The 58,047-nt window shown below is 43.2% G+C and overlaps 3 protein-coding genes across 4 annotated transcripts in view; all 3 read left to right on the top strand.

Annotated features, from left to right (window-relative positions):
• The window catches only part of slc12a3 (solute carrier family 12 member 3), a 75,182-nt gene extending 73,414 nt beyond the window's left edge, over positions 1-1,768 (top strand). The window contains exon 28 of the mRNA XM_034177179.1: positions 1,758-1,768. The gene's annotated coding sequence lies outside the window, so the exon portion shown is untranslated. The remainder of the gene's footprint in view (positions 1-1,757) is intronic.
• Positions 1-5,528, top strand: part of herpud1 (homocysteine-inducible, endoplasmic reticulum stress-inducible, ubiquitin-like domain member 1) — an 11,091-nt gene extending 5,563 nt beyond the window's left edge. Inside the window, exons 4-8 of the mRNA XM_034177181.1 lie at positions 1-120; positions 615-725; positions 835-1,206; positions 4,196-4,310; positions 4,640-5,528. The exon at positions 1-120 is cut by the window's left edge and continues 56 nt beyond it. Of these exons, the coding sequence (XP_034033072.1) occupies positions 1-120; positions 615-725; positions 835-1,206; positions 4,196-4,310; positions 4,640-4,819 (898 nt within the window). The 3' untranslated portion in view covers positions 4,820-5,528. The remainder of the gene's footprint in view (positions 121-614; positions 726-834; positions 1,207-4,195; positions 4,311-4,639) is intronic.
• An 8,030-nt stretch (positions 5,529-13,558) lies between these two features.
• Positions 13,559-45,611, top strand: cetp (cholesteryl ester transfer protein, plasma). Of its 2 annotated transcripts, none has more exons than XM_034177178.1 (17): positions 13,559-13,732; positions 17,414-17,528; positions 17,659-17,790; positions 17,932-18,002; positions 18,233-18,320; positions 19,659-19,728; positions 22,624-22,684; positions 22,785-22,876; positions 25,793-25,892; positions 28,888-28,967; positions 29,113-29,163; positions 29,298-29,450; positions 33,452-33,519; positions 34,308-34,350; positions 43,758-43,827; positions 44,247-44,332; positions 45,364-45,611. In XM_034177178.1, exons 1-17 carry the CDS (start codon positions 13,603-13,605, stop codon positions 45,439-45,441), a joined length of 1,488 nt encoding a protein of 495 aa, XP_034033069.1. In that variant the 5' UTR covers positions 13,559-13,602; the 3' UTR covers positions 45,442-45,611. The 2 variants fall into 2 exon arrangements, with proteins under 2 accessions (XP_034033069.1, XP_034033068.1); XM_034177177.1 differs by having other exon boundaries at positions 43,755-43,827.
• The last annotated feature ends 12,436 nt before the right edge of the window (positions 45,612-58,047 follow it).

Genomic DNA, 58,047 nt, shown 5'->3' with positions numbered 1-58,047 from the left:
CTCCGGTGCTCCAGAGCTGAGGCAGAGGAGGAGCACCGTGCCGTCACCAGCCGCTGCTCCACCTCATCCGCAGACACCAGTGTCTCTTCCAGGAGCTTCTGACACACTCGTCACTGCAACGTAAGCAAAAACAAAGAATGAACGAATGAGTGTAGTTTGATTTTGGCTGTGGCTTCTCTTGCACATTTTTCACCTCACAGTTTATAGTGACTTTGTGTTCATGTGTTAGTGGAGGAAAACCAGCACACAGTCTGATTTTACTGTTTGGAAAATTATTGTTTTTAAATTACCTGAAAAATTAGTCTTCAGTTTTTTCCCTCAGAAAAACCTCAGAGTTAGCAAATATTGTGGCACCAAAAATATTGATCATCCAGAGATGCAAATGTTTCAGCAAGTAGCAGCAACATGTTAGCACATAAACGTACATAGAAAGTGAAATGAACTGAACCCTATGGTGACGGAATTACAGCCATTTTTAATGAGCTAAAATTTGGATGCAGCTGCCTGTGGACCATCCACATGCCTGTGGCTGGAAAACAGTTCTGTTGTACAGAATCGTTTGTTTTTGGTTATTAATGTTGTATATTTAAATCCCTCTTTGTCTCCCCCTGCAGGCCTGGAGTACCACAGGTGACTCAGCCTGTCTTTCCCACATACTCCCTGTACAGCCCTCAACAGCTGCTGTGGCTGCAGCACATCTACGCTCGACAGTATTATATGCAGTAGTGAGTTTTCAAGTACACACGTTATGAAATGTGAAACTTTGTTCCTGTAATACTCTTGTTCTACTTTGTGTACTAATATGCAGCATTACCTCTCTTTCTCCACAAACAGCCATGCAGCTCTGGTGGTTGCAGGTACTGCTTCCACGTCGCCAGCTGGAAGCATCATGCCTCCCCACCCTGTGGCAGGCCACCAAGCTCCCCTCGCAGCCCCCTTAGCAAATCAGAACCCCCTGGATAACCTCCCCGCAAATCAGAACCCAGTGCAGGAAGGTGACTTCATCAACCACGAGGCAGCTAACCAGAACATGAGAATGAACGCGCAGGGCGGGCCAGTAATGGAGGACGAGGACGGGATGGAGCGAGATTGGCTGGACTGGATGTATTCTGCTGCAAGACTGGGCATTTTTCTCATGATTCTGTACTTCAACTCCAGCCCGAGTCGATTCCTGCTCGTCATGTTCCCCCTCATCCTCATGTACCTGTAAGTTTCATCCGGTTGTCGTGTCATTTCACCCACTCGACGACAACATCATCTCCTTAATTAACCTTCGTGCTAATACAGGAGATTCAGTCAGGTCCATAAATAACTGGACATTGAGAAAGTCATTAAGTTCAGCATGAGCTCCTTTGGTGTAAAACCCTCAAACTGAATGTGAAGGGCTGCTGCAGTATGTTGCTGTTTGTCCTGTAGAGCCTCACACTTCTTGGTCGCTCTGTGTTTGTGAGATATTTATTCAACTGCTAAGTTGACATTTAAAACTGTATCAGTAGTTTAAGACAAGTGCAGCAGAGTAAACACTGACTTCACTGTGCAAGCAGTTCACTGACTCCAGGAGTCTCGGGGGGGGGGGGGGGGGGGGGGGTGAGTATTTGCTGTAGCAGTAGTTCAAACCTACTTCATTCGCCACTTTCATCATTTAAAAAGTGTCAGGGGCAGGCATCTGTGTGTGTGTGTGTATGTTCATGGGCTGTCATTGTGTGATTTCATGTGCTGGTACCAATATGTTGCAATTCTCCCTGCATTTTGAAGAGATTTGCAGTCAGCTGTCATCACCTATCCTCTGCCCGTTGTGCTTTAACTGGTACAGTAGGCGTTACAAATGCATCCAGTAAATGTAAACCAGACTGGACAAACTAAGTAACTAATAAATACATGTTTTGCAAAACGACCACATTCCACTGATTTTACTTCTTCGGCGGCACGTAGAAGTCACAGAGACTATCACCCTGCTGTCCAACACTGCTTCCGACTTCACAGCAATTTGTAACCTTGTATATTTCAAAGTTCCTCATGACGGTCATGAAACATCTGGTTGCCATCGTCACATTTTCATTCTCTCATTTGTCCAGCCACAGTCGATAAGCTTGTGAACAGTGACATTGCTAACAGCTAGCAGTGCTAACACTTCAGTTCGCAGTGTCAGTTCCTCCAAGCCATTATGGTCACACTCTTGCAAAACTGGATGAACGTGCACGTCTTTCTCATAGAGACATGTCAAAATGAAAGAATAAAACAACACACTTTAACATGCTCCTTCTCTTAAAATACACAACAAGCCTGTTGTATTCACACAGATCATCAGCGGTGCACATCAAGGGTTTCATAAGCACAGCATAACAGGCAGTGCTTAGTGTTGCGATGGTGGCTCTTACTCCAAATACACAGAGTCTGTTTCTGATGGATGGCTTGTGTGATATAACCTTCCACCCGACCAATCAGGTTATGACTTCCACAGAAAATGAACTTGTTTTTCTTGTGGTTGTGGCTGTTTTCCTCCTGTTTACAGAAACCATACAGGCATACAGCCAGAGAGGGTTTGAAGCCCTGCTAGAGTAAAGGTCCCCTTTTGAAGACATTTTTAAACATTACAATAATAATAATAATGCATTTTATGTATAGTTTACATAAATAAATATGTACATTAAGCAGCTTGGACTGAAGGCATTTTGTTCTTAATGCATGGCAGAGCTGTTAAAGTGGCAAACATACACAGTGGATTGTCTTTAATGTGCTTACATTGTGCTCTGTGGATGTATAATATCAAGGAAAACACAAGTATCTGATCCAGACTCCGTATCGGCAGATATTCAGTATTAAATGTTTGGGGTGTGTTAATGTTTAACTTAGATGTGATCAGGCACGTTGCTGTTGTGAGCTGGTAGAAAGCAGTTGTGGCGTAAACCAACAGGACAGGATCTAAAGACAAGTACAGAGGTCTTCTGCTGTTTATACGGCGCAATATTCTGATCTGCCTTGTGTGAACACTCAGCCAAACTGTATAGAAAATTACAATTAAAAGTAAATCTTCACCTGATTACTGAACTGTTTCACCTCAGGGAGCTTTTGTGGCATCTTTTCTGAATCTGATCATTCAGATCCGTCAACTCGCCAGAGTGCGTCTGATTCTAGCACATCTCAGCTCTTGAAGGGGATGATAGTTAACATGATTGGTTTAGTTTATGCCCAAAACATCCATTTACATTTTAGTTTGCACTCAGGTTACGCAGTGTGTAATTAGTAAAGTGGAGTGTGACGCATCCCAAATACCCTCATCACGTATATGGGAATTGACAGATTAGATTACCTGTGTTGGCGTCTTACTTAGTCGGTCTGAAATGACTCCTGAAGGAATCGGAGTGAAGTGTGTGCTGGTGGCTTTAAGGCATTGAGCACAAGCGGCAGCTCTCAACATTTGTTCAATTCCTCAGCTTTTTCTTTAGCTCTCTCCCTGTTTCATGGCGTCACCTCATAGAGACAAGTTCTTGTTGAACACGGTGAACGGTAAAGCATCACAATATCACTTTAAATGTTCCAGACTGCTCTTGTGGCACATTCTTTATTTGTCGTTTCAACATTCTTGGCCATGTTTTATATATACACTCACACTCTGCATCACCACATTGGAGGCTAATGTTAGCGGCTAACATTAGCATGGCCTGAAATGATAATGTGCTTTACTGTAGCACATGTTGGCAAACTGGAGCTTTTGGAACATATTGGATTTAAGTCTGAACACTTACACAAATCCAGATTAAATTTTAAAGATAACTGGTGGAATATCCAAAGGCAGCAGACGGTTAGTGATGATTCCCTGGTGAGCATTTGCAGCGGGGCAAAGCGTCCTTCTGCTCGTTAGCCATATCAGGACCGTTATCAACACCTGAGCCCTCGCTGTTCTTTTCCCACACAGTCTCACACTCTGTGACCTTTCACTTATTAACTGAAATTTCCTGTGTGTTGATTAGTAGATCGATGTAGTCCAAGAAACGGAAATTTGCCACGATTTCAAAGTGCTTCAGAATGATGAGCGTGAGGTGAATTAGAGGCAAGCAGCCAGACTTTATTAATCTTTCAGTCTCTTCATATTCTCAGTTGCATTTCCACTTTGAGATCAGGATATGTGTCATTGTTTGTGTGACCATAAAAGTATTTTTTTTAACCCTCAGAATGCATTTTCTTTGCACTGCAGACATACTGTTGGCTGGATTCCCTTCAGAGGACGAGTTCCAGTTCAAGAACAGAACCGTGTCCAACCCCCTGAAGTCCAACACAACCAGCAGAATGAGAACAGAAATCCAGATCCAGTAGGAACCATCTTCCTGATTTTTTTTTTTTTTTTTTTTTTTTTTTTTTTTTTTTTTTTTATCTGAAAGTTTAAACTAAATACTCTTCTTCAGCACAGCTTTCATGCTCAGTGGTGTGTGTTCAAATGTAAACAATGAGATGAAACTGCTTTCATTCCTGTGCAACAAGTAAAACAAGTGTGTTCAGTCAGACCAGATACATCATCGGGATTTAAATAAACATGAACAAGATTCCTGAAAACCTCTTAATTACTCAGATTACTTCAGATAATCTAATCATATTTTGATTTCTTACACACTGTGTACTTCATTCCTTTCTGTCTCTTCAGGTGGAAGAGTTTGCAGACAGAGAAGAGGACGAACCTGCAGCTCCAGCTAACGTGCAGGAACCACTGACGGCGGTTCTGGTTCCTCCTCACAGGGTGTCGGCCGCATGGACGGCCTGGATTTTCTTCAAAACCTTCTTCTCCTCCCTCATACCTGAGGTACCTCAGGGCGTGGCCAACTGAACACCTGGCAGACGGACTCAGTCAGGCACCTGCTTTTGTATTTGTTTCATTACTTGGAGGTGAAGATTCCACTGAAACGACGACGAGGATGAAGAGTGACCGAGTACAGAAAAATGTCTGCTGCAATGTAAGAATAGTTCAAACTAATCAGGCATTTTATCCACATGCACAGTGACTCACACAGCTGTCCTGCTGTTCTCATGTGGAATTGTTTGGAGCTGCTGCCCCCCCCCCCCCCCCCCCCCCCCCCAAAAAAAAAACAAAACACAACACCCTTAAAAGATTTCTGCATCCTGGAACTCTCTTTGGGAATAACTGCAGGAATTAAATGTGTTTAATGAACAGATATTATCTCTTTCATTCAGTCTGTATTTTCAGTAGGCAGGTTTCCATAACCCCCCCCCCCCCCCCCATTGCACAAATGAAAATACACTTAATGGTGGCGGGGCCTCAAATATCACAAACATCTTGCTCTCATATGAGGTGGTTTGAGAAACTGTACTGGAAGCACTTTTTCCACTATTACAGGTCACATGACATAGAAGCGTGACATTCTAAAACACAAAACTGTAAGTGTGGATGGAATAAGAGAGGGAGAGCTTGTTAACTGATAGAATATACGGCAATACTGGATTTAAAAAAAAAAAAAAAAATGGCGATGTTTGTGGGACTTACCATTCTGTCACCTTGTCTTTTGAATTTACAGTTACCATGAAAACACAGAATCCATTTATTCAGTTAATAAAAATGCTGCCATTTCACTCTTCTGTTTGTCAACATTCTGAAAATATCATGAAACCTTTGCACAGATCTGTAGTGGAAACCCCGCTGGTGAGTTTAGTGCGAGGGATGAGCAGAAGAATACCATTGGCCAGCAGGTGGCAGCAGAGTGCCAAACAAATCTTATCAGCTCCGACCAGCAGGATTCATACTAGGAGTGAATCAAGACTTGTGTAATATATTGATAAAGTATCAACAAAAGGTTTAACTGTTCTATATATAACAGTTAAAAGTAGAAAATAGACTTATGTAATTATTAAAATGGCCTTATCTTCTATGCTAATTTTGTAGTCTTGCAAAACATTTGTTTTTGATTTATAAATGTTAGTTCTTGAAATTAATTATAAAGATGCAAGTATCATTGATGTTTGAGAAAATTGAGTAATTAAAGCAAAAGTTAGAGTACAATGAGCTCCAACAGCTGCACATTTTGTTCATGGTTTTGTTGTGGAATAATGCAGCTTTATTTTTTTTATCAGTTTTTCTTTACGCTGTCTCCATGGTAACAGTGAGTGACTATAAATCCAAATCCATTTCACAAAGGGAACACGAAGAGTCAGCGTAAATGCTTCCACCACCTTAAGAATATGAAGTGTTAACATTTTGTGGATGATGGTGACATTTATGTGGAAGTTCTGGAGTTGGATGATGGCTCTTTTTTTTTTTTTCCCCCTTTTTTTTATGATTGTTGGCATCACAGGAAAAACTATTGTAAATACATTGTCCTTAAACAAAGCACTTTAAAGCATTATGTAGGATTGTGTACATATGGCGGTGTTATAATGGGGAAATTATAATTCCAAGCAAATGTTTGATAATGGAATTATTATTTCTTAAGGTCAAATCCACATTATTTGAATGTTGGTGACTAATATTTATTCCTACAGAGCTTTTGGGTCTCTGGAAGTCTGAGATATTGATCATGGGACTGAAATGGTGATTTTATGGAAAGTCATTGTGTTAAAGGTAAATATGGTTGAACTTGTGAGATGAATTCTTGAAGCATAATGGAATTTCGTCCAAACCAGGACTTTAAAATATATGTCCCGCTCGCAATAAAAAATAATAAAGCAATGGCTCAAATACTGTATATTTTATATTTAATGATATTTACAGATGTCTAAGATGCATTCAGTAAATCAGTTTGTTGCTCAGTGCGGGTGTAATATTTCTGTATGCAACCAGCACACACACACTATTTTCTATCTGTTGGGTTTTTTTGGTTTTGGAAGTTACTGTGCCCTCCAAAAGCATTGGGCCCCTTGGTATTTCACACATTTTAATTTGTTTATGCCATTTCAAATACAAAAAGTAAATCAGGCTTCTCAATATAAATAAAAAAAAAAGTCAAATATCTTCCTTAAACTCAAACTGAAAACAAATCTCGACACCTTGTTATAAATGAATGAAAAATATAAAAGTCAAGATGACTGGTTGCATAACTAATGGAACACTTTAGTATAATACCTGTAAATAATCAGTTTTATTACCAGTTTTCTTCAGACAAGTCAGGGGATGGATACATGAACATTTCCAAGTCACTGAATATGTCTTGGGCTTTATATCAGTTACGAAGAAATACAAACAGTATGACACTCTGGTAAATCTGTGGAGTTCTCAAAAACTGAGTGGCTGTGCAAGAAGCAAAAGAGAAATTGTGCACTGTGCATGTTTTGCATTTTGTATCATCGGTTAAACAGCTTCACAATGAAGTGAGGGAGGAATTTCTTAAAAAGAAAACCTGAAAGTTCAGCTACAATTTCCCTGATGTTACATTTGAGATGCAAGCCAGTGGCGGCGCTAGGAAATATTTGTTTGGGGGGGGGGCTCCACAAAATGTCATCAAAATGAACAATATATAGTAAATTGCGCTGTAAATATCAAGGTATATGTTTTAGTCACCCATGCTCCTCTAAAACGTGGCATCAATGCGCACGCACATCACTTAGAATGATTGCAAGTTCAGTAAACTTGCACATAGGTATACAAACTGAATTCATTGAAACGGTGCATGGAATCAACCTTACACAAATCGTCTATATCAAAGATTTATTGCCAATTTAACACAGAGGATTTGGCTGAACAACGATATACAGCTTCTGTATATTCTGTGTTTGTGCGCGGATGCGGCCGACGTGCTTGATGAATTCCTGAGCAAAAAGTAGTTGCCAGATAATTGTGATATATTCTTGTGAGATAAGTATATCTCATCTAAATCAATTCTAAAATTTATCAGTAATAAAATTATAAAGATAAGTGAAGTTTTAAGAGTGGCTGTAATAAATATTTAGGAAACCTAAATTTTTGGAGTAGAGTTAAATTTCAAGCTCAAGCAAATCCTCTTCAAACTATATATTCAGTTGAAGACACCACAAAGACAAGATATTTAATATTCAAACTGATAAACTTCATTGTTTTTGTACAAATATTTGCTCATTTTGAAATGGATGCCTGCAACACGTTTCATTAAATCTGGGACAGTGGTATGTTTACCACTGTGTTACATCACCTTTCCTTCTAACAACACTCAATAAGCCTTTGGGAACTGAGGACACTAATTGTTGAAGCTTTGTAGGTGGAATTCTTTCACATTCTTGTTTGATGTATGACTTAAGTTGTTCAACAGTCCGGGGTCTCCATTGTCATATTTTGCGCTCAGTGTTGTATAGTAACGAAGTAAAAATACTTCACTACTGTACTTAAGTACGTTTTGGGAGACTTTGTACTTGAGTTTTTTTTTAATTCGGCTTACTTTCACTTTTACTTCACTACATTTCCGACCTTAATTGCATACTTCTACTCCGATACATTTTCTATGCGCCATGCCGTTACTCGTTACAAAAAAACACACACGAAAAAAGTCGTGTTTTCACCCAGAGACACCACTGATTACTATAGTGACTGCAACGAAGTCAGGCCGATCTGTCATGAGGCATGTCCGGTAGGCTTTTTTGCAGTTGTGCACTTGGGGGGTGTTTGTCAGGAAAATGATCATTTCTCTAAATTGATTAAAGACCTGCAGCGGGTCTGTAATCAACTTTTCTGCAGCGTGGCGCAATATAAATGCAGTTAAAAAAAAAAAAAAAGACGTTACTTGGATGGCAGCATGTGTTGCTCCAAAACCTGGATGTACCTTTCAGCATTGATGGTGCCATCACAGATGTGTAAGTTGCCCATGCCATGGGCACTAATACACCCCCCATACCATCACAGACGCTGGCTTTTGAACTTTGCCCTGGTAACAATCTGGATGGTCTTTTTTCCTCTTTTGTCTGGAGGACACGATCCATGATTTCCAAAAACAATTTTAAATGTGGACTCATCAGACCATAGCACACTTTTCCACTTTGCGTCTGATCATTTCAAATGAGCTCGGGCCCAGAGAAGGCGGCGGCGTTTCTGGATGTTGCTGATGTATGACTTTGCATGCTTGAGTTTTTTTACTTAATTTTTATTTGTTTTTATCAACACATTACAGTATATTCATTTCAACATCTCAACAAGTTTCTTTTCATTTTTATAGCTGTTTACAGGAACAACCAAACCCAAACAGAAAAACATAGAGTAAAGGAGGTGAAGCGAAAAAGAAGAAAAAGGGTGGGGGGCATTTCAGCATATATGGTTATAGGGCTTCATCCCAGTCAGAGAAAGGTTGCTGGCAATTTGTCACATAGCAGAATTACCTTTTCTAGTCACATAATTATTGCATCAGTAAAGGACTGCCACTGCAAGATTTTGTGGGATGTTCATTTTAAAAACCTCCTTCAAAGCATTGAAAACCTCAATCCAAAAAATCCTTACCTTTAGGCATAGCCAGAATATGTGGGTGTGATTAGCTATATTTTCTCCACAGTTCCTGCAGCACGTACTGGGATGCTGTGGACCCATCTTGGACACTATTACTGGGGTTCTAAAATATCTAGTATCTATCTTCCATTTGAATTCCCTAAATGGGCCTCAGTGCACACAGCCTGCCAGTCATCCTGAGGTATGTCCACATTCTCCTCCGTCTCCCATCTCTCCTTGATATATGATCAATTGTTTTGATTGATAGATGACATTATATCGTATAGTTTTGAAATTATTCTCTTTTCTTCACCTCCAGTTTGAAGTTTTATCAAATACTTTTCTAGAAGTGTGGGATCTAGAATTTTGTCCTGGTCCCTGTGAGCTGCCAGAAAAGTTCTGAGCTGCAACAATCTAAAAGAAATTGCATTGGGGAGATCAAATTCATTTATCAGTTGCTTGAATGTTTTAAGTATGCCACAGTCAAATAGTTGGTGAAGGTAAATCAATCCCTTCTTTGACCATTTTTTAAAACTACTGTCAAGATTATTCAGTGTAAAAGTCTTCATATATCCAATACTTGTTAGAGGTGAGATTGACTTTGGCAACTTAGCATGGTAGAGTTTTAACTTGCACTTGTAGATGTAGCGACGAACTGTGTTAACTGACAATGGTTTTGTGAAGTGTTCCTGAGTCCACGCGGTAAGATCCTTTACACAATGATGTTGGTTTCCAAAATTTAATATAGACTTCCTTTGTTTAATATCTATCTTTGGGGAAAATTTTTGTCAAAATCTGTGCAGTAGTTTTGATGTAATGTTGCTAACAGATAGACAGACAGACAGACAAATAAATATACGCTGATGATTTTATTACGTCCATGGTGGACGTAAAAACTACTTCACAGATTCTAACCAAATTTGCACAGCACATAGTCCATGGGCTGGGTGGGCTCACCTTGCACCCCCCACTAAAAGTGATGAAAGTTGATGTAGGTTGTAGTATTAGATCTATATTTTCATATTTTCCATGTTGCCACCGAAAATATAGGGACTCAGTGGCACTCCTGGGGTATTATTTGTGGGCTTGGCTCCAAATTTTCCTTCGGTCGGTTTTGGGGTAGGCGGCTGAACTAGTCTCTTATCCCTGACTTCGAGTATTTTTTCAAATCGTTCCTGGGCATTTGGTAGATTTGAGAAGCGTACAAAGTCCGTTGTGTTTGCCTTAGTGTTATGAATGATGCAGATGTCATTGCTGCTGGGTGCTGGTCTTTCAGTGCTGGCCTTTCTTTTCAGCATTCTGCTGATGTCAGGCTACCTGAAATAAGCAAGAATGGCACCATTAATTGGTGAAACTTGGTCGTCTAAGGATGTACTCATTATACACTTGGAGAACTGACCTGTTTTTTCTACACTATTTACGTTCTACACTGATATTGTTTAACTCTAACATTCATAAAACAACACAACCCAATAGCCTACATTGTAAATACAAAGATCTGCAGGTACACTCAACAAAAATATAAACACCTGCACCTTTCAGAGTGGCCTTTTATTGTGGGCAGTCTAAGGCACACCTGTGCACTAATCATGGTGTCTAATCAGCATCTTGATATGGCACACCTGTGAGGTGGGATGGATTATCTCAGCAAAGGAGAAGTGCTCACTATCACAGATTTAGACTGGTTTGTGAACAATATTTGAGGGAAATGGTGATATTGTGTATGTTGAAAAAGTTTTAGATCTTTGAGTTCATCTCATACAAAATTGGAGCAAAACCAAAAGTGTTGCATTTATATTTTTGTTGAGTGTATTAAGGTGAGCTCATACTAACCCATGTGTGTACTCCTATACATACACCTTGCCTGCATCTGTATAAAGTATTTTTGTTTATAGCATATCTCATGCTGAGAGTTATTTGTTGTGGCATACTTTGTTCATAAGCAGTGAGACCTTTACTGTGTTGAAATCTCTGATAATTTTGAGTTTTCTAAAATTTGCCCCTTTTGTGTAAAACACTGAGTCATTATTTTAGAAAATAATTAAACATTGGTGGGTTAAAACATGTAAAGGGATGTTAGAAAGAGGTTCTATGGGGTCCTAGGTGAATACTTTCCTATTTTGGAACTTCAGGAAACATTTACAGGCCCAACTTCCAGATTTTAGGCATTCCCTAAATTTCTTGACCTTTTGACCTCTGTTGACCTAAATATGGACATAATTTGCATATTGATTTCAAACATTAGAGTGGCCCAAGACAAAGATTTTGATGGGTCACACACTTTCCTGTGACAACCCATTCAAAAGTTATGTCAATTTAGATTTCCCCTACCCCAAAACCGACCGAAGGAAAATTTGGAGCCAAGCCCACAAATAATACCCCAGGAGTGCCATTGAGTCCCTACATTTTCGGTGGCAACACGGAAAATATGAAAATATAGATCTAATACTACAACCTACATCAACTTTCATCACTTTTAGGGGGGGTGCAAGGTGAGCCCACCCAGCCCATGGACTAGTAGATATTAGGGCATGGAAGATTCCACTATAGAGGTGATCCAGATCTGGATTGGCGGATGCCAAAAATCTCTTGAATGCTCTTGTTCCTTTTGTTTTATTCTTGGTTTTATTTTAATTTATTTTTTATTTTTTGGAGGGCCACAATGGAAATAACTTTATTGCTATATTGTTTCATCCTCTGCAATTTTATCTGGTGTATTGTCAAGAACTAGTGGACTGTCACTCCTCATCATTCTGCAAGTCTGTGAGTTTCCACACAAAACATCCACTTTTCCCTTCTTTATTTTACCTCCTTAGCGAGACTGGTTTTTATTTTATTCTATTTATTTATTATGTCTTCCGTGGCTACAGTCTGGGGTTTTTCCACAGCCTCCTAGCAGCCCACAGTCATCCTGACCACGTGTCCTCATTTTAGTGTGTCCTACATGTTACTAATTGTGTCTCCTACTAATCGCCGAAACGTGCAGCCCAGTGATACTGTTAACTGTTAAGAGGTCACATGTCAGAGAATCCAATGGACAGCGACCTTGTTTGACCTTTAAGACCAAATATTCAGCACAGTCAAAACTATTCCAATTATTAATTCTATTAGCTCGGACAATCATCTGCATCACGTTTGATCAAACGTAAATCAGCTTTAACTTTTGACCCCTGTACAAACTTAAACTGACCTTTGTCCCCATTCTTTCTGTTTTTACCCCATAACTCCAGAGCTTTAAGTCACAGATTGTCCAAACTGTACCTTTTTGGAATCTTTGTGATCAGACAAATAATGTGGTGTAGTTTTCAATATGATTGGAGCATTTTTTTTGTTGTTGTTTTTATTTGACCCCTGTGAGTTATTCTTGATCCTTATCATGCATGATGGCTACCACAGGTTTTGTGTAGGTCATGGTACACTGAGGCTGGATTCTAAGTGCTGTTTATTCCCCTTCATAAAGTAAGTGGGATCCCAGTAATTTGATGGCTGTTGTGGTTGTTGTTTCCAGTTTGTGACTCGCTGATTCCGTTTCTGATCTCTGTGTGTGCACATGCTTGAATGTTCCTCCTGAGTGCTTCTGTCAGAGAACGTGTATATGTTCATTGATTCCCCCTGGGGGGGGATGCAGGGGACGAGCCGCTCAGGTTAAAGTCTGAATGTGTATCTGGTTTCCCTGTGAGTCAGGCAGTTAGTGGCAGAGAGGGTTTGTTTGGACAAAGTTGGACTCAAGCGGTGGGTTTTCTCCTGCAAGGAGCAGGATCAAGAGGAGACTTTGATGAAAAGAGAAAAGGCTCCTCGAAGGCTCCTCAGCTGCATGTAGGCTAAGTTCAATTCAGCATGATTTCTTTGTTGATTGTGATGATTCTGTTTCCTTCAGCACTGTGTTTTCTATCAACACGTGAATCTGTCCAGGATCTCCTTGCACTGTTTGCTTTTTTTTTTTTTTTAACCAAACTCAACATGTTTGAAATGTTTAAAGAGGTCACACTGTATTGATCTGAAGGTACTGACACTTTGGTTTTTGTGTAAAATCAGTTGGTAGGTTCCCTGGAAACCACAGAGACGGAGCAGTCCAGCCACAGGTCCACTGAAAGTTTTTTATGACAAACACGGCGTTCCGGGTCGTCATTAACTGACTAGAACATCATTTCTCAGTGCAGTTAATCAACTGAAGACAGAAGAAGGTGCAGAGTTCTCAAAACCTCCACACATGCACAATGCCTCTGGTCTGGTTGCTGTTGTTGTCGTCTCTTTTCGGAACGTCCCTCGGCTGCATAAAGGACCCGGCCTCGGCCTACAGATTCACTGGAACCGTCTGCCGGCTCACCCACCCTGCAGCTGTTGTGTGTGAGTTTGATCTGAATCCTGCTTCTATGTCGATTATCTCTGTCTTAATATTTTTATTGACACCTCTGCCAGCCGGAGATCTCAAAAGAGAATGAATTAAAATAAATGAAATTTGCTGAAGAAGTGGGACATTGGTCACTAGCCTGTAACCTCTGATATGGATTTCTTAGTCCTAATTACGAGATAAACGCAATAACCAAACAGAACTTAAAACAGCAATCACAAATAAACAAAGGATAGGATCAAAGTTCAACCATTAGGATCAAAAGGCAGGCTCAAAGTTCAGCTATCGGGATCAAAGGTCAGGACCAGAATTCAGCAATAAGGATCAAGCATCAGGATCAAAGTTCAGCTATTAGGATCAAATGTCAGGATAAAAGTTTAGCTATCAGGATCAAACATCAATATCAAAGATCAGGACATAACATCTGGATCAAAGTTCAACAATTAGGATCAAAAGTCAGGACAAAAGTTCAGTAATTAGTATCGAATGTCAGGATCAAAGTTCAGCAATTAGAATCAAAAGTCAAGACCAAAGTTCAGTAGTTAGGTTCAAACATCACAATCAAAGTTCAGCAATTATGATTGAATATCCAGATTGAGGTTCAGAAAGTAGGACCAAAGTCAGGATCAAAGTTCAGCCATTAGGATCAAAGTTCAACAGTTCAGATCAAAAGTCAGGATTAAAGTTTAGCCATTAGGATCAAACATCAGGATCAAAGGTTAGCCATTAACATCAAATGGCTGGATCAAAGCTCAGCAGTTATGATCAACCATCAAGATCAGAATTCAGCAATTAGGATCAAAGACCAGGATCAAAGTTTAGCAGCTAAGATCAAATGTCAGGATCAAAGTTCAGCAATTAGGAACAAAGTCAGGATCAAAGTTCAGCAATTGTCATCAAATATCAGGATCAAAGTTCAGTAGTAAGGATCAAATGTCAGGATCAAAGGTCAGCAATTGGGATCAGAGATTGGGTTAATATGTAGGTCAGTGATCAGGGACAAACATGTCTAACTTTGGCAATCAAGATCAAAGGTCACAATCAAAAATGAATGCCCAGATTCTAAAACTGAGATGGCAGAGGTCATCAAGAGCAAAAATCTCAATCACAGGTCAGGAAATGGAAAGAAAAATACCCTGAAATGCCTTCAGTCTAAAAGCCATTGGTATTAAGTTGCTGTGTGTGTGTGTGTGTGTGTGTGTGTGTGTGTGTGTGTGTGTGTGTGTGTGTGTGTGTGTGTGTGTGTGTGTGTGTGTGTGTGTGTGTGTGTGTGTGTGTGTGTGTGTGTGTGTGTGTGTGTGTGTGTGTGTGTGTGTGTGTGTGTGAGTGAGAGAAAGAGAGAGAGAGTGTGTGAAAGAATTTATTGTCCCCCTGTGGGAAGAAAGCCACGGTTACCTGGACTGCAACAACCACAGGGTTGTTTCCGGGGCGTTAGGTCACTCTGGGGGCCTGGAAAGTTGCTTCTAGGATTCAGTTTCACCTTCGAGCCACTCGGCAACTGAAAAATTCTGGCTTGACAACCAAGATGCCAACCATTAAGTACATATTAGCTCTTCCAGTACTCGGTGAACATAAAAGTGCAAACATCAGCAGTGGTATTTTTTTTTTTTTCGTTCAGCTAAAACCCTTTGTTTTAGTTGAACGGGATGCTCAGTGAGACATCTTAAGGATTCACAGGGCCCCCAACAAGTTGCTTAGCAACATAGCTTGTCTATCCACAGGTACTGTGAAGCTGTGCAGATCAGATCAGGGACAGTCTTTTTGAATCTTTTCGTTAATCCTGGTGTTCCTCAGGGATATGTTTTGGCTACTCTGTTGTTGAGTAGGGTTGTGGAGACTGGTGGTGAGGAAAGGTCTAATGTTCTGCATTTTGCAGATGATGCCATGATCTGTGCAGAATCAATTGATGCCCCGATTGCAGCATGTGGAATGTTGAGTTTGTGAAGTTGGATCCTGGCTTTCAGTAACTTTCTGGACTTTGGCATTTGTAGTGTATCTGTATGTGGGAGTATGTGGAGTTATTCAATGGAGTGAAATGTACGGAACCAGAATGGAACCAAAATTGCATGAAAAATGACATAAATCATATAATGAGAAGAACGGGAATGAGAAGAACAGTAGTAGCCCGTAAGACAGCATATCTAGTATTTATATTTGTAGTTAGCTTTTGAAAATTGTTTCTTACTTCTACGTCTGATACTCTGTGTGCTTCTTACCCTGTGTGCTTCTATTCAATACTACTGGAATTTCCCAGAGGGAGTTTTCCTAAGGGATCAGTAAAGTTCAATATAATCTCATCTAATCTAATGGATAAAATTTAGCATCAGACCAACAATTAACCCTGCTAGGGGCATTTTAAGGTTCCCAACTAGTGAGTCGGTCTTTGACTAAAAAAAGTCCTGGACTAAAGTTTCCCTCAATGCTTTTTTTTTTTTTTTTTTTTTTTTTTTTTTTTTTTTTTTTTTTTGTGGTCTAAATTTTCGACCTTTGAACTTGAATTAGACTAGTCTATCTCCATAGCATGCCACCATTTTTAGTCTGCTTCATAAAACCAGGCCATGGGCCTTCTTGTCTTATTGTATGCTTGAGACTTGGATGCTAATTGGTGACCAAAGGCAACAACTAGATGTCTTTGATATTTTTAGAATGTCTTTGATACTAGGTCTCTTTGGAGGATCCTTGGGCACCACTAGAATGACTTTCCCAAATGAACGGTTACTTAGGGATACTGATGAGGATTATCATTTGCATTTTGACCATGTGGCATCTTTCTCTGGTCAGGATCCAGCACACAGGTATAAGGGTACTTGACCAGATAGGCAAGTTTTCAAGAGCACAACTCTGAGACCACAGATTATAGGTGAAGGTACATTTACTGCAGGTTTATACAAACAATAGCTATGATATCATGTAATGATGTCAGAGTCTTGGGTGTGTATAGCGTCAGCCTCAGACAGCAGGATGGAATCACGCTGAGGACTGGGCCTGGATCAGGATACTGATGGACATCTTGGAACTGATGACAGAGAGACATTAAACAGGTCCATATGCAAACTGTAGACTCAAAGGTGCAGTGACGGGATGTGAAAGGCAATGTGACAGTCTTGCAGTCTTTGGATTCTGTCCTTTGGTGGCAGCGGGTGTGGTACTGTTGGCTTGTGGGCAGTCAGAGACTGAGTAGAGATGTGGCAACAGGAAGGCTGAAAAAGGTTCTTGGGCTGAGGCAGAGGTGTAGATCCAAAACAGGCAAGGGTCAAGCGACGGTCAGACAGAGTTGTACCTGGGCTGAGGCAAGGTCATGGATCACAAACGGGCAGAGGTCCAGCAACAAGTAGGCAAACACAAACTATCGCTGGATGACATGGACTTGTGGCATGACAAGATTATCTGCCACTGGAGAACAGCCAGGACCCAACTGAAACAGAACAGCTATTTGGACACAGGTGTACATGATTAAGAGGGAGGAGCCAGGTATAGCAGCAGGTACTTCAGTGGTGGAAACCCCAGCAGCTTAAAAAGCCAAAGGGTCGGTACTATCCAGGTACTCAAGGCAGTTCCGTAGTGTGGTGGAAGCAGCGATGTGTGTCACCAGTGCATGGCCCCGGATCAGAACTGATGGTTGCAACGTGACTGAATGAAATTAACCTTGAATTTTGTTGTGATGATGTTGTTTCTAGTGAACGAGAAAACCACCAAAGTGATCGAGGCAGCGTTCCAACATGCCAGATACCCAAGCATGAAGGGGGAGAAGTCTCTGCTCTTTACCGGCAAAGTTCTATACGGCCTGGACAAGTGAGTGCCTACACACACACACACACACACACACACACACACACACACACACACACACACACACACACACACACACACACACAGCAAATAGCCACATAGTCATGCATTGTTTGTGTCATGCCCCGCGCAGTCTGGAGATTCACAACCTGTCTATTGGTCAGAGTGAATTTGAGTTTCGTCCAGGGGAAGGCGTTGATTTGAAGATAAGTAACGTGTCCGCCATCTTTAGAGGGACAATCAAGTATGGATATGGCAGCTGGCTGTGAGTCTGAGTGTGTCTGTGTGAGACCAGCATCATCCTGATTCAGCCAACAAGTCAAGCTTGTAAAATCATGTAACTCTGAATAAGGATCAGCAATGAAGAATAACATTTTCCTCTGTATAACTTGATTTCCATCTCCAGGGTCAATGTTGCACATTCCGTTGACTTTGAGATTGACTCTCATATTGACCTTGGAATCAATCCCAAACTTTGTGAGTACTCAGATGTTGTTCATGTAATATCGTGTATCTTAGAGCTACTTGCATGTTAATTATCACCATCCATGTATGTCAGTCACACCTTCTCATGAGCATTACCACCTCCAAGGTATCGATAAGGTAAACGATAAGGAATCGGATCAATAAGCGGAATCAATAATGGTATCAATATCGATAAAATCTTATCAGTATCCATCCCTACTCTCTGTCCCTCTGTATTTCAGACTGTGGTAATGGTAAAGTGGCAGTGGACACATCAGACTGTTATTTGAACTTTCACAAGCTCCACCTCCTCCTGCAGGGAGACAGAGAGTAAGTAACAAACTGTGCCGGGAAAAAATGAAGATATACGTAGAGTTTGTCTGTTATCATACAGTAGTGTTCAGAATAATAGTAGTGTTATGTAGTATAATAGTGCTACAAACTCAAAACTATTATGTTCAAACTGCTTTTTTAGCAATCCTGTGAATCACTAAACTAGTATTTAGTTGTATAACCACAGTTTTTCATGATTTCTTCACATCTGCAAAGCATTCGTTTTGCTTGTTTACTAGTGTGCTTGGGGTCATTATGTTGTTGAAACACCCATTTCAAGGGCATGTCCTTTTCAGCATAAGGCAACATGACCTCTTCAAGTATTTTGACATATCCAAACTGATCCATGATACCTGGTATGCAATATATAGGCCCAACACCATAGTAGTAGAAACATGCCCATATCATGATGCTTGCACCACCATGCTTCACTGTCTTCACTGTGAACTGTGGCTTGAATTCAGAGTTTGGGGGTCGTCTCACAAACTGTCTGCGGCCCTTGGACCCAAAAAGAAAAATTTTACTCTCATCAGTCCACAAAATATTCCTCCATTTCTTTTTAGGCCAGTTGATGTGTTCTTTGGCAAATTGTAGCCTCTTCTGCACGTCTTTTATTTAACAGAGGGACTTTGCGGGGGATTCTTGCAAATAAATTAGCTTCACACAGGCATCTTCTAACTGTCACAGCACTTACAGGTAACTCCAGACTGTCTTTGATCATCCTGGAGCTGATCAGTGGGTGAACCTTTGCCATTCTGGTTATTCTTCTATCCATCTTGATGGTTGTTTTCCGTTTTCTTCCACGCGTCTGTTTTTTTTTTTGTTTTTTTTTTCCCATTTTAAAGCATTGGAGATCATTGTAGATGAACAGCCTATAATTTTTTACACCTGCGTATATTTTCCCCTCTCCAATCAACGTTTTAATCAAACTACGCTGTTCTTCTGAACAATGTCTTGAACGTCCCATTTTCCTCAGGCTTTCAAAGAAAAAAGCATGTTCAACAGGTGCTGGCTTCATCCTTAAATAGGGGACACCTGATTCACACCTGTTTGTTCCACAAAATTGGCGAACTCACTGACTGAATGCCACACTACTATTATTGTGAACACCCCTTTTTCTACTTTTTTTTTTACTAATAGCCCAATTTCATAGCCTTAAGAGTGTGCATATCATGAATGCTTGATCTTGTTGGATTTGTGAGAATCTACTGAATCTACTGGTACCTTGTTTCCCATGTAACAAAAAGAAATATACTCAAAACCTGGATTAATCTTTTTAATCACATAGCGCTACTATTATTCTGAACACTACTGTACATGTTTGTTGTTCTTTAGACCAAATTGGCTGAAGAGGATCTTCACCAACTTCATCACTTTCACTGTCAAAGTGGTCGTCAAGGCACAGGTAAGGACGAGAAAGACATCATGATCAATAACATGACTTAAGAATAAATGGGAAGAATTCTACCACAGCTGACAGACGACACACAGCAATTTTGAAATGATGGCAACACTAGTAACTGCAAAAAAAAAAAAAAAAAAAACACTTGCAAATAGAACATACACTTGCATGGTGGCCTCGTGTCCACCATCGCAGAAATGTGTCTTCAAACTGCATCGTAATAATCACCATGGAGACAAGTTTCAGAGTTTTTACTGGGGAGACGACAATTTGAGTTTAAGTCACGGTTTTATTGGTTTGGAAAAGGTGTGAGAAAGATGTGAACATCTGAGTGAAAAGGGCATGAAAGTCCCCCCCCATCCATCCTCAACAACACTGTGCCTACTGTGGACTGGAGAGTTTCCAGTTCCTTGGATCCACCATCTCCTGGGATCTGAAGTGGAACCCGCACATAGACTCCATCAGGAAAAAGGCACAGCAGAGGATGTACTTCCTCAGACAGCTCAGGACGTTCAACCTGCCCCAGGAACTACTCATCATCTTCTACACATCCATCATCCAGTCTGTCCTGTGCATCTCCATCTCTGTTTGATTTGCCCCTGCCTCCAAACATGACAGGCACAGATGGAAAAAAATTGTTGGAGCCCTCCATCCAGGACTTCTACCGGTCCAGGACCGGGTAGCAAGCTGGTAACATCTCTGCAGACCCCTCACACCCTGGACACTCTCTGTTTAAACTCCTCCCCTCTGGGTGATGTTACAGAGCTCTGTAGGTCAAAACAACCAGACACAGGAACAGTTTCTTTCCACAGAGCATTACAGTGATGAACAACTTAACCCGCCAAAAAACTCACTCATTCATCTACCTCATGTACAACTTAACTTCAATCTGTTTGTCTGTTTCACACAATTTTTTTCTCTCATTGTACAATATATTTTCTTGCATATTTCATTTGCACATTTTATTACTGTGAATTATGGGGTGGTGGCCAAGTGGTTAATGCGCTTAGTTTCAGTGCAGAAGGTTCCGGGTTCAAATCCCACCCCTGCCACATTTCTCCATGTAATATGGAGTTGCATCAGGAAGGGCATCCGGCGTAAAACCTGTGCCAATTCAACGTGCAGATCCACCTTGGATTTGCTGTGGCGACCCCGAGTGCAAACAAGGGAGCAGCCGAAGGGACTTACTATTACTGTGAATTATTCATTGTTTAGTGTGTCCGTACAGAGTGAGTGCAGCTCAAACTGCAGTCAGATTCCTTGTATTCAGTGGATACTTGGTGAATAAAGGCTATTCTGATTCTGAATAGTGTTGTAGATATTTTTGGTCCTATGATCTTCAAAACTGGGTCAGTGTCATCATCAGTGAAGCTGGCCTATACGTTGAAGGGTTGCACATTTGCTGCAAATTTGATGGATCCTGTCTCAGATCCTTGGAAAGTTACTGAGAATACAGTCCTCATCACACACAAACACTAGTTTTTATGACCATCAATATTTTGTCAAGGTTACTCATCATTGAGCTTGACTTAGATCTTTCAGGAATGCATCTGCTGTAAATTTGGTAAACATGTCTCATATCTATGAAAGGTTATAGGAAGTGCAGAGTTTCTGATGAACATACAGACAGAAACACAAATGGATGGATGTATTTCTATGTATGTCCACTGGGGAGATGGGGGACAACAAAAGGTATCTGCCTGGTGGACTTTTGTTTACTTCTACTGTTCAATGCAAAGCAAATAAAATAAAATGCAAAAATACAACTAGTTTAAGAGTAAAAGCATTTAAGCCCCCTTCCAGAACAGGCACAGTCCCACACACAGTCACATTTCCTTCCTTCCTTCCTTCCTTATTTCCTTCTGTCTGCCATGTCCAAATATTTAGCAAACATTAGCTCCCAATATTAACTAGATAAAAGCATTGATCAGTCAGGATCAAAGTTTTGTGACTAAGATTTAAGTTGGCTTTAATGTTGTCAATAAAGAAAATAATGAAGCTAACTCAGCTATGTCAACGCAGTAAAGACAAAGATAACTGAGCACCATGATGCACTGGACAGTCCACGAGGAAAACGTCCTGCAGGCACAAACCTGTTTTAGTGTTAGTGTTGGTCTGTTGTGCTGTGGCTGTCTGCAGAGCGTTTGATTTTTATTTATTTATTTTGGGGTGCATTGTGTGAATTTGCAACAAACTTGTTATCAAGTTAAATTGTTGCATGTGCTGTAGGTTGTTTGTCCTTGCAAGCAGTTTTTCAGTTTACAGGATGTTTTTTATGCGACTGCCTGTAGCTGAATTGATGCATGATATTTTTCCTGCATTTGTAAGTTTTGCGTGAGGTGATGGTCTAGTGGTTAAAGCGTTGGGCTTGAGACCAGAGGATCCTCGGGTCAAATCCAGCCTGACCGGAAAATCACTAAGGGCCCTTGGGCAAAGTCCTTAATCCCCTAGTTGCTCCTGATGTGTAGTGAGCACCTTGTATGGCAGCACCCTGACATTGGGGTGAATGTGAGGCATTATTGTAAAGCGCTTTGAGCATCTGATGCAGATGGAAAAAGCACTATATAAATGCAGTCCATTTACCATTTTACCATTTATTTTGCGGCCTCCGTTGGCCACTGTAAGAAGCTGCTGCAAGGCCATTAATATTTGTTGCAGAGTTATTAATGTATGTATTTTTGGGTGGGGGCACATTCAAACACACAAACAGTGAAGCATTCATCCTTTTTCAAAATTAGTTTAAAAAAAATGATCAAAGTGGCTTTCCCAAGAGGGTGGTGCTCTGTCGCCCCCTCGTGGCCAGCCACTGTTGTGTTTAATAATATGCTGGATGGACCTTTTTTTTTTTTTTTTTTTCTCTTACCTGTATGCTGTTGTTATGTCTGTTTGTCACTGCAGATTTGTAAGGAGATAAACAAAGTCGCAAATGTCCTGGCTGACTTCATACAAGACACAGCAGGTCCGTGCACGTGTGGCCTGAAGCATGCATGCATGCAAGCACTATCGTGCATGTAATGCACCATTCGTGTAACGGATAAATGTTGTGTGTGGGTTTTCAGAGAGGTTCCTCAGTGATGGTGACATCAGTGTGAACATCAATTTGACTGCTGATCCTGTCATCACTCCCACCTACATCGAATCTTATCATAAGGTAAAAAAAAAGAAAAAAGTACTGTAACGTCCCTCATAAACAGACAGTTACGGATCTCTGAAGAACCTGACCTGCAAAATAGTGCAGCAGATAACTGAAACAATCCTTCACTTGATGATACAAGCATCAGATTTGGCATGAATGTTCTTCATAAATCAGTTGGGGCAACTGTTTGTTGTGATTTGGCGCTATATAAAAAAAATTGATTGATTGATTGAGTGTTTGAGAAAAAAGTGCGGGCCACTTGAAAATCCAATATGGCAAGTTAAAGTTGCTCCAATTTTGTTAAAAGGTGGTGCAAATTATTGGTTGAGCTAATAGGATTAATAAATGGAATAGTTTTGACTGTGTTGAATGCTCGGTTTGCAAAGTACAAGTCAAACAATGTCGACGTACATTGGATTCTATGACGTGACATATGTTACCCTGTAATGTGACAACTGAGCAAGACACATGGTGCACACTATTCCTTTTTAAAACCCTATTAACTCAACCAATAATTTGCATCACATTTTACAAAGATTGGAGCAACTTTAACTTTTGATCCCTGTACAAACTGAAATTGACCTTTGTCACAATTCTTGTTGTTTTTACCCCATAACTCCATAACATTCAGTCATAGATAGTCCAAACTATACCTTTTTGGAATCTTTGTGATCAGACACATAATGTGGTATAACTTTCAATATGATTGGAGCATTTTTAAATTTTGACCCCTGTGTAATTCTTCATTGACCCCTACCTGGCCGCCACATTGGATTTTCAAGTGGCCCACGCCTTTTCTCAAACACTGATTTATTACTTATCTGCTCCACTAAGAACATGCAATAGAAACGGATACAGATTCCACAAAATCTCCTCAACCAGCTGATATATTTTTACCTGAGGCCATCAGATGTGGCCATCAGGTATTACGAAGGCTTAAGTCCAGTCCTATTACTGCCAGAGTCTTCAAATTCACAGGGAACATTCTTGGGACACAGACCACAAGTTCACATTCTGTTTCAATCTCTTCAGTTTGGTTTTTGAGTGGCGAGGGTGACAGCCAATCAGAGTAGAGCTGCACCATGACGTCAGTAGCTGGTCTCTCCAAAATCTCTTTGTTTTGTGTGTTTATATACATGTTTCTCATATATTATGTAAAAGCTAGCGAGAAATAAACACTTCTAAAACTGAAAATGCTGTTTTTGGAGCCCAATTGGGCAGCGCAGCCTCGTTTGAGGGCGGGCCTTTAAAGGGGTAAAATGACACATATAACGTAATTTCTCTACTTCCGGGGACAGAAACACGGCACTTTCTCTGAGATTTTGGGCAAATTACACGCAAACAAAGTGAAAATACAAAGAAAAAGTGACGATGCGGTGAGAAAGTGGTTTGTTTATGACCCGGAGCACAAACATGTCGAGGTCACAGATTTGGTCGAGGCGGTTTTGCAGGCGAGAAAACGTAGCTACTGTGGTTAGCTGTGTAGGCTAACCCTTAACCAACACGATGTCTCACATTCGCCTCGTCTTTCCTTCTCCACTGGGAAACGAAAAAAACGGCACCTTTCGCGGCTGCTTTGATGACTGCAGCCACAAACAAAACAGTACACCATTTTTCCATGTAGAGTTATGCTGTGTATATAATGCATAACAGGACCAGTTGTCCCCATAAGTGGTCAAATCCCACGATATCACACAGGGTTCAAACGAGACTGCGCTGCCCTATAACACCTCTGAACTTATTATTTTGTGGACGTTAGCATGGTGACATCACAGGCTGGTGGCTAGTTGCAAAACTCATTTTTGTTTGTGTGTAAATATAACCTCTGTGTCATATATTATGTAAAAACTAGTGATAAATAAACACTTCTAAAACTGAAAACTCTGTTTTTGTAACCTGATAACGCCTCTGGAGTCGTTTACAAGACATTTTGCGGCATTAGCATGCACGCTAACTTCTGCTAACTGAAAGCTAACTTCCCATGGAGTTAAATTTGTCTCATTAATACCTGTAAATGCACAGAGGGTGATCTACAAATATTGCTTGATTTGCACAACATTGTGTTCAATTTATTTCATTTATATAGCGCCAAATTACAAAAAAGTTGCCTTAAGGCGCTTCACACAAGTTAGGTCTAACCTTACCAACCCCCAGAACAAGCACACAGGTGACAGTGGTAAGGAAATACTCCGTCTGATGATTTGAGGAAGAAACCTCAAGCAGACCAGACTCAAAGGGGTGACCCTGTCCTTGGGCCGTGCTACAGACACAATTGACAATACAAATATACAGGAAATGTTGGGAGTCCATGCTGGTGTCCAAGATGGGAGGCTTGCAGAAGAAGACACCCACTCCCATCTCTGGATGGAGCCGCACCTCAAGCAGAGAGAAAAAAAAAACTGAATTAGGCATCAGAAAGACAACAAATACAGCACAATTTGTCAGCATTATGCAACAAGAAAAACAGAAGAAATACTAAGGTGATCGCCGGCTACTAGCCCTAAACTTCACTAGAAGACCCAGAATTTAGATAAAGTTGAGGCCGCGGCACGCTCCGTCTCCTGGTAAAATTAATGTAAAAGGGTAAAAAGCATAGTAACATATTATGCCAGTATGCTAGCCATACGAAATGGACAATGAGTGCATCTTAAGACTGGACTTGAAAGTCTCAACATCTGCTCTTGTCAAAAGCTCATGTCCACACACACAAGGCCTCCTGCAGATGCCGTTCAAACATAAATATTGTTTTTGACTGATTGACTGAGGTTTTTTTTTGAACATGTACAAATTGTACTTAAGACAATAGGATCTTAATAAAACTGGAATGAATTAAACTGCAAATTATAAAGAACACATTGCTCATACGGCCGAGGATATTTTAGTATTGTGTTATATTAAAATAATTTGCTCCTCTTGCTGTTACCCTTCCAGGGTTTGACCAACTACCACAATGTTACTGCTGTCATCAATGACTCCGTCTTCCACCCCAGTCAGCTGACTGAACACAGGATGCTCTACTTTTGGTTTTCAGGTCAGTAGATAAATTACATTGCTCTGCAAAAATTACAAAAATTCTCCTTATCGGACAGTGAGACTTAAGGCTAAATTCTTTCCAGGCCTTGGCCTTGAGGGTTCAAAGCCTGGGTCAGCTCAAAGAAAGTCAAAGCATCTTCAAGGGCTTTGGAATTTTAGATACCAAAACATCGTGTACAAGACAGAATATTACTTTTACCGGAGACGACTACTGTTCTTGAAGTTATTTTCATAATATTACATTTTGTGTGAAAGTCTGTTGAGGTTCCATTTTCATTTTCACCTCCACCAAGGATGTGATGTCTTAACTCAAAGAGTGATGAATGGATGTCAGTTAAATTTCTTGAGCGGCAGATAACATTCCAGGAACTATGTGATGAAATTCTGGAGGTGATCCAGAATATATTGTAGAACTGAGATCCAGAAGAATGTTTGGCAAATAGCAGCATTTAATTCCAAATGCTGTGAGACCATGTTGATGAATTCTGGAGCACAGATGCATAATCTCAGAGAAAATGAGGGTTTTTATTTTGAATTTGATCCAAGACATACTTTGGATCCAGGATCCAGACAATTTAAGCATTCAGGAACATTTGATTCAATTTATTAATTCAGTTTATTCAAAGATCTGTTGTGTAGGACCAGATGTTGCTGTCCCTCAAAAAATAAATAAATAAACAATACTTGAGGAACTGATGAGACTCTGTGGGTTGGTCAGTTGAGTGATGGCATCCTTTGGGCTGTCAAGTGGATGCCCTCCTTCCTGAGTGTTTCAGCCCAAGACACCACCAGAAGGTTCAGCAATGAATCCCAGTGTCTCAGGTTCACTCGCTATAGATGCCATCAACTCACTTGAAAGCCCAGACAGTCTTTTTTCTTCATCCACAGCCGCTGGCTCCCCTTCTCAGCAGCCCTGGAGAGATCTTTGACTGGCAGCCGGTTGGCCTTCTCTCGCCCACCCGTCTCCCTGAGCAGCCTGTATGTTGTAGTGGCTACGAACCCTCTGCAGCCTACTTCCACTGGATGTACCTTCACTTTCCAGCCACGTTGGCTGCAAGTTCAGCGCACCTTAGCTTCTTCTGTTCGTAGGCCTCCTCCACTGCACTCTCCCAGGGCACCGTGAGCTCAACGATGTAGACGGGCTTGAAAGTGGCTGACAGCAGAATGAGGAGGTCTGGTCGCAGGTTGGTGGATGCGATCTCAGTTGGGAAGCAAAGTTTCTTGCTCAAGTCTGCCAGCAGCTTCCAGTCCTGTGCGCTGCCCAGTGTCTTGGTCTTACGGTGGTGAGGCTGGTTTACTCCTCACCCTCCCAGGCAAATGGTGCTGATTGCCAATGGAATGGCGGAGGAGGAAGGGCATTCACGCTTGTCCATTGACTTTCCAGCACTGCTGCAAGACACAGCTTTGGGTGAGGCTGGTCTTACATCCCACCGTGATGTGCTTCAGTGTTGCTGGACTTTGACGTAGGGGGCATGTGGGGTCTTCACCGTAGCACTGGCTTGCAGGAGAAGACAGGACATCACAGGCAGCCCTGATAGTACACAAGCTTTGCTTCTGCCTTCACCCTTTCAGCCACACGGGTTCATTGTACATTGTTCTTTTTGAGTTTTGTTATTGTCTGTGTTGTTGTTCATCTGTGTGCCGAATAAATAAATTCATCCATTCATTCATTCATTCATAGTAAAGCTCGCCTTGAATGCCTTCATCTCCCACAGCTCTTTCCAGGAGAGCTTCCCCTTCTCCACTCCTTCCCATGCCATCCACTGCCCTTGCTTCACCTGCGCCACAGCTTGTGCGCACCTTCCCGCTTCCTCTTCCCGATATACCTCCTGAACCACCAGCTTGCGTCTCTCAGATGGAGTGGCCTTGGTCCACGGTGGTGTACTGGCCCCAAGACCACTCCTCCCCTCATGCACTCGGCCCACGAGGTCCCTTTGTCTGAGTGCTGCCTTTGCCTGCTCACTTGCAGCCTGTGGGCTCCACTTCCTTCTGGTGGCCAGGCTGCAGGCAGTTTGGGCTACAAATGGATCGCTCGAATCCAGTAGCATCATCTCCAGTCTGACTTTGGCACACTTGTACTCCTCTGCTGGACTGGAAATGGGCAGGTGTTACATTCCTTTGTTGTGTAGCCCGATGCTGCTGAAGCACCTGGGAAGTCCGAGCCACTTCCTTAAGTATGAGCTAACCAGTCTCTCCAGCTTTTCCACCTTTGGGTGTGGGACTTCGTAAAGGGTAAGTGGCCATGGAAGACGTGCAAGTAGTCCATACTGCATGCACCAGAGCTTCAGCTTGCCAGGAAGCAGGATTCTATTGAAGATCTCCAGGTTGCTGGCTACCTCCTTCCTGAGCTGCTGTACTTGCTCTTTGTCTTTGAGGACGGCGTCATACCAATGACCTAGGCTCCTCACAGGCTTCTTGGAGGCCGTTGGAATGGGTTCCCTGCTAGAGTGGAAGTGATGGTCTGACAGTTGTGAGCAAATGGATAGTGTCCTAGGTCATAGTTTATGATACTTGATGCTAATGTCAAGTGAAAGTGCATATTTTGGTGTGGGGAATATGTGGTCTTGGTGGAGGTATGTACTGTCTGAGTGCCTTCTACTTTTGTTTATTTATGCTTAGCCCTGAGTTTTGAAGCTTTAGTCTTGCTTTGGCCTTTGGGGTCAAAACCTTGTAATTGGCCTGGGCAATGGGGGTTAAAGGCTTGACTTTGGCCTTGCTTTGGCCTCAGCCTTAGGAATCAAAGACTTGGCCTTGGCCTGAGCCTTCAGGATCAAAGACTTGACTTGGGTATTGGGGTCAAAGACTTCGTCTTGAGGGTTCAATCCTTTGCCTTGGCCTTGAGGTTTCAAAACTTTTCTTTGACCTTACCTTGGCCTGGACATTAGGGTTAAAACCTTGGCCTTAGCCACAAGATTGTAGTCCTTGGTATGGGCCTCGGGATCGAAGCCTTGTGCTTGAGGGTTTGTGACTTGACTATGACACTGTTTTTATAGATCAGGTCATGAACCCCATGGTTGCTGCTGCTCATCATGATGGCCGTTTCCAGTTGAATATCTCTGGAGCAGAATTCACTGTAAGTGCAGCTCATTTAAATAAGCCACAGAAAACATTCCAGTCCCAGATATCAGACCCTGTGATGTTAAAACTGACAAAAGTTGTTGAAACTGTTGCAATTTGGGTCTCTGGTTTTTACATCATTCTGATGAATTTGATTTCAGGAACTTTTCAAGGCAAATTTCTCCAGTTCCACACCTGAGTTCTTCAACAAGGTATTACATCATACAAACACATTTTATACATCCCTGCTGACATCATAATGAAACCTGATTTATTTCATGCATATTTCTTTAATGTCATATGGAGGTGTGTTGTGTTTGTGTTGATGTGTGTTTGTGTGTCTCAGTGTCTGTTGGAGTCTGTGTCTCCAGAGTTAAAGCTGTGGAGTTCATCTGTTCCCTACTTGAAGACGTCCAGTGTGGGGACCACGGTGTGGGCCGAGGCCTCGGGGGAACTGTACTGTGGAAATCCTCACACACCGACTCTCTTCTTCCAAACGGTTAGAAAGAAAATCTGAAAGCAAATTTTAAAGACACATTTCATCTATTTTTGAAAAAATAATCCAGCTATCTTGAGGCAGCGATCATAAATAGAGATGGTGTATTTTAAGAAGTCCAAAGAATCAATAATGAAATATATATAGAGAGAAATTACTGTTCTACATGAACTGAAACTATAAAAATTTAAGGGCCCTATTTTGCACATGACAAAAAAAACTGCAGTGAAAGTGTTGTTAGTTTTCAACAGACACAGTTGTCATTTTCTTCCCTACATTGTGTAAGTAGTGAAACTATGAGCATGTTGGTGTTAAATTGTGGTGGTGTTCACCAAAACCTGGTCAGAAGTTGAGTATAGAGTTGTTCCTGTAATCTTCTACCGTAATACTCAGATGTATCATCATGTGCATATACTCTGCAATCTGCATGTACACACAGGCTGCACATTAAAAAACAATTCAAAAGAATTACAAAGAACAATTGAAACTGCTTCACCTCAGTGAGCTTTGGTGGCTCCTCCTGTAAACCTTCTGTTTCTACACTTTGACACACAAACACTTAAAACTTAACACCCAAAACTGTTGCTTTGCCACACTATTATCCTGAATTTGCTGGCCTTACTCAAAAATTGCAGGAAAACCTGTTACCTTAAACTACGTTTGTTTTAACATGTGGTAAAATGGATACAGTGGACCGAAAGCTGTATGTTAATACACCAGGTTCCAGTGTGGTGGGCACTTAAACCTAATGACAGATGACAATATGATGATTTTATTCATGTTACGACCAAAACACACCCATGTCTAATGAAGTGACTAAATACAATCGCTTTGTGTTTCAAGTTCTACTATGCACTCAGGTTTTCACCACGTTGTACACTCTCCAAAATGCACTTGCAGTATAGCACTTTAGACCATGCAGATTGTCAAGACAGGGCCTTAAAACTGCAAAGTGTACGTGTATATGAACACACTCTTGCATTATATTATTAAAAACACACCTAGCTGGTGGTATTTCTTCAGATGTTGTTGTACCACTTTATTTTGCAGCTTTTAAGTATACAGGAGTTTTTTTTGGGGGGGGGGGGGTGTAACGCTTGTGATGAGGAGCCAACACCCATTCCTTCTCATTCCTACCTTAATAAACTAATTTATTATAATAGGATTTGTCCCAAAGAAAATAATCACTAACAAGTAAGTTAGACCACTCTGAGGTTTAATTGCTAAATATTTTCATATGACAGGGTTATACGAGGGCTGTCAATAAAGTAAGGGTCCTTTTTATTTTTTTCAAAAACTATATGGATTTCATTCATATGTTTTTACGTCAGACATGCTTGAACCCTCGTGCGCATGCGTGAGTTTTTCCACGCCTGTCGGTGACGTCATTCGCCTGTGAGCACTCCTTGTGGGAGGAGTCGTCCAGCCCCTCGTCGGAATTCCTTTGTCTGAGAAGTTGCTGAGAGACTGGCGCGTTGTTTGATCAAAATTTTTTCTAAACCTGTGAGACACATCGAAGTGGACACGGTTCGAAAAATTAAGCTGGTTTTCGGTGAAAATTTTAACGGCTGATGAGAGATTTTGAGGTGATTCTGTCGCTTTAAGGACTTCCCACAGTGCGAGACGTCGCTCAGCGCTCTCAGCCGCCGTCGTCAGCCTGTTCAAGCTGAAAACCTCCACATTTCAGGCTCTATTGATCCAGGACGTCGTGAGAGAACAGAGAAGTTTCACAAGAAGTCGGTTTCAGCATTTTATCCGGATATTCCACTGTTAAAGGAGATTTTTTTAATGAAAGACATGCGGACGGGTCCGAGCGTCGGGACACAGCCGACGCAGTGCGGTGGCACAGGAAAAACACCTCCGTGTTGATAACCATTTGTAAAATCCAGGCGGCTTTTGATGGCTTTCAGTGGAGTGAGTATATGAGAAATTGTTTAACAGGCAGGACATGTTCCAACTTGTCCTTAAGGCTTTCAACAGAGGTGTTTTTCCTGTGGCGGAGCGTCCGCACGTGGCAGAGCGTCCGCACGTCTTTCATTAAAAAAATCTCCTTTAACAGTGGAATATCTGGATAAAATGCTGAAACCGACTTCTTCTGAAACTTCTCTGTTCTCTCACGACGTCCTGGATCAATAGAGCCTGAAATGTGGAGGTTTTCAGCTTGAACAGGCTGATGACGGCGCCTGAGAGCGCTGCGCGACGTCTCGCACCGTGAAAAGTCCTTAAAGCGACAGAATCACCTCAAAATCTCTCATCAGCCGTTAAAATTTTCACTGAAAACCAGCTTAATTTTTCGAACCGTGTCCACTTCGATGTGTCTCACAGGTTTAGAAAAAATTTTGATCAAACAACGCGCCAGTCTCTCAGCAACTTCTCAGACAAAGGAATTCCGACGAGGGGCTGGATGACTCCTCCCACAAGGAGTGCTTACAGGCGAATGACGTCACCGACAGGCGTGGAAAAACTCACGCATGCGCACGAGGGTTCAAGCATGTCTGACGTAAAAACATATGAATGAAATCCATATAGTTTTTGAAAAAAATAAAAAGGACCGTTACTTTGACAGCCCTCGTATTATACAAAAAATGAATATTTGAGTTCAATGGTGTGAATGTTTCATGAGGTGAAAGATGGAACATACCATTCAATGAGGTGAGGCGAATTAAATATTTGTTCTGTTGAAAGAATGTAAAAACATTCATTATTTGCTTTATATAACGGCTAAAATAGATCCTTGTCATTTGATATTTTATTCATTCATAAACAACAGAAAAGCGACTTAGATTTAGGTGTTCCACTGCTGCTAAAGGCCAACACGAACTTTAAATAGGGAGTCCAATTGTGACGTGCAGTCTGGTGATGCTGTGCACTGACTTTTTCCATAAAAAAAGACTTTGTGTAGTTCCTCAGTCCAGCCAAAATCACGTCAGCGTTTTCAGCTTTTTATCTGAACAGCTCTTCATGCATCCAGACGGCTTACAGCGGTTTGGAGAGTGTGTGTGTGTGTGTGTGTGTGTGTGTGTGTGTGTGTGTGTGTGTGTGTGTGTGTGTGTGTGTGTGTGTGTGTGTGTGTGTGTGTGTGTGTGTGTGTGTGTGTGTGTGTGTGTGTGGTGTGTGTGTGTGTGTGTGTGTGTGTGTGTGTGTGTGTGTGTGTGCGCAGAGTGCAATGGTACCAAATTTGCACTCTAAATGGAAACATATTACACTCTAAATGCAATGCAACACAAATGGGATGAATTAAGCAGGTCCTAAGTTGTGGAATGCATTACCTCCTGAACTGAGGTCCATTAATAGCTTGCCTCTGTTAAAGCTAAGTTAAAAACACTTGTTCAGGGCAGCTTTTTGCACATAATTGCTTTGACACTTTTTTTTTTGTCTATTTTTATTCTATTTTGGATGCTCTTATTGTGTTTTTCGTACTGTTCTTTTTATTTTATCTCTAGCTGGTGCTATTGGAAAGCACTTTGGTTCAGTGAAAACTGTTGTAAAGTGCTATAGAAATAAAACTTGATTGGTTGATTGAATTAATCCATGTCATGTGACATACAAAGCACCAATCAAATGACAAGGATCCATTCAGCCGTAATATAAAATAAACTAGTGCACTGCCCGTAGAGATCCACGGACTCCAGACTGGGTAGTGTTTATAAAATAAGTAGCTGACATTTTTCAAGGGTGTTAATAAATTCTACAATTTTTTTTATAATGACTGGAATGGCATATGAGTCCAGAATGTAATTATCAACATCCATTGTTCACGTTACATAATATCTGCAATTTCTCCAAAAATATTTGTCTTATCAATGTTCCATCCTTGATCTAAAATACATAAGCATTCAAATGGCAAATGTCAGCTCTCCCCAGTCTGTCCGTGATTGAAGCCGTACGCACACACGCACGCATGTACACAGAGGCTACTTGGCTTTTAACATATAGATTGAAGTTCATTTTTAAACTTGTACTATGTGTGATTAATTTTTTTCTTATGTGCATTTCATTTGTAGGAGGTGGTTACGGTGGTCACCACTTTCTATGCAGACAAGAAAGTCTTCCTGAAGGGTAACGCCTCAAAGTAAGACCTTCATAAGGCTGCTGTAACTGGAAAAGGTCCAGGTGGTGATAGAGGTCAAGGAAAATGGAACACCACACTGTTGAAAACTGCTGTGATGTGAATATTTTTGCATTTCAAACTACATGTAACTTCAAAACCACATATATGTAGAGAGAGAGCATCGAGATGTATCTTCTTTGGCTTTATTCATATAAAATCCTTTCTGCAGGGTTTGTGTGGCTTTATTACTGGCTGTCTAGGTTTTAGTATTTAACCACTGTGGTGGCAGCAATGTGGACACGTAGTACTTGTTTGTAGTTATATTCCATGTGAGCTGGGAGATGAAGGCTGATTTATATCACAGATACCTGGCTCAGGGTACCTCCAATGAAGTTTGCATAGTCACACATTAGATGAAGGTGGTTCAAGCAATTTTTCCAACCAGCGTCCCTGAACCAAGGTGGCTCAGGTGAGATTTACAGAGTCACTGGGTGGAGGTGACCCAAGCAACCTGGCAGCTACGTGCACTTTTTGCACTGTGAAGTCTGAACTGGCAGCTTCCTTCACCAACCTCTCATGCACGCCAAAGTGCAAACATCCGGGTTGTGTGCAGATAAAATAAGAGACGTTAGAAACCACAGAGGAAGTGCCACAGTGAGTCTGCGTTTGGTGCATATCTGTGTGTGTGTGTGTGTGTGTGTGTGTGTGTGTGTGTGTGTGTGTGTGTGTGTGTGTGTGTGTGTGTGTGTGTGTGTGTGTGTGTGTGTGTGTGTGTGTGAGACAGTAATTCTTTTTTTTTTCTGCTGCAGAGTCTCTGTGATTCAAGCAGAACTGTCCTCACACGACCAGCAGGTGGGAGTTTGAGCACAATCACTGGAACACAACATAAAACTGTACAAGAGCAACTTTTCAGATCAGCTCACAATTTAAAGTATGTGAAGTATGTGAAGAAGTATGTGACCTGACTCAACCTGTTTGGTTAGACTTCATTCAACAACTCACCTGTATGATGGCTCTTTCTTTGCGTGATTATTGGCTTTGGATCATTAATTGGTTTGGCTGATTATTGCAATTAGCAATGGGTGATTATTGGATTTGGGTGATTATTTGATTTGGGTAATGAATTGGAATTGGTTAATACATATGGGTGGTCCCAGGGTTTGTTTGGTTGGGTACAGGTGTCTGGGTGACGCCTGTCTTGGGATTCGGTGATTACTGGTTTTGGATTATTAACCGGTTTGACTGATTATTGCAATTGGACAGTAGATTTGGGCAGTTATTGGGTTTAAGTAATTAATTGCATTTTTCTGTGATTAAGGGGTGTTATTAATAGATATGGGTGGTCCCAGTGTTTGGTTGGGTACAGGTGTCTGGGTGATCCTTGTCTTGGGATTCGGTGATTATTTAATTTGGGTAATGAATTGTGATTGGTTAATACATATGGGTGGTCCCAGGGTTTGTTTGGTTGGGTACAGGTGTCTGTGTTGGGAAGGTGTCGTAGCACGGACCCACAACAGGGGGCGCAAATGAACGGACAACGAATAAGCCAAAAAGTAACAATTTAATGTTGTGATAACACACAATTAAATACACAAAATTTGCAAAGTCAATTAACACCAGGTGACGTGTGGGCAGGCTCGAAGATAGAAGACCCCCGACGAGAGAGAAGCCGCGTCCCACACGGCTTCCACCACCAACGGTCTGAAGAACACCGGAGCCGCCAAGTCCCGAGTCCCCAGGTGGCCTCCGTCTTCGGCTGTCGACCCTGGTACTGCTGGCAGAAAGCAAAGACAAGATGAATGAGTGTGAGTCCGCACACTCAGTAATCCACAGTCTGCACACAGTTAGGAGGGAGCACCTCCACCTCCAATCACACACTCGTGCAGCTCCTGTTTAATCCACTTATCTGGTTTGGGGTGTGAGTCGCTGTCACACCAAACGCCAATCCCACAGATAAGGACGAACACCACAGGATAACGGCTGCAAAAGAAGTTCAGATTATCACTCAACGGTTTGAGTCAGCAGAGAAATTACCTCTTCGGTAGTCAATTTCTCGGCGGGGAGGTGGAGTTGCAGTCCGGCTTATATAGTGGTGTAGATGAGTGACAGCTGGTGCGATGAGTGACAGCTGTCACTTCTTCTGGGTCTGGCACCCTCTCGTGCTTGGAGCCCGCACTCCAAGCAGGGCGCCCTCTGGTGGTGGTGGGCCAGCAGTACCTCCTCTTCAGCGGCCCACATAACAGGACCCCCCCCCTCAACGGGCGCCTCCTGGCGCCCGACCTGGCTTGTCCGGGTGTCTTTTGTAGAAATCGGCCAGGAGGGCCGGGTCCAGGATGAAGCTCCTCTTCACCCAGGAGCGTTCTTCAGGTCCATACCCCTCCCAGTCCACCAGATATTGGAACCCCCGGCCCTTACGACGGACGTCCAGGAGCCTGCGGACTGTCCAAGCAGGCTCCCCGTCGATGAGCCGGGCAGGAGGCGGCGTAGGTCCAGGTGCACAGAGGGGCGAGGTGTGGTGTGGCTTGATGCGGGACACATGGAATACAGGGTGGATCCGCAGTGAAGCTGGGAGTTGGAGCTTCACTGCGGCCGGGTTGATGATTTTGAGGATTTTAAATGGTCCAATGTATCTGTCTTTCAACTTAGGGGAGTCCACACAGAGAGGGATGTCCTTTGTTGAAAGCCACACCTCCTGCCCGGGCTGGTATGTGGGGGCCGGGGAACGCCGGCGGTCCGCATGGGTCTTGGCCCTCGTCCGGGCTTTCAACAGGGCAGAGCGGGCGGTCCGCCACACCCGGCGGCACCTCCTGAGGTGGGCCTGGACCGAGGGCACACCGACCTCTCCCTCCACCAGCGGGAACAATGGGGGCTGGTACCCCAAACATGCCTCAAAAGGGGAGAAGCCGGTAGCAGACGAGACTTGGCTGTTATGGGCATACTTGATCCAGGCCAGATGGTGACTCAGTCCGCCGGGCGCACGGAGGTGACGCAGCGAAGGGCCTGCTCCAACTCCTGGTTAGCCCGCTCTGCCTGGCCGTTTGTCTGGGGGTGGTACCCGGACGAGAGGCTCACGGTGGCCCCCAGCTCCTTACAGAAGCTCCTCCAAACTTGCGAAGAGAACTGGGGACCACGATCTGATACGATGTCCGATGGTATCCCATGCAGCTTCATGACGTGGTGGACCAGGAGGTCTGCCGTCTCCTGGGTCGTCGGGAGCTTCGGGAGGGCCACGAAGTGGGCCGCCTTGGAGAACCGGTCCACTATCGTGAGAATGATGGTGTTGCCCTGGGACGGCGGGAGGCCCGTGATGAAGTCCAGGCCGATGTGAGACCAGGGGCGGTGAGGCACCGGCAGGGGTTGGAGGAGTCCCGAGGTCCTCCGATGGTCTGCCTTGCCCCTGGCGCAGATGGTACAGGCCTGGACGTAGTCCCGAACGTCGGTTTCCAGGCACGCCCACCAGAAGTGCTGCTGGACCACTGCCACGGTCCTACGCACTCCCGGATGACAGGAAAGCTTGGATCCGTGACAGAAGTCCAATACGGCAGCTCTGGCCTCTGGTGGGATGTACAGTCTGTTCTTGGGGCCGGTCCCCGGGTCCGGGCTCCTTGCCAGGGCCTCCCGGACGGTCTTCTCCATGTCCCAGGTAAGGGAGGCCACGACAGTGGACTCGGGGATGATGGTCTCGGTGGGGTTCGACAGCCCCGCCTTGGCTTCCTCTTCGTGCACCCGGGACAACGCATCTGATTTTTGGTTCTTGGTCCCGGGGGCGGTACATGATCCGGAAGTCAAAGCGCCCAAAGAACAGAGACCAGCGGGCTTGCCTGGGGTTCAGCCGCTTGGCGGTCCGGATGTACTCCAGGTTCCGATGGTCCGTGAAAACCGTGAAAGGCAACGACGCCCCCTCCAGTAGGTGTCTCCACTCTTCAAGAGCCTCCTTCACCGCGAGGAGCTCCTGATTGCCGACGTCATAGTTCCGTTCAGCTGGGGTCAACCTGCGGGAAAAATAGGCACAAGGATGGAGAACCTTATCAGCCTCCACGCTCTGGGACAGCACGGCTCCTATCCCTGAGTCAGAGGCGTCCACTTCCACTATGTACTGGCGATCAGGATCAGGCTGCACCAGAACTGGTGCAGTCGAGAACCGGCGTTTCAACTCCTTGAACGCGGCTTCGCACCGATCCGACCAGGTGAAGGGGACCTTGGTGGAGGTCAGGGCAGTCAGGGGGCTAACTACCTGACTGTAGCCTTTAATGAACCTCCTGTACAAATTTGCAAAGCCGAGGAACTGCTGCAGTTTCCTGCGGCTTGTTGGTTGGGGCCAATCTCTCACCGCCGCAACCTTGGCCGGATCAGGGGCGACGGAGTTGGAGGAGATGATGAACCCCAAGAAGGACAAAGAAGTGCGGTGGAACTTGCACTTCTCGCCCTTCACAAACAGCCGGTTCTCCAACAACCGCTGTAGGACCTGACGTACATGCTGGACATGGGTCTCAGGGTCCGGGGAAAAGATGAGCATATCGTCCAGATATACGAAGACGAACCGATGCAGGAAGTCCCGCAAGACGTCATTTACCAAAGCTTGGAACGTCGCGGGGGCGTTAGTGAGGCCGAACAGCATGACCAGGTACTCAAAGTGACCTAACGGGGTGTTAAATGCCGTCTTCCATTCGTCTCCCTTCCTGAACCGAACCAGGTGGTACGTGTTTCTAAGATCCAATTTTGTGAAAATTTGGGCTCCATGCAGGGGCGTGAACACTGAATCCAACAGAGGTAACCGATATCGGTTGCGAACCGTGATCTCGTTCAGCCCTCTGTAATCAATGCATGGACGGAGCCCGCCGTCCTTTTTGCCCACAAAAAAGAAACCAGCACCCATCGGGGAGGTGGAGTTCCGGATCAGCCCGGCAGCTAAAGAGTCCCAGATGTAGGTCTCCATTGATTCGCGTTCCGGACGTGAGAGGTTGTACAACCTACTGGACGGGTACTCAGCGCCCGGGACCAAATCGATGGCACAATCGTACGGTCGGTGCGGGGGAAGAGTGAGCGCCAGATCTTTGCTGAAGACGTCAGCAAGATCATGGTACTCCTTTGGCACCGCCGATAGATTGGGGGGGACTTTGACCTCCTCATTAGCCGTCATGCCGGGAGGAACCGAGGATCCTAAACACTCCCGGTGGAAGGTTTCGCTCCACTGCGTCACAACCCCGGACGGCCAATCTATCCGGGGATTGTGCTTCACCATCCATGGAAATCCCAAAATCACTCGAGAGGTAGAAGGTGTTACATGGAACACTATCTCCTCCCTGTGATTTCCAGACACAACCAAGGTCACTGGCTGTGTCTGATGTGTGATTAATGGAAGCAGGGTGCCATCTAGTGCTCGCACCTGCAATGGTGCCGGCAGAGCCTCCAGGGGGAGCCCTACTTCATTTGCCCATCTGCTATCCAGCAGATTCCCTTCCGACCCCGTGTCTACCAGTGCTGGGGCGTGAAGGGTTAGATCCCCACAAAGGATCGTCACTGGGATTCATGCAGATTTGCGGGATTTCCCCGCGTGCGTGTTATGGCCCACCCTTAGCCCAGTTTCTAAGGACGGGCGTTGTAGTTTGACCGTTTTGGGGCAGTCCTTCTGCATATGCTCACAAGAGCCGCAGACAAAACACTCCCCGTGGGCCAGCCTCCTTTGTCTGACGTTTGTTTTTACTTTGGCCCTGCTCGTGTCCATAGCCTCCTCAGCAGGGGGAGCTGTAGCCACACGGAGCTCTCTGGCAGTGAAGCGTGGGGACGACGTCACCTTTTCGGAACCGGAAGGGGGAGGGACGGCTCGTGCCCGGTCACGCCCCCCGGCCTGCTCCCGACGATGCTCATTTAAACGATTGTCTAAGCGTATAACCAAATCGACAAGCCCGTCAAAATCCCGCGGTTCCTCCTTAGCCAGAAGGTGCTCCTTCAGGACCGGAGACAGTCCATTTACGAAGGCGGCGCGGAACGCAACGTTATTCCAGCCGGACCTCGCTGCCGCGATGCGGAAGTCAACTGTATACTCGGCTGCGCTGCGACGCCCCTGTCTCATTGACAGCAGCACGCTCGAAGCGGTCTCGCCTCTGTTGGGATGGTCAAGCACTTGTTTGAACTCCCGTATAAACCCAGCATAAGACGTTAGGAGCCGTGAATTCTGCTCCCAAAGCGCCGTAGCCCAGGCGCGTGCCTCTCCTCGAAGCAGATTAATAACATAAGCCACCCGGCTGGCGTCTGACTCGTACATGACAGGACGCTGTGAAAAGACGAGCGAACACTGCATGAGGAAGTCTGCGCACGTCTCAACACAGCCCCCGTACGGTTCCAGAGAGCTTATGTATGCTTCAGGGGACGGTGGGGGGGGTCATTGAACGACCAGTGGAACGTCTGTTACAGGTCCAGGACCAGCAAGAGGAGTGGCTGCAGCAGCGCCCTGATCGCACGCTTCCACCCTGGCGGTGAGAGCCTCCACCCTCCGGTTAAGGAGAACATTCTGCTCGGTCACTAAATCTAGCCGAGCCGTGAAGGTGGCTAAGATCTGCTGCAGCTCACTCAACATGCCTCCCGCTGACGCCTGTGCTCCTGGCTCTTCCATTGGCCGTTCAAGCTCGGGTTGACGCCCCTCGGAATACATGACGAATGGCCGAGAAATCCTGTTGGGAAGGTGTCGTAGCACGGACCCACAACAGGGGGCGCAAATGAACGGACAATGAATAAGCCAAAAAGTAACAATTTAATGTTGTGATAACACACAACTAAATACACAAAATTTGCAAAGTCAATTAACACCAGGTGACGTGTGGGCAGGCTCGAAGATAGAAGACCCCCGACGAGAGAGAAGCCGCGTCCCACACGGCTTCCACCACCAACGGTCTGAAGAAGAACACCGGAGCCACCAAGTCCCGAGTCCCCAGGTGGCCTCCGTCTTCGGCTGTCGACCCTGGTACTGCTGGCAGAAAGCAAAGACAAGATGAATGAGTGTGAGTCCGCACACTCAGTAATCCACAGTCTGCACACAGTTAGGAGGGAGCACCTCCACCTCCAATCACACACTCGTGCAGCTCCTGTTTAATCCACTTATCTGGTTTGGGGTGTGAGGCGAAGCCGTCGCTGTCACACCAAACACCAATCCCACAGATAAGGACGAACACCACAGGATAACGGCTGCAAAAGAAGTTCAGATTATCACTCAACGGTTTGAGTCAGCAGAGAAATTGCCTCTTCGGTAGTCGATTTCTCGGCGGGGAGGTGGAGTTGCAGTCCGGCTTATATAGTGGTGTAGATGAGTGACAGCTGGTGCGATGAGTGACAGCTGTCACTTCTTCTGGGTCTGGCGCCCTCTCGTGCTTGGAGCCCGCACTCCAAGCAGGGCGCCCTCTGGTGGTGGTGGGCCAGCAGTACCTCCTCTTCAGCGGCCCACATAACAGTCTGGGTGATGCCTGTCTTGGGATTCGGTGATTACTGGTTTTGGATTATTAACCGGTTTGACTGATTATCGCAATTGGACAGTAGATTTGTGCAGTTATTGGGTTTAAGTAATTAATTGCATTTTTCTGTGATTAAGGGGTGTTATTAATAGATATGGGTGGTCCCAGGGTTTGGTTGGGTACAGATGTCTGGGTGATCCTTGTCTTGGGAGTTGGTGATTATTTGATTTGGGTAATGAATTGTGATTGGTTAATACATATGGGTGGTCCCAGGGTTTGTTTGGTTGGGTACAGGTGTCTGGGTGATGCCTGTCTTGGGATTCGGTGATTACTGGTTTTGGAGTATTAACCGGTTTGAATGATTATTGTAATTGGACAGTAGATTTGGGCAGTTATTGGGTTTAAGTAATTAATTGCATTTTTCTGTGATTAAGGGGTGTAATTAATAGATATGGATGGTCCCAGGGTTTGGTTGGGTACAGGTGTCTGGGTGATCCTTGTCTTGGGATTCGGTGATTATTTGATTTGGGGTAATGAATTGTGATTGGTTAATACATATGGGTGGTTCCAGGGTTTGTTTGGTTGGGTACAGGTGTCTGGGTGACGCCTGTCTTGGGATTCGGTGATTACTGGTTTTGGATTATTAACCGGTTTGAATGATTATTGCAATTGAACAGTAGATTTGGGCAGTTATTGGGTTTAAGTAATTAATTGCATTTTTCTGTGATTAAGGGGTGTAATTAATAGATATGGATGGTCCCAGGGTTTGGTTGGGTACAGGTGTCTGGGTGATCCTTGTCTTGGGATTCGGTGATTATTTGATTTGGGTAATGAATTGTGATTGGTTAATACATATGGGTGGTTCCAGGGTTTGTTTGGTTGGGTACAGGTGTCTGGGTGACGCCTGTCTTGGGATTCGGTGATTACTGGTTTTGGATTATTAACCGGTTTGAATGATTATTGCAATTGAACAGTAGATTTGGGCAGTTATTGGGTTTAAGTAATTAATTGCATTTTTCTGTGATTAAGGGGTGTAATTAATAGATATGGATGGTCCCAGGGTTTGGTTGGGTACAGGTGTCTGGGTGATCCTTGTCTTGGGATTCGGTATTATTTGATTTGGGTAATGAATTGTGATTGGTTAATACATATGGGTGGTTCCAGGGTTTGGTTGGGTTGGGTACAGGTGTCTGGGTGACGCCTGTCTTGGGATTCGGTGATTACTGGTTTTGGATTATTAACCGGTTTGAATGATTATTGCAATTGAACAGTAGATTTGGGCAGTTATTGGGTTTAAGTAATTAATTGCATTTTTCTGTGATTAAGGGGTGTAATTAATAGATATGGATGGTCCCAGGGTTTGGTTGGGTACAGGTGTCTGGGTGATCCTTGTCTTGGGATTTGGTGATTATTTGATTTGGGTAATGAATTGTGATTGGTTAATACATATGGGTGGTTCCAGGGTTTGTTTGGTTGGGTACAGGTGTCTGGGTGACGCCTGTCTTGGGATTCGGTGATTACTGGTTTTGGATTATTAACCGGTTTGAATGATTATTGCAATTGAACAGTAGATTTGGGCAGTTATTGGGTTTAAGTAATTAATTGCATTTTTCTGTGATTAAGGGGTGTAATTAATAGATATGGATGGTCCCAGGGTTTGGTTGGGTACAGGTGTCTGGGTGATCCTTGTCTTGGGATTCGGTGATTATTTGATTTGGGTAATGAATTGTGATTGGTTAATACATATGGGTGGTTCCAGGGTTTGTTTGGTTGGGTACAGGTGTCTGGGTGACGCCTGTCTTGGGATTCGGTGATTACTGGTTTTGGATTATTAACCGGTTTGAATGATTATTGCAATTGAACAGTAGATTTGGGCAGTTATTGGGTTTAAGTAATTAATTGCATTTTTCTGTGATTAAGGGGTGTTATTAATAGATATGGGTGGTCCCAGGGTTTGTTTGGTTGGGTACAGGTGTCTGGGTGACGCCTGTCTTGGGATTCGGTGATTACTGGTTTTGGATTATTAACCGGTTTGAATGATTATTGCAATTGAACAGTAGATTTGGGCAGTTATTGGGTTTAAGTAATTAATTGCATTTTTCTGTGATTAAGGGGTGTTATTAATAGATATGGGTGGTCCCAGGGTTTGTTTGGTTGGGTACAGGTGTCTGGGTGATCCTTGTCTTGGGATTCGGTGATTACTGGTTTTGAATTATTAACCGGTTTGACTGATTATTGCAATTGAACAGTAGATTTGGGCAGTTATTGGGTTTAAGTAATTAATTGCATTTTTCTGTGATTAAGGGGTGTTATTAATAGATATGGGTGGTCTCAGGGTTTGTTTGGTTGGGTACAGGTGTCTGGGTGATCCTTGTCTTGGGATTCGGTGATTACTGGTTTTGAATTATTAACCGGTTTGACTGATTATTGCAATTGAACAGTAGATTTGGGCAGTTATTGGGTTTAAGTAATTAATTGCATTTTTCTGTGATTAAGGGGTGTTGTTAATAGATATGGGTGGTCCCAGGGTTTGGTTGGGTACAGGTGTCTGGGTGATCCTTGTCTTGGGATTGGGTGATTCTTGGGTTTCTTTACCTAATCATAAATCAATAGTGTGAGCATGCTCAGTTGATCTCAGTACAGTGCATATACAGTGTCTCATGCATGCTGTGACCTTGGGGGTGCTATAGGACCACATCACCCAGAGAATAGTGATGGTGGCAAGAATTTTACGAAGGCTGCAAACAAAAGTCAAATGTGTTGTAATGTTGTTGTTGTTGTTTTATCTTTCTTCTTCTTTTTTTGTGCCAGCAGCTGAATGAAACACTTGCAGAGTTCATAAAAGAGGCGGTGAAAAAGGTCGGCGTTCCTAAAATTCTGTCCGGTGAGAGATGGACTTAAATAAAACTAGATGGGCAGTTATTCAAGTGCCTCCTGGAATCTGGTTTTGGTACATGGGGAAAAAAAATAAGAAGCCTGATTAAAATCACTTCAGTTTATAACACTCAAATGAATTAAGTTCCTCCAAGTTAACAAGTTGGTGTAAATATTATGTGTTAATTTAATTTGAAACAACATAATTTATTTGAGTGTTTCCAATGTGTTTCCAAGTGAAACACAATTTTTCATTGGTCCACCACTTTATTTGATGCCGTACATCTGCATGTCAAACAATAGTAAATCCAAATAGATGCACAATTTTTAAATTGCTTACACGATATGATGTTGAGTGCATGACTCACAGGGGGTCTCCTCAGTGTGTGTAATTTTTGACGAAACTGTGTGAATGTATTTTTATTTTAGTTCTTCGGGTGGAAGTCACTCGGCTGTTGGACCAACAAGGGACAAACCTGTTTGATATCTTCAATCCAGAAGTTCTTCCTCGGGATGTGAGTGCTCTTTGTTTGTTTCATTCATGGAATAGTCAATGAGCCAGGAGACATTTTTGACCTAATCCATCCTACGTAAGGGGACGAGACAACACTTACAATCCAGCCTCAGTGTACCATGACCTGCACAAAACTGTATGGTGGCCATCCAGGGTGTCAGCTATAGCTAGGTGGGGGTCAATGAAGAATTACACAGGGCTCAAAATTGAAAAATGATCCAATCATATGGACAAATATACCATATTGTTGTCTGATCATAAAGACCCCAAAAAGGTGTAGTTTGGACTATCTATGACTGATGGTTATGGGGTTAAAAACAGCAAAAATGGTAACAAAGGTCATCAAGTTGTACAGAGACCAAAAGTTAAAGTTGCTCCAGTTTTGGTAAAAAGTGATGAAAATTATTGGTTGCACTTATTGATCTCCCACGTAAAAGTCAAACAAGGTTGACGTTCATTAGACTCTATGACATATAGTATGATATATGTTACCCCATAACTTCATATATAAACATGACAGATGGTACAGTCTGTTCCTTTTTAAATACCATTAATGCAACCATTAATTTTGAGCAATGTTAACATTTAACCCCTGTACAAAATGAAATTGATCTTTGTCACCATTTTGCCATTTTTACCCCATACCTCCAGAACATTCCATCATAGTCCAAACTATACCTTCTTGGAATCTTTATGATCAGACAAATAATGTGGTATTACCTTTCATTATGATTGGAGCATTTTTCATTGACTTGCATCTGGCTATAGCTGCCACCCAGTGATGGCCACCATACATTTCTATGTAAGCCTTGGCACACTGAGGCTGGATTGTGAGAGTTGTTTAGTCACCTTGAGTAGTACTGATTAGGTAAAAAAAGATGACTCCTGGCTCATGGAGTACAATGTTTGAGGTCATGCTCCATGTCCTGTGTGTGTGTGTGTGTGTGTGTGTGTGTGTGTGTGTGTGTGTGTGTGTGTGTGTGTGTGTGTGTGTGTGTGTGTGTGTGTGTGTGTGTGTGTGCACATTCACAGGGCTTCGTGGTGATTCAGATGGATTTTGGCTTCCCTCATCACCTGCTGGTGGAGTTCCTCAGTCGGACCCTGCAGTAACCGGGAACCGCTAGAAGGATCACGGACAAGAACTGTGATTCACAAACTGCGATAAATGTTCACATTCTGTAAATAAACTTCAGAGTTCTTTATGATAGTCACTCATCATGTTTTACACAATTAGCACATTTTCAACATGAATAAAAACTTATTTTCTTGTAAAATCAAAATAAAGTTAACTATCCATGTTTCCTGAACTTTTATCTGGATTCACATTAAATATTTTGTTACATTTCAGAAATATGTTTGCGGCTGAACCAGTCTGACTCTTTGGGCAGCAGTCTGCAGCGCTGACCTTTGAACTAACCTTAACCAAAGTTACCCGCTTCATAAAGTTGTCTGTAATGTTTCTCCAAAACACAGTGATGCGTATCTCACATTCACCCGTCGGTCAGTGCCCCACCATGCAAGGTGCCCACCTGCATTACTATGGAACTAAGATGCCTTGCTAAAGGGTACCTGTGTGACAGGGAATCAAACTGAAAGCTGACTTTAGTTAAGGCACCACACAGCCACCAGATGGCGCTGTGGGACAATACTTTATACAAAGCCTTTCAGCTTCAGCCCAGTGAGGATTTTTTTCTTATTCTGATTGTCCTGTTTTGGCCCGTCACTGGAACATTTAACTCTCATGGTCAAAAATACATCCCACTTGCATGTTTTTAGATTAGAGGTCGCTAACCCTGCTTCTAAAGGTCACCTGCCTCCATGTTTTCCATATGTACCTGCTGCTGCAGCCACAGCTGATTGGTCAAGGCTTTTTTTTTCCGAGCTCTTGATTGGCTGAGCACACCTGACTTTGTTAATTGGCAGCGGGTGGAACAGGAAGGGTTGGAGAACAAGCAGAAGAGGTCATCTCTGGTTTAGATAATGGAAGAAAAGAGGAGATGCAAACTTCTCTATTTTTTCCAAACCCACCATCTTATGTTGAGGCGTTGATTGCACCACCTTCCTGTGCCAGTCAGTTCTTGGATAAGCTTCCTGAGTCACAAAGATCCTGTTGGTGGAAGGAGACTGAAACGGAGGAAGCTGAACTTGCATTCAACTGAGACAAGGAGCAACGGAGGAAAATGATCCTGCAAATGTTCTTCTGGAGCAGCATCTCTGTGATGAGAGAGTATTCGAACCGAAGAGCTCCAGAGAGAAGACCTACCTGCTACCCCGACCATCTTTCTCTTCAGGTCCAAATAACACCACAGGTACCCTCTGCAATCTAAACATCGATCTGATACAAGGACTATGTGGTACCCTGGGCACGAAGCTAATTCTGCACAGTTTAATATGTTCTAGTCGATCTGGTATTTTAGACCAATAACAGTACCTTAACATGACATTACAAATACAACAAAATCATCATAGCTTCAACTTCACCAGACAGACCCATCAACAGCAATCAAACAGAGCAACTCTCCTCTGAAATCTCCATTTGTGTAACTAAGGGAGTAAAATGACGGACTTCGCAACAGAGGTGTGGTTTGAGGTGTTCTGCTTGTTCCTCGCTGCTGACAAGATTGAAGTCACTGGTCAGCATCTAGCAACCATGCATTTTATATTTTGGCCATGGAGTGCAATTCTCTGGGCGTGATCGGGCACACAGGTGCCTCAGAGGACTCAATAGCTGGAAAAGCCCAAAATCCCATTTTTCATATGGCTGTGGCAGACAGATGGACAATTTCTATAGTTGGGAATGGACTAGTTGCCTCTCTGGATCACCATAGAGTCCCTTTAAAAAAAACAACGGTCACGTGACTTCTGTTGCCATCTTGGGTTCAAAATAACGTTTGCTGTTAATCTGTCTGCATGAAAATCCAGCTGTTTTATTTATTTGCTGAAAATGATGGGTTGTTGTGCACTGGAGGCACAAATAGACACAACAAGGGCTTCAAGATGTACAGATTCCCTTCAGATCGGAACAGAAGAAAAACTTGGGAAAATAAAGTCAGCTGTGTGGGATGGATGAGACTTCATCATCAAAGCTTTGAGAGGTAAAACTCACCTAAATCATATAAACCAGATATTCGCAGTCAATGGACAAAAAAAGTCCCACTGTTTTTGTAATGTTTTCCATGTAATAAACAACATATATAACAGATTTTGTGTAACGGATTTTTTTGCTCACATCAGATAAAATGTCCCACCCGATCGCAATGTATTTCCTTTAAAAACTCAGAGCAGTCTGGACGTGCACAGTAACAGAGGTACAAATTAAAGTTCAGCGTTGACACTCGCTGATTTGAGGAGTCATGTCCGACTGTTTATTTTTTTCAAATGGTGTTCAGACTCGGACTCGCAGCATGTACCGGTTAAATCAGACACAAAATGTTGTGTGTTGGGGGGGTGTGGCTGGACATTTTGGTGTTCTTTTCTTTTCTTTGCTCTCCAGGTGGTATGAAAACTGATTTGTCTGTGGAGAAGGTGCTGACAGAAGAGTCCTTCACCCTCATCAACATTATGTGCAGCACCTGTGGATGGTGCTCACATGCAACCTTAAAGACTTTCAGCTGAAGCAGATAATTGGATGGCATTCTGCATTTAAGCCATGTGTGATTCAAGCAGAATTGCCGGGAACTCAACCTTGTGATGTTCGTTTGTGAGACGCTGAGGACCGCGCCTGGGTTTGACACATCGTGCCTGTGAAGCAGGAAGGGTGAGGGACACATGCTGTCAGCACACATCAGAGGTGATTAATTGTTTGACTACTTGTTGATAGTAACTTGGTATTTTGTTACGCAGTATATTTGAGTTGTGATGAGAATTGTGCAGCTTGCTTCTCACTGCTGTGGCGTGAGGACAAGTGATCCTCCACCTGTTGTGAGAAGCTGCTCATTTGCATAAAGCTTAAAATACAGACCTGAATGTGTTGCTGGTGGTGTGTGTCTTTTGAAGGATGTTGGTTGTGGCTGCTGGCTTGCCTCGCCTCTTCTGTCCTTCGCAGAGAGTCGGTTTGTCGTGTCCACCTGGGGGGTGTTTGGCGGTAACAGTGAGTCCAGAAGCGCCGGGCTTCGATCCTTTTGGGCGCTGGAGAGCGTGCCAGCCTTCACTCCACCAGAATGACGCTGTTTTAGTTTCTACACTTTATTATGCACCAGAGGGTGAACAAATAAATAGTTTTTGTTATTGGAACCGCTTTCTGGTTATTTTAGCGCTGGGTTCCGTCAGACGCAGGTCCGCTCCTCAACCCGCGTCGACACATAACAGTAGTTCCCGGCCATTCCATAATGGACCCAGCGGCAGAGGCGGTTCCTTTTGCCGAAAAAGTTCTAGAACACTTGGAGAAAATATGGGAGCAATTACAGCTTCTCGCAAACCAAATTAAACAAACAGACGCCCATGTTACGGAGCTTGCAGCGCAAGCCGTTCCGCTTCCTGCTGCTCCAGCTGCGGCACCATCGATACCGGTGCAGATAACTCCGTCACCCAGAGATTCGGCGTCCGAACCGAGTATTTGTCATCCGGAGCGTTATGCGGGAGACGTTGAAGCCTGTGCTTCGTTTTTGATGCAATGTTCTCTGGTTTTTGCTCAGCGACCGGCTTCCTTCTCTTCTGATGGGAGCCGTGTTTCATATGTGACAAATTTGCTCCGAGGTGACGCCTTAGCTTGGGTCACAGTGTTGTGGAGTAACAACTCGCCATTGTTAGGATCCTTTAAGGATTTCTCCCGGGAGTTCCGACTGGTTTTTGACCATCCGGTAAAAATGAATACCGTTGCCCAACGGTTGCTGAATCTCAGGCAGGGGAGGCGGAGTGCGGCGGAGTATTCCGTGGACTTCCGGATTTTTTCTGCTCAGTCAGGTTGGTATGCCGCAGCTTTACGAGGAGTGTTTGTAGATGGGTTAAATGAGTCATTAAAAGACGAGCTGGCAGTCCGTGACGAGCCAAACGATTTAGATGAGCTAATATCGTTGGTGATTCATCTAGATGATCGGATGAAGGAGCGTGGACACGAGAGAGGGCGGCCATCAGAGCGGGTTATTTTTGTCTCGGGGCTTTCCCCGACACAGATCTGGGCCGCCTCTTCTTCGCCCCACTGAGGCTCCTCCGACGGGACCTCTGGCTCCTCTTGCTGACGAGCCCATGCAGCTCGGACGAGCAGAGACCACTGTATTGCCCCGACATATAAGCGTCAAGAAAAATAATGGTGACGTATCTCCAGGTGTTCTGGGACAGGCAAAATAATACACAAAAAAAACAAAAAACTTGTATGGGTTAATGTTTTGTTCTCTTTGAATAGGGGTTATAATTTGTTTGGGGAGTCAGAGGCGTGTCTGGTGGAGTGAATGTTAGGCGGTTAGAAGCCCGTCTTGGCTCACTTTATCGTTATTTTTATGTGTATTTAGGTATTTTCTGTTTAGGTTTTGGGGTCGTTTTGTTGTTTTTTATTTCCCTACATCCCTAACCCCAGCCTTACTTGCCCCAAGACCGTTCGTCTTGTGGGTTGTGGGGTGGTGCAGGTTGGTCACGCTGAGCATTCTCAGAAGACCTCTGCACCTAGGGGGGGGGGGGGGGGGGGGGGGGGGTTGTTAGGGGCGTTTTTCTTGGTTTGGTTAGGGCCCGATTCCACTCCAGCCTCGGTGAGCCTTTGTACCGTTCGTCATTGGTGTTGCTGGGGTGTGGTGCAGCGGGAACATACCTCAGTCGGAGGGGTGGGCCGATCTCTTGCCGTTCGCCATTTCGGTAGTTCCACCCCTCCCGAGAGGCTGGGGTATGGTCGAGTTGGGGCACCGGACGTATTTCCGGTTTTCCGCTGCGCCTTGGGGTTGGGGCTGGGTTAGTTTTTCCTGTTCCCTTCCCCGGCTTACTGTTTTGAGCCGTTCGCCAAAATTGAGCCGCCGAGGGGCTCTGGGAGGGACCTGGGGTCTTTCGGGGTGCCGGGGAAGGTAACAGGGTTTACGGTTGTTTTATTTGCCCCCGGGGTTGTTTCAGGTAGTCCTCCGGGGGTTGGACTTTTGTTTTGTTTTGTTTTGTTTCCTTCCGGGTTCCACCTCCAGGGTTGATGGGACGGTCCTCTGGGGGGGAATTGGCTTGTGGGGCCGACTGGCCAGGTGTGGCCGGGTCTGGGGTTCCGGGGTTGTGGGGAGGGTGCCTCCTGGGGTTTGATGGTACGGTCCTCTGGGGGGCGCCGTTTGCTCCATGTACACCTGGGGACCTTTGTGGGATTCCGGTTCTGGCTATTCCTCCTGGAACCGGCGGTAAAGGCCTTCTGGGGGGGGGGGGGGGTTGGGCTCTGCAGGTCGTTCTGGGGGGGTTGTTTGTTATTTTTCTTTTATGCATTTATGTTTGTATTGTGTTTGTGGGGCTGTGTTGGGTTTTTGCGTTTGGGAGTTTTTCTTTTCTTCCCGGGGTTGGATGGGATGGTCCCCTGGGGAGGTTTTGGGTGGGTTTTATGTTTTTCTTGTATGTTGGATTGTACTAGGGACTGTTTGGGATTTTTGTTGATGCCAGCCGACCTTCCAGCTGCGGTGCCCTGTCCTGCTGTCTGCTTCCTGACGAGGACCCCGAAGGGAGGTGCTGTTCTCGGACCTGGTCTGTTTGGTTGCCGGGAGGCTTCCCGTTAAAGGGGGGGTACTGTTGTGTGTTGGGGGGGGGGTGTGGCTGGACATTTTGGTGTTCTTTTCTTTTCTTTGCTCTCCAGGTCGTATGAAAACTGATTTGTCTGTGGAGAAGGTGCTGACAGAAGAGTCCTTCACCCTCATCAACATTATGTGCAGCACCTGTGGATGGTGCTCACATGCAAACTTAAAGACTTTCAGCTGAAGCAGATAATTGGATGGCATTCTGCATTTAAGCCATGTGTGATTCAAGCAGAATTGCCGGGAACTCGACCTTGTGATGTTCGTTTGTGAGACGCTGAGGACCGCGCCTGGGTTTGACACATCGTGCCTGTGAAGCAGGAAGGGTGAGGGACACATGCTGTCAGCACACATCAGAGGTGATTAATTGTTTGACTACTTGTTGATAGTAACTTGGTATTTTGTTACGCAGTAGATTTGAATTGTGATGAGAATTGTGCAGCTCGCTTCTCACTGCTGTGGCGTGCGGACAAGTGATCCTCCACCTGTTGTGAGAAGCTGCTCATTTGCATAAAGCTTAAAATACAGACCTGAATGTGTTGCTGGTGGTGTGTGTCTTTTGAAGGATGTTGGTTGTGGCTGCTGGCTTGCCTCGCCTCTTCTGTCCTTCGCAGAGAGTCGGTTTGTCGTGTCCACCTGGGGGGTGTTTGGCGGTAACAGTGAGTCCAGAAGCGCCGGGCTTCTATCCTTTTGGGCGCTGGAGAGCGTGCCAGCCTTCACTCCACCAGAATGACGCTGTTTTAGTTTCTACACTTTATTATGCACCAGAGGGTGAACAAATAAATTGTTTTTGTTATTGGAACCGCTTTCTGGTTATTTTAGCGCTGGGTTCCGTCAGACACAGGTCCGCTCCTCAACCCGCGTCGACACATAACACAAAAGGCTGTGATTTGACACTTTTCTGCTTTGAATCCTTCATTTACCATCAGATTGGGACTCCGACGAGGGCGGTCGCATCTCCTCCACTCTCCCTTATCTCTGCTCTCTGCTTTAACCTTCAAGTCCCTACTTCACCAGACTGTGAATTCCTCAAATTATATTGGATACTGGATCTATTGGACTACTATTGGATTAACCATGGAATTGATCAGCTGGTATCTGAACACTATTGACACCATTTTTTCTACAAGAAGGTCAGGACCAGGGGATCCTACCTGCCCAGATGGAACATATCCTGCGGGCTATGTTCTCGACTCCTGGAGCTCTTGGCATGTGGCATGCTTGGCACCTTTCTCCGTTGAGGACGTCGGGGATTTATTCATTTTTGGTTTTATGGTAGCAGGGCTGGTACTTTTTGGCTTATGTGCTGCCCTGAACTACCGGAAAATCGGCAAGACGGCGGCATCAAGAACCGCAGCTCCTCACTTGTCCATCATGATTAACGAGGTTGGCAAGGCAGTGCATTCTTAGACTGCAATGACTCTTGAACTCAGACGCAAATTGGATAACATCTTAGAGCAGATGTGTGCCTTGCAGCTGAAGTTGAAGTTGAAGGTTTCGGAGGCCGGGGAATATTCTTAATTCATAATTGGGATTTGGTTGTTCAAGTGGAACTGTTAAAAAAGTGTTTTTTACTGCTCAACCACAACGCTCCAGACTTATCGAGCCTGAAGGACAAATTGCCCACTGTTTACCTCCAGAGGAATTTATTCAGGCCTTGGTGAGATTATTCTTCTCCATTCTTATCTCAACACACAAAGACAATAAACTGACAGACTTACACATGGACAAAAGACTGAAGCATGCTCCATTTTTCCCTTCACCTCCGTTCCTGCTCCCCCCATCACACAGCCCATCCCGGCCACCGCTCACGCCACCCCTTCCTGTGGGGGCTGCACAGGCTGTTCGGTTTTTAGCTGTGGCAGGTCCCCGTTCCCCCCAAGCTGGCGGTGGCACGACTCCAGTTGCAGCGGCTACCACACACTCACATTGCCTCAATTTGGAAAACGGACTGCTTCAAGTTTAGTGCACATAAACAATGTCAAATGTATAAGTGTTGTCTTAATTCTGATGTGTGCCATTATTACGGTAAACAAGTAATAATTGTGGATTATTTGCTGTTTGTCTGTGGAATGTGAGTGTGGAAATCTCGTTGTTGTAATGACAATGATAATAAAGCTATCCATCCATCCATCCAATATAATAGTTTTTATAGCGCCAGGCCCGAAGACCGGTTTGGACCGATGCAGTTGCATCGTTCAGATTTTTTTATGCATTGTTCGTCATCGGTTAAAAAAAAAACTAGAATAATCCTGAATAGTGCCGAACATGTACCCGTGGTGAACACAGTTTTTGATTTGATCCCACAATGCACCACGCAGATGTACACAGGAAAAGTCAAACTGGATCAAACAAACATAGCGTCAGTCTAGTTGAGTCGATGATCATGGCATCCAGGAAAAAAGTTGTGCAAGGAAAATTGGGCTCTTATTTCAGCAAGAAATGGTGAGTGGTTTATAGTTTTCAGACAATAGTGTGTTTGAAAGGTATTCTATGACTGAAATTACATTTTCGATGGTTTTCCGACCATACATGTAAACCTATACGGATTGTCCATAAATTATACGTATTTTTCCGAGTTTGAGTCATACTGATGTACAAATAAAGTCAGATATTCAGGGTTTGGTCTGCAGCGGGTCTGTAATCAACCGTTTCTGTAGTGCAACTCCACTTTGAAGCGTGAATCATTGAAGCAATGCTTCGATCCACTAGCTCGTTGGTTCTTCAGAAACGCCAAGTCTGCTTCTTAACGCCTCTCAAAGCCATTAAAATACTGTGAGCCACTTTTGTGTGGATAAAAGTCACTAACTGGGACTCTTGTAGTCAAGAAACGAGAATCATCCTCTGTTCCATTGGCACAGCTCCAAACGCTGAGCGGCTCTCTGCTGAGACAGAGTCCGGTCGGAATTAATAACTTCAAAATGAATTGCGGCTTTAAATAAAATGACACCTCTTACAAATGTAATACAGACAAGAAACTACAATCAACTAAAATGTTTTTTTCCTCCCAAAATGAGACGTGCTGTATTTCTTTACAAATTACATCCTGACGTGCAGCACAGCAGCTGTAAGAGCTCAGCTCAGATATATGGAAAGATATTCATGCCAATAATGTCTGAAAGGAAATGCTTTTGACAAAAACTACAGATTTTGTTTGTTCCTATTTATGTCCAGAGATCAAGGATCCACCATGTCAATTTTTGTTATAGTGTTGTTTTTTAGGACATCATATTTATACAAATAAGAAGTGTTCACTATGGTCCATGAAGTATAATAAATATATTAAAAGAAGTGTGACAGTGTATGTTGCACATAAATAAAAGAGTAAAGATTATTGAATAACAAGACGTGTATGATTTTTATTTTATCATTGGGCAAAAATGCATCTGTCAGATTTTCACTCTGGATCCAGCCCTGAGCGCGCAGCTGATTACAAATGGATCAGAAAAGTCTGCACATTTACAGCACAAAGTCAGTAAAAGAGGAAAATATTCAGCTTACCTTTGATTTGGAAGTGATGATTGTAGAAAGAAAATCTTGTTGAGGGTCAAGTTAATCCAGAATAAAGCATAATCCAGAGACAGAGAACTTTAAAACTGTCAGGCATGTCATTCTATGTTACAGAGTTGCAGAAGCATAAAGTAGGCTTTAAATTCATTAAATAAATCATCATAAATTGTAAATTTATGTACATTTGATAGCTTAACTATTTTTATATTTATTTTTGATAGTACCTGTACTTGGATGTGTTGCTGTATGTGGTTAAATGATTTTAAAAAATGTTGAAAACATAAACGGTTCATTCAGTAATTCAGCATAATCGGGCTTTTTCGGTGGCTGCGCCTAAACTCTGGAACAGTTTGCCTATGCACGTCAGAGCTGCTCCATCTCTAGAGTCTTTTAAATCTGTTCTTAAGACTCATTTTTATGCTTTGGCTTTTAATACAATTTAAGCTGTGTGTGTCTGGTTTTATGTGTTTTTGTATATTTTGGAATTTTAATGTTCTGTTTTGGTGGTATGGTTTTTGATATTGTTTTTACTGTGAAGCACTTTGGGCAGCTGCTGTTGTTGTAAATGTGCTATATAAATAAAATTGACATTGACATAATTGGCCCCAAAATGGTCGCATGTTCTCAGTTGATGTTACTTTCTCAATAAATGGACCCTAGATCACCAGTGTTGGGCATGTTACTTCAAAAAAGTAATTAGTTACTTCTCCCAAAAAGTAACTGAGTTACAGCATTATAAAAGTAATTAGTTACTAGGGGAAGTAACTATTGCATTACTTTTTATAAAAATGTTGAAATATGTCCATGAATTTGAACCCTCTCCCTTTAATGAACTTTAAATTAATCTGCTTGTTAGATCATTTATAATAAAACTGAATATTAAATGTTTAAGGAATTAAATGGGCACTTAATAGAAAAAATTATGAACTGCTCGATATTCCCAAGGAGGACATGGATCACATCGTAACTGCGTTAGTCTCCTAGGTGTGTACAAAGCCATTGTGCACAAGTTGAATTATGGTACAAATTTTCAAACTTATTTATTTTACAAAATGCTCTAACTGAGACCCTTATTCCTGCTCCTGTCAGATCTCAGAAGCTAAGCAGTGCGGGGCCTGGTTAGTACGTGGATGGGAGACCTCTTTGGAACACCAGCGGCTGTGTGTGTTTCTCCAGGTTACACTGGAGTTGCGTCTGGAAGGGCATCCGGCATAAAAAATTGTGCTAAATACCGATGGGGATCTGGCTGTATCCGCTGTGGGAGCAAAATGGGAGCAGCTGAATGGACAACACCACATTAGCATGCAATACCAATATTTCAGTTATTGCTAGTATAATAAAGCGGTCACCTTCCCTAACTTAGAAGTCAAATTGGACTTCTATGTTTTGTGAATTTTTACCAAAATAGGTGGACGCCTACATTAAAAGTTTAATGTTACACAAAACATGAGTGCAACTTTTGCTGATTAGCTTAGCTGCTAGCTAAATTAGTTACTGTTGTGTACAGTTAGATATGCTTTCACTCTCAAAATATTTACACATTATTAGGATAAAGATTTAATATATTCACAGTAGAATTACTTGTATGGTGTAGAGTCATTTGTCATTAATAATGAGCTTTATAGTGTTTTTTATTAAGGCACTAACTAATTGAGCACAGGCTAATTTGGATTTAAGAGTTTCATAGACGTCTAAAAACGGTTTGTATTTAAATTATGTAGTTTGTAGGGAATAACACTCTTTTTTTTACACTGAACACTAATTTTGCAAAGAAGAAATCAGCTTTTTGTGGTGAGGTGTCTATTCTGAATCATGAAACTACAACGAGAAGACACTATTTTCTGAATAATAAGCTATAATGAGAAATTAAGAACAGTTTTCTGAATCAAAAAGCAATTATTTTCTGGCTTGGCATTAAAATAGACTTGCTGATGTTTGAAATCTACTCGGGATTAACCCACTGAAATTGGAAATTGCAGGAAAAAAAAAAAGTCTTTTTCACATGTTAAACTGCTTAAAAACTGTTCTTCAGTAGTTCTACATACTGCAATAGGCTCAAATTCAAAATGACAGAAATTGTCCTCACAACAGTAAAATGGTTGTTGAGGCATCATTCTGAGCATGTTTGACTCCTCTTGTCTGTTAACATTCCTCTGTGCTGCACTGTTTACTACCAAACTAATTCCTCACTTGTTACCAACATGTTCAGGGTCGAACCTGTATTGAAATAAAAAAAATAAAATAAAATCAATTTTAAAAAATGCATGTATGAACATTTGTTGAGCTTCATGTGAAAATTGAACACTTTCTGTTGATTTATGCTAAAAACTACAAGGAAGCATGCTGAGCTGTTCAGAGTGCACAAGGAAAGAGGGAAGGAAGTAAGGAACAAAAGAAAAAGATGAATGGGATTAAGCAAACCTGGAAAGAAAAAGAATAGGAAGAATAAAGGGGGCAGGAACAAGGAAATGAGGAAAGATTGAATGAGAAAGGAGGAATGAAGGAAAAACGGGAGCAATGGAGAGGATAAAAAGAAAGATTACGGTAGGAAGGAATAAATGATAGGAAAAGGAAAGGACAGGACAAATAGGAGGGAAGGAGTAAAAAAGAAGGAAGGAATAGACAAAGGTTAGAGTGAGGAAAGCAGAAAAGGATGGAGGAAAGAAACGGAAAGTCGATGATTTCCAGTGTGTAGTTTTGTGACCTCTGACCTTTGCTCCCTAATGTAACTAAGGTCTGTCATCCTTAATTGTCACGAACACAAAAAATGAATTTATATATGTGTCTTGACGCTATGCTGACTGAACGTTCCTTAAAAAAAAAAACCTTGACAAATATTTTCAGTGAAGATTTTTCTTGGTATAGAAATTTTGGGGCATTTCTGAAAATCAACTACATTTTCAAACGAGTAGAGTGCTAAGAACCTTTGCAGAGGACTGTGCAGGATTTTTTAATTTTCTCCAATATTTGATGATTGATTTTTTTTAATTGCAGTCTGGATCTGGGTCCTCGATTCCTCCTGGAGCAGCATGAGCAGGACACACCCTCAGCTTTGATGTGTTTATTTTACAAACATAATTATCACCTCAGTCAAGGCATTAACTCCTATTGACTTTTTTTCTTATTTACCTTCCATCAGTGTAGATATCAAACCTGTTGATATCAAACTTGTTAATCCGCTTCGCTTTACACGTTGCACCACAAGCTACGTGATCATTTGGTGCAGTCATGGTGCTCCTTGAAAGTAAAGAAATAAATCAGGATCGCTGCCGCTGACTCAGCATGGTTAGTCTTTACTCGCCTCTTTAAACGACTGCAGCTGTGAATGTCCTTGAGTGGACCAGCCAGAGTCCAGACCTGAATCTGATTGAACATCTCTGGAGAGATCTGAAAATGTCTGTGCACCGACGCTCCCCATTCAACCTGATGGAGCTTGAGAGGTGCTGCAAAGAGGAATGGACAAAAGTGCCCAAAAATAGGTGCGCCAAGCTTGTGGCATCATAGAAGACTTGAGGCTGTAATTGCT

Source organism: Thalassophryne amazonica, chromosome 8, assembly GCF_902500255.1.
Source record: "Thalassophryne amazonica chromosome 8, fThaAma1.1, whole genome shotgun sequence".
Lineage (NCBI taxonomy): Eukaryota > Metazoa > Chordata > Actinopteri > Batrachoidiformes > Batrachoididae > Thalassophryne > Thalassophryne amazonica.
The sequence above is the reverse complement of the archived record's forward strand: the minus strand, read 5'-3'. Positions and strand labels throughout refer to the sequence as shown.

What these genes read in the sequence shown, in the direction of transcription:
- cetp (XM_034177177.1), top strand. Translation starts at nt 13,603, where the DNA reads ATGCCTCTGGTCTGGTTGCTGTTGTTGTCGTCTCTTTTCGGAACGTCC. An exon ending in TCTCTGGAGCAGAATTCACT is followed by an intron (nt 28,968 to 29,112) that starts GTAAGTGCAGCT and finishes ATTTGATTTCAG; the next exon opens with GAACTTTTCAAGGCAAATTT. An exon ending in TGTCCTCACACGACCAGCAG is followed by an intron (nt 34,351 to 43,754) that starts GTGGGAGTTTGA and finishes TTTTTGTGCCAG; the next exon opens with CAGCTGAATGAAACACTTGC.